At 31.8% G+C, this 72,089-nt stretch overlaps 2 protein-coding genes across 3 annotated transcripts; both read left to right on the top strand.

The window, feature by feature from the left end:
• Positions 1-10,370: 10,370 nt before the first annotated feature.
• Positions 10,371-22,140, top strand: LOC143083027 (uncharacterized). Of its 2 annotated transcripts, none has more exons than XM_076259161.1 (5): positions 10,371-11,108; positions 20,457-20,535; positions 20,982-21,094; positions 21,585-21,681; positions 21,999-22,140. In XM_076259161.1, exons 1-5 carry the CDS (start codon positions 11,001-11,003, stop codon positions 22,082-22,084), a joined length of 483 nt encoding a protein of 160 aa, XP_076115276.1. In that variant the 5' UTR covers positions 10,371-11,000; the 3' UTR covers positions 22,085-22,140. The 2 variants fall into 2 exon arrangements, with proteins under 2 accessions (XP_076115276.1, XP_076115266.1); XM_076259151.1 differs by lacking the exon at positions 10,371-11,108 and adding an exon at positions 19,833-19,962.
• LOC143083021 (uncharacterized) lies at positions 15,519-19,261 on the top strand. The gene is made up of 5 exons (XM_076259138.1): positions 15,519-15,631; positions 16,367-16,899; positions 17,357-17,625; positions 18,442-18,508; positions 18,917-19,261. The coding sequence occupies exons 1-5, from the start codon at positions 15,559-15,561 to the stop codon at positions 19,040-19,042; spliced, it is 1,068 nt and encodes a 355-aa protein (XP_076115253.1). The 5' UTR covers positions 15,519-15,558; the 3' UTR covers positions 19,043-19,261.
• Positions 22,141-72,089: the final 49,949 nt, after the last annotated feature.

A 72,089-nucleotide genomic window follows, 5' to 3' on the forward strand; every position in this document is an offset into this window, starting at 1 on the left:
ATGGTTGGCCGGGTCACCGGACACATTTTCAAAACTAGATACCCCAATGATGATTGTGGCCAAGTTTGGATTGATTTAGCCCAGTAGTTTCAAAGGAGAAGATTTTTGTAAAAGACTACTAAATTTTACGAAAAATGTTTTAAAATTGACTATAAAGGGTGATAACTCCTAAAGGAGTCAACTGACCATTTTGGACATGTTGACTTGTTTGTAAATCTTACTTTGCTGAACATTATTGCAGTTTACAGTTTATCTCTATCTAATGATATCAAGATAATAACCAAAAACAGGAAAATTTCCTTAGATTGGCTTCAAGGGCAGAAACCCAACAACTGATTGTCCGATTCATCTTAAAATTTCAGCGCAGATAGATCTTGACCTGATTAACAATTGTATCCCGTGTCATATTTGCTCTAAATGCTTTGGTTTTTGAGTTATGAGCCAAAAACTGCATTTTACCCGTACGTATGTTCTATTTTTACCCATGGCAGCCATCTTGGTTGGTTGGTCTGGTCACCGGACACATTTGTTAAACTAGATGCCCCAATGATGATTGTGGCCAAGTTTGGTTCAATTTAACCCAGTAGTTTCAAAGGAGAAGATTTTTGTAAAAAATAACGACGACGGATGCAAAGTGATGGTAAAGCTCACTTGGCCCTTCGGGCTAGGTTAGCTAAAAAAATATGTGGTATGATTGCCAATGAGACAACTATCCACAAAAGACCAAAATGACACAAGCATTAACAACTATAGGTTACCGTATGGCCTTCAACATTGAACAAAGCCCATACCGTATAGTCAGCTATAAAAGGCCCCGTTAAGACAATGTAAAACAATTCAAACGCGAAAACTAACGGCCTTATTTAAGTAAACAAAATGAACGAAACACAAATATGTAACACATAAACAAACGACAAACACTGAATTACAGGCTCCTGACTTGGGACAGGCACATACATTAATAATGTGGCGGGGTAAAACATGTAAGCGGGATCCCAACCCTCCCCTAACCTGGGACAGTGGTATAACAGTACAGCATTTAAACGAACTATACAAATCAGTTGAAAAGGCTTAACTCATCAGATAGACAAAAAATACAAGTGGACGTCAGGGGCGTAGCTAGAAGAAAACGATGTGCAAGCAACCACCGCCGAGCTGAGCGAGGCGAAAAAATTTTGGGACCCTTTAAAGCAGAAAAATGTGTTTTTTTCGGTTTTCGGTCATAGGACGGTTTAAAGAGGAGCTACATGTAGATAGGACTTATAAACAATTTATGAACGTAAAACTATTTTATACTTGAATCTTCTGAATAGAGTAAATCATGGTTAATTTAATACATAAACAACACATTTTTGAATTACAGAATTTACTCAACATTTACCAAAATCTGCTCTTTGGGTCTAAGCAGAAACGAACTTCTCTATTACTTTGTCAACATTCACACTGAAATCCCGATCAATATGCAGTAATAATAGCGATGATAACCTGTCGTTGTTAATTGTTGATCGTACATTTGTTTTCAACAGACTTAATACACTGATAAATCTGCATGGTAGCAATCACGAGATGTTATAAACCAGCGTACGTGTTCTCCATCGAGCGACCTCCCGATTGAAATTGTCAGCCACATACATGCCAGGTCAAATTTTGTATGTCTCAGACATTGTTGAGAATTATTCGTGGGTTATATTTCCTACAATACGAGGAAGCAGATACGACACAAAGAAGCTATTTTCTGATAATACCAGACACCCTCTACTCTCCAATTCCATTATCATATGGTCTACGTGTGTGAACGCAAAATATAATGAGACTTTCCAATGCTGTTTTGGCGTGTTTTCAGGGTGATTGGCTCTGGTAGTCTGTCGAATACATCGCCTCGGCATATTTTCAATAATATCAAAGGGTTTCGATAAATCTAATGGTCGATTGGTACATCGCATCGCAAACAGATAAGCCGTACTCTGTAAAAAGTGCTCCGAAACTACACGTCTTAAATTGAGTATAATAAATTCAAATCTGGTAAAAGATACAACATGTACAAGTTACTGTCCGATTTTTACATGATCTCCAATAAAACGTTTATTTTGAAATGCCGCTATTTAATGACAGTTCATCAATTAAAAAAGTGACAACATATGTGTTTCCTTTGACCATAATTAATTTATAAATTTTTATTTTGGCATTTTTTTTTTTTGCTTGCCAAATCGATGTGCACGCAACTGCGTGTTAGCGTATAGGGAGCTACGCGCCTGGACGTGGCCGGTTACGCTAGCTCATTACGTTCTCAATACGACCACACCACAATTTATCCGATTGCAAAACGATCTCATCCCGCTTTTTCGGCGATAATAGCTAGCACGCTCTAACCATGATCATTCTTCGATCTGATCACGTTCATCTCGCGATCTTTCTACGCTCTTAACAATATTATGCAGGTACATAATGTAACGTCATCATCATATTTCATATAAACACTGGTCCATTCCTTGTAATTGTCATAATTAATACGTAGAGTTCTCGAAAACAACACAGGCATACATGCCATCAAAACATATCACAACTCGTTGGCGTAGAGGTAGGGGTATAGCGAAGTAACCTCTGACATGAGTCCTGATCCAGTAGAGATGTCGGATCAACCAATCCAACCGTGGTTTAACATAGATGTGTCATGCATGCATGCATAGTTGAGCTGTTAGAAATATGGACATTAGTTCTAAATTGCATACAGTCAAAAACATACGATGTGTCTTTCTATGATGGAATGTTATACTACTGTTTCAGAAAAGGGAGAAGATTTTGTACCATTAAAACGTTTAATCCCGGTACTGTTGTTTGCCCCTGTCCTAGTCAGGAATCTGATGTTCTGTGGTTGTCGTCTTTTTTGTGTTTTATAACTATTCTCGTTACTCGTTTATCATATAGATTAGACAATTGGGTTTCCCATTTGAATTGTTTTATGTAGTGTTTGAGATCCTTTATAGCTTATTGTTCAATGTAGGACTAGGCTCAGTGAAGACCGTACCTTGACTTGTCGGACACAAGCATTAACAACTATAGGTTACCGTACGGCCTTCAACATTGAGCAAAGCCCATACCGTATGGTCAGCTATAAAAGGCCCCGATAAGACAATATAAAACAATTAAAACGAGAAAACTAACGGCCTTATTTATGTAAAAAAAAAATGAACGAAACACAAATATGTAACACATAAACAAACGACAAACACTGAATTACAGGCTCCTGACTTGGGACAGGCACATACATAAATAATGTGGCGGGGTAAAACATGTAAGCGGGATCCCAACCCTCCCCTAACCTGGGACAGTGGTATAACAGTACAGCATTTAAACGAACTATACAAATCAGTTGAAAAAGGCTTAACTCATCAGATAGACAAAAAATACCAGTGGACGTGGCCGGTTACGCTAGCTCATTACGTTCTCAATACGACCACACCACAATTTATCCGATTGCAAAACGATTTCATGCCGCTTTTTCGGCGATAATAGCTAGCACGCTCTAACCATGATCATTCTTCGATCTGATCACGTTCATCTCGCGATCTTTCTACGCTCTTAGCAATACTTTGCAGGTACATAATGTAACATCATGTTTCTACTGTACCACCGGAGTTTAGCCACTACCACACCATGAATTTTTTTAACATGTTCAAAGGTCATGCTCATCATGATCATGAAGCCTTTCCATGACTGTACCACGAAGAGGAAGACTATAATAGGCTGCTACTATACGCGCTTGTCGTTCCCAGTACGACCTCACTAAGATTTTACTGTCTTTACTCTGATTTCGTTCAAGAAGAATCTCATATATGATAATATATACAGATGCATGATGCTTGAAGTATGATTTATATGATCAAATGAGACATAGAATTAATAAGAATAAGAATAGTTGAATTTGACTCCCATGATAGCAGAATAAATAAATTACAAATGATATTATGATATTGGCGAAAGCATATATTTTGGTCTATGAAAGGCTTGATAATTTCTCGCTACTTTGAAGACCTGTTGGTGACCTTCTGTTGTTGTTTTTTCTATGGTTGGGTTGTTGTCTCTTACCCCATTTCCATTCTCAATTTTATTTACATCATATATGGACGAAGTACTTAAATTCCGACTGCCGCTTGAAGTGAAGGTATTTTGGATAGGATCAGACAATTCCATCTGTGGAAAGGTTAACGAGATCTTAGCGTGCATAAAATGTTGCACTTTACTAACATGCGGCAATATAATTAATGTCCCAATTCAGTTAGAATGAGACTTTAAACATTCACATCCAAACAAATTCCCATTTATGACATGAGCTTCCCCATACATGTACAAGACCGTTTTTGGTTCTGATGTCTTCATGATCATCTTCACTGCCTCAAGGGAATTGCTAGCTTATACATTTGTAATAGTTGTAATCTCAATAAACATAAAAAAAAACGAATAACGTCGCATTGACAGAGTTAAAAGTGTCTCCTGTTTTACATATTTAGCTGCATCGTCCGTCAGCAGGCAGATCCTCTCCCGTTCTAGCCAAAAGTAAAACTTATAATAAATTAAGGTACTTACATGTAGTATAGGAATCTTTAGGGAACCCATTTAAAAGAGGATGTTGACGTGTGTGTTTTTTTTAAATTATTGCGAAACTCAATGTTATCGAACGTTATGTGTTTAATCAGAAAAGGTAAAGAAAAAGCTTAAAATGTGTCATGAAACAGATTTCCCCAAAATTAATGTGATGGAGTGTTTAATCAGATTTCAAACAATGCGCCTATAAAAAAAATCAGGACATATATTGTATATTAAATCTGTCAACAAATTTATATATGTAGTAAATTGCAAGTTTTAATATTCAGTAATTATACTAAATAAAACAGCTTTTTGTAAAATGCCTAGAAAAAATAGCCATTATGTAAATAAAACATTTTACAAAATGCAAAAACTTAGAAAATGCCTTTAAAATGTACATGTATATAACATTGAGGGTTCAATGTTAGTTTGACATCTGTCACCAATCCTTAAACGCATTAGTTATAGTTATTTCTCCCTGTAAATGTGTCAGTATAGATATGATCTCTAAGATCGATAACGGAACCATTGTAGATTTAGAAGGGATTGGCACTAGCATATTCATTTCAACCACATGTCCCGCGGCTTGGACTAATACGCATTGATTGATGTCATACACTTTACCGTTATCTACCCTATCAAAACTCATGACTAAAGCAACACGTGTACTGAAAAATTAATAATGAATCTGTTACTAAGGACTGATACTTTGTTACCTGAAAAAAGGGGGGATTACATTTTTGGGAATTAAAAGGGGGTATCCAAATGCAAGATACTTATATGGGGTGGGGGGATTCTATATTTTCAAACATGCAAGAATATACTTTCATTTTAGTTGACACTATAAGACATAAGAGGATGGCCAGGATAGATGTGACTACAAATAAAATTGGGAATGGAAATGGGGTATGTGTCTAAAAGACAACAACCTGCCCATGGAGCAAACATCATCCAAAGGCCACAAAAACATGCTTTCAAAGTAGAGGATATATATTTAAAACATCAAAATGACATTCGCCTCATGCAATGATCTTAAAGTTTATAAAAAAATGAGTTATCAATTTACATAAGTCATGCTGAAGGCCAAAAATGTTGAAGAGTAGATCCAAAGATATTAATAATGAAGCGTGGTCCGTTGAAAACTATTTCAGCTCTCTCTTGGCTTTACAGAGTAAGCATATAAGACATTTTTTTAGTCTTGCATGGTATAAAACGAGAGGGAGGAGTATTACCCAAAATTATTAGGTATTGTTCTTAATTTTTTAGGTAGAATTAAATGACTAATATCTAAAGTAATTGTTATTGAGGAAATAGTGTCACTCTTATTTAAGCCATTATGAACTGCATAGTTTAAACATATTTATTTATAGTGGATTGGGAAACAAGTTTTTCAACTTATATTTATCCCTTTCCATTTTGCGGGTGCGAGTGCTGCCTTGTACATAGCGGCATTAGCCTGCTCTTTTTCGAAATCTACAAGGGTGTCTTTAACGTGCAAGAGATATGGCTCTCTCTTAACACGGGTCAGCCATTATTGTCCCCTTCCGACGGACTATCATCGTTTCCTCGAGACCATACTCGCAAATGTCAAGGGAGAGCCAAAAATTCAGTTCCTGAAATTTTCATCCCAGACGGGAATCGAACCAGGAACCTATGTGTTAGTATAAACATACGTCAATTACATGAAAACACATTTTGCTAACATAAGTCATGAAACATATATTTCTTAAACTTTGTGATCATTTTCCTCTACAGAAAAAGACACGTTATGGCATATATATTGTTGTTCTTTAAGCATTGGTGAATTTTAATGTAAATTTTACTTCAATAAGATTTCTCTTAAATTTTGTAAAACCGTTTTTAAGCAATATTTTGTACAGGTTATAACATGTATGAGGTACTTTTGTACATGTTATAACTTGTATGTTTGCATTATACAAGTTATAACATGTACAACATTTTTGTACATGTTATAACCTGTACAAAATCGCAACTTGTACACGACATATATATTACCTGCAGCAACTACATTTGAGAACTTATCTACTTGTGTAAACCTGAATCCGCTCGGCTGTTTGGTTCAGATACAAATTCTAAGTTTCAACATTTTATATTACGGGAAAGTATTTGTATGTGTAGTTTAATTTACTTCTTTTTAAAGAATAGAAAATAATGTGCTGAAATCGAACGAATGTGTGGTTAATGTCAATGAGATTAAAATAAACACCTGTCCTAAGTCGTTTGACGTATATTGTTCATAAGTTTTTTTAGTTTCTCGCGTTTTTTTAAAGATTAAATTTTTGTTTTCCTGTTTGAACGGGTTTACACTAGTTATTTGGGGCCCATAATAGCTTCCGAGTTGAAGACCGTATACGTAATTGGTTTACTTTTACAAATTGTGACTTGGATGGAGAGTTGTCTTATTGGCACTCTTTATACCACCTCTTCTTATATCTATTATCTATATCTATGTAAAGTTCAATGAAGTCACAAACAACTCCCTTCTATAAGCTTTATTTGCACTACTATTGTTCAAAAAATAGTATAAACGGAAGTTGGATGAATGTATTTTTTGTTGTGAATAATAAAAATATTAAAAAGTGTTGGGGGAAATTTATTATCAAATACTAGACTAAGTATATCTCCCTTGAGTGATTTTCATCAACCCGTAATAAATATTACTTTCCACAAACTTCTCAAAGAAGGCCGTATGGTGACCTATAGTTTCTGAGACATTTTGATGTCTTATGGCCATTGTCTCATTGGCAATCATACCACATCTTCTTTTTATAGCCATGCCACAACAATCTTCTAGAACACGTGGGCGTCGTTGTAGGGGTTGCTGTAGAGGCAGAGGGAGCTCTGATAGTAACGAATTCTGGTGAAGCAGAGATTTCGGACCGACCAATTCAACTAAAATTACAACCTTTTGCTGGTTCATAAAGCTAAACTTACAATATGTTAGTGCATGGACGATAGTAGAGATGACACAGATGTGTCAATAGATATTGGAAAATGTGGTATGAGTGTTAATGAGACAACTCTCCATCCAAGTAACAATTTATAAAAGTAAACCATTATAGGCAAAGGTACAGCCCTCAACACGGAACCATGGATCATACCGAACAGCAAGCTATAAATGGCCCAAAAAATTACTAATGTAAAACCATTCAAACGAGAAAACCAACGGTCTAATCTATTTAAATGAGAAGTATGGTTGAGCTGTTAGAGAAAATGGACAAGAACTAAATATAGACAAGCAAAACTTAGAGATATATAATATATTCTATGTGAAAATGGCAATGAGAAATATGGTCGTAGTATGAACGTAGTCAGGTCGTAAGAAGAGAGTGGTGAGTACGACAAGGGCATGCCAGAATCGTACTACGGTCTTGAACTGCGTGGTGTAAACATGGTATAGTCGTAGTAAAAACGTAGTTGGTTCGCGGTGAGAACGTGATGGTCGTAGTGAGTTCATACTAAATCGCTGTGAGATCGTAGTGCAGTATCTCCGAATGGAATCACGCTTTCGCTACGATGGTACACCGACCTATGCGATCTTACTTCAACATTAATGCGCTCTCACTACGCTTCTATACTATAAAAAAAGAAGATGTGGTATGATTGTCAATGAGACAACTATCCACAAAAGACCAAAATGACACAGACATTAACAACTTTAGGTTTCCGTGCGGCCTTCAACAATGAGCAAAGCCCATACCGTATAGTCAGCTATAAAAAGCCCCGATAAAACAATGTCAAACAATTCAAACGAGAAAACTAACGGCCTTATTTATGTGAAAAACATAAACAAACCACTAAATTTACAGGCTCCTGACTTGGGAAAGGCACATACATAAATATTGTGGCGGTGTTAAACATGTTAGCGGGCTCCCAATCCCCCCTAACCAGACAGTGGTATATATAGCTGTAAAACATAAGAACGAACTATAAAAATCAGTTGAAAAAGGCTTAACTCATCAGATGGACAAAAATACAAGTGGATGTGTCCGGGTACTAGTCAACTAAAGAAACGATTTGGAATACATTTTTCAAAAAGTATTAAATATAAAACAAAAATTGAGATACACTATTTTGAAAAGCTTTCATTTGCAATGCATGCACATATGATAATGAAAATCCAAACTTGTTGGAAAGTATTTAAATTCCGTGTAAACGATCATATAGGGTGCAAACTAGTTTTGCGGAAAGTTGAATAAAAAATCATTTTTCCGTTGTTGACTAGTATACTACGACTTGATTACGCCACGACCGCACCACAATTGAAAGGCCACGCTCATCACGATCTTGAAGACCTCACCACGACCTCAATGCGATCTACATGATCGTACTACGATCATCAAAATTTGCATTTTTTTCACAAATCGTAGTGCGATTGTGGCCTAGTGGGACTGCTGTATCAGAGCTTATATCCCTTGAACCGAACTCTAAGCCGGGAATGTCACAGTTTATACCCTGTCTGAGATCTGAATAACATATATAATATATATATAAATGTCAATGTATGTAAGCTGGGCTATATTTTTTTACTCAAAACTCCTGTCCTGGCTTTTATTTTCAAATTTCATCCTAGCCCCCTCCCTTTTTCTAAAAATCAAACGGTAGCTCCAGAATTTCATAATTGTGTATATAATGTATACATGTATAGAAGTCTTGTAGTTTATCAAGAAAAAGTTCAGCTGAACCAGAAGAAAGACAAATCATATCAAAGCAACTTTATAAAGCAATCTTTACAAAAAATGAGGTCCATGTCCATCAAAGGTTACAGTACTATTTATAACTATGTTTTGTACGTTTATATTTGTAGTTTTAGAAATGTTTGTATTTGTGTTTGCTTGACATATATGGGTTTAAATTATGACTAAATACTATATTACTGGCAGTAAATCATATCACTTCTTAACGCAGCCATCTGTTACTGTTCAGTATTCTCTAAACAAACTATACCATTCAACCTTTTATTAAAGCAATCATGTTTTACTTTGGAAATTTGACCCCCGGATATCATTCCAAAAAGTCTATTCACGTTTTTATTTCATCTCATATAATTATGTTTCCGAACTCTGCATTGCATATTGTGTGTTGAAACATTCACGTAAATTGTATAATGGTGTGCTATGTTCATGAAAGATGTTTAATTCATAGATGTAATACATCGAGTGGTTTAAAAAATTATCTGAGACAGGCGGACTATTGCTTTTTTCATTTTAAAATTAAAGTTTAGTGTGGCGTCTATTTCGATATTCTAGTATACATTATTGTTAAGTGGCCATCTGAAGCTGAAGGGGTGTGCCATTTTTGCCTCAAAAAACGTACCCATTTTAATATAACATTCACCTATAGTTATATAAATATTTAAGAAAGAATGACCCATACTTATATACAATATTTAAAATATGACGTTAAAACGTTATTGAAGATCAAATCAAGAGACAAATTTCCGGGGTTCATTTGGGAACTTATTTGAAAGGTGAAATTAATAATTGACCATTAATAATGTAAGATTCTCAATAGCATATTTATATGATATGTAGATTATACTCCAAATCAATATACAGTTTTCAAACGTAAATGCATTTTAATATAGGATGTCATTAAAAAGGAGGGTCTTTCTTATATAAAATCTCGCAAAATTATGACCCATATTTTTGGCACATCCCCGTATACCCAATAATTGAAAGCTACCCCCCCCCTTTTTGGGTTTGACCTTTAATGGATTTCGTTTTCATACCACTTCTTCCTATATCTATATAGGTCAATTGGGTACCAGCATGCACCTGTTAAACCTCTTTTTAGATTTGTTTGGGGAGGGTATCTTTATTGGTACATTTCTATATGATATATTTAACAATGGACAAACTATCAACAAAAACTGAACCAAAGAGAAGATATCCAACGCAGCCACTAAGCAATACATTAAGTCTCCAACTTAGCAAGAAAACCCGTACCAGGAGATCAAATCTAGATCCTAAATATTTATTTTTTTATTTTACTAAATTTCATTTGATTCAACTCTGTCTGCACTTTCTGAAATATAAATATTATAAATTTGCAAGAAAAAATAGAGAATGTGATCAACACGCAAGATGAAGATGCATTCCCCAAGTTAGATAAAGATGATATTAAGGCCAGCCGACTATGCACTATGGTGATATTTTTCGAAAGCTAATCCGATCCACTTGACATTACGATAGCAGCAGGCTCAATTTACGTCATGTAGATTGTTTAATCAGATAACCAATGTCCTGCATCTGGGGTCAGTCAGTTGTATTAATCCTGATGTAAGAGAAGAGATTCAAAGATGATAAGAGTAAAGTACTATGAGATCCTCTCGAATCTGAATGTTTTCGTCAGTTTGTTCATAAGTTGTAGTTTTCACATTGACCGCCATTACAATGTGGTCGTTTGACAGGAAGAACGGTTTAACTCTCTTAACAAGAAATGGAATGCCAGACGAAGAAATCATTGGTTTAGAAAAATCGAACAATGTTAACTGTATCAAGGTAGGTTGATTATTTCATAAATGCAAAATATGTTTTCATTGTGAAAATATTAATGTACTTAGCCATTATTGCATAGTTATTGAAATTTCGAAATTACCGCAAATTTGATCAATTCTGTTTTAGAATATGAACCTTTTAGCTTAGTTCAAATAACAAACTAAAGGAATATATCCAAGAATATACGCAAGCATTTATAAGGCAGTGTCTGCGCGTACCTGCAACCAATTTTCTAATAAGTTATCATATGATAGGGAATGAAATGTGAAAGATACACGAAAATTATCGATTATTTGCTGATTTTGTGAATTCATTGAAGATAATGGCAAATACTATTAATAGTATTTGATTTATATGAATATCAAAAAAATATATGTTAAAAGTTTGTCAGTGGGCTATTGGCTTTGGCAAAATTAGCAAAAAATAGCTTTGCTAATTTTGCCTGTTTATTTCAGAAATTTATTTATTGAAACTATGTATGCACAAACGATATACTAGTATGTGGCTACATGTTAAAACCTTTTCGACTTTTTTTTTAGGCTGTTGAATGTTACTTTTTATTTTGGAACTAAAAGGATATTTTTTCTTTTTATTAAAAGTTTTAATTAGAATGTCGGATTTCATATGAGTTTGCGCGTTTGCATAATATGTATTGTATATTTTTTTTTAGAAGACTGAGATAGTCACGATAGTTAAATTATAAATTGAAAAGTCCTCGCCGAGGATCGGACTTTAAAATTGACAATTTAACTATCTCGATTGGATAAATCTGATAATCCACAGGTATCAATGTCAGAATATATATATTTATATATATATATTAATTATCATAAATAATATTTAATGACAAATATTCAAAAACTAACTGATAACCAAGGATCATTTCTACGATAGAGTTTTAGTGATGTTGCAAAAAAAAAAAAAAATAGGCATTAAACTTTTTTTCATAGTCGAAATTTCAAATCTTAAACTTCGGTCTCACCTAAACGGATAGCTAGAATGGTATTTTTCAATCCATTCATGTCTGTTAGACGTCCGTTCTTATCCGTTAGACGTCCGTCTATATCCGTTTCATATATAAAAAAAAAAAGAAGATGTGGTATGATTGCCAATGAGACAACTATCCACAAAAGACCAAAATGACACAAACATTAACATTTATAGGTCACCGTACGGCCTTCAACAATGAGCAAAGCCCACACCGCATATAGTCAGCTAGAAAAGGCATGTCCGTTTAGCGTACGATTTATTTGTCGACATCCGTTTTATTCGGTGGAAAATTTTGAGCATCTTCAAAACTTTTAACGGATGTCCAACAGATGAAGTGTCCGTTAAACATCTGGTAGTCGTCTATTTTGTACGGTACCGTCGTCCGTCTCGTTTTCGTTTTTTATCCGTTACTTGGCCGTTATACATATGTTGGAGGTCTGGATGACAAAGTCACCAACGGACTTGTATCAAACGTATAACGGACAAAACGGATGCTGTTCAAAAGAATTTGAACTTGACTTCTATCGGACGTTTTTATATTCATCCGTTTGGCGTCCGTACGTGCTATCCGTTAAGGTGTGTCCACAGCTTTAAATGTTTTGATAACACAATGTCTTTCTTGTTGATGCATCGAGGAAGCTGTATGAATATTTAAACAAAGTTTTTTTTGAAAAGACTATAGAAAATTCTTACATTCTATCATTATTTTACTTTTATTTCAGATACATACTTTCGAAGAAACAAAAATTTATAGACTAGAAAAATTTGACAGTAAATGCACACAATTTGCAACTAGATTTAAAAGTTGTTTAAACAGTAGATCAAGCTTTGTGGAGATGTGGAAATGTCTTCATACCGGTAAGTTTGTTAAAAGACCTAATATTTATTTTGAATTTGAAAAACAAACCCGAGTGATTTTGAATATTTATTAAAAAATGAACGCGTCACAGAATGTTTGCTTTGTATCACCACGCGGAGCTATTAGTTTCGGTCGACACACTCGCCATCTTATTATTATTTTTAATTACTTACCACAAATAGATTCTGATTGTTTGCCTTTTGATGCGGCTGAAATACAACTTCTGCCAATCTAGGCACACCTTCAGAGAAGCGTCGTGTCTTTTCGTAAATGTTTTACTTTTCAACAAGTAATTATTAAAGTGATTTTTTTTTAAAGAATGGGTGTTTAACACACACCCTTTATTAAAATAAATTCAGTTTATATCAATCAATAAATCTAAAAATATCTCATTTCCAATACTCAACCAACTACCACATGCACACATATACCCTTCAATAAGGATAGAGAGAAGCAGTCCTCAGCTTTTCAGAAAGCTCAAACTTTTTCTTTTGATTTACATGTACATGCACAAATTTAAAAATGTGGTTTGCAACTACTTTGATAAATCGATTAATTAATTAATCGTATAATATTATATATTTATCATCTACCTTTACTTTAATGGTAGTCGAGAAAACAGGTTTGTAAGTTGTAAATTCATATTCTATGGCAAAAATGAAATATTCCATAGACAAGTCAGTATATTTATTGTCTAACTAGTGCTTTCTTTTATCATAACAGAAAATAAGAACAAAGAAGACAAAATTGCTGACAGCGGAGTAAAAGATAAAGCAACCAATGTAAAGGAGCAAACAGGTACTTTTAACAGCGGACATTTCAGACAATATTTAAGGAAAACCTAACAAAAACAAACAAAAAATGATAACAACAGACATTCTATTGTAATAATAATTAAAGTATATCAGAGTCACATCTATAAGTGGAAACTGAAATTGTACTGAAAGCTGTATGTTTCATGTACGAAATATAATACACATATTTATGTGTAATTGCAATGTAAAATGTTATTCGTCTAGATTGTAAGTTTATACGAAAGTTCGAATTATATCACATACAAAAATTCTGAACGTTGTAATTATGAGATAAATTATGCAATAATTTAGTAGTATTTGTCTCTGATACAATGCATCACATAAAACCCCTTTCTCAGATTTTCACTTATAAAACTGAGAAGTCTGCTTAACTGTTTAAATTCCTTGCATTTTCACTTTTATCGTAAATGTTGGATCGAAGAGGCTGGACACGTTTTACTTCCTGTTGTTAATTTTATTTAACAGAAACAAAGAAAAAAGACCAAATTGATATCGACGCAGAAAAAAAGAAAAAAGACCAAATTGATATTGACGCAGAAAAAAAGAAAAAAGACCAAATTGATATCGACGCAGAAAAAAAGAAAAAAGACCAAATTGATATTGACGCAGAAAAAAATAGAGCAACAAATGCAAAGGAACAAACAGGTACTAAGTTATATAATAGCAGTGGAAGCTCAAATTGTAGATCATTGTAGGTTGGCTTAAATACAAGAAATTTCTGAAAAGCGAATGGAATTTTCTATTAATAAAGAAATTTCGAAATTAAAAACCAATTATTTTTATTACAAATTGCAGTAGAACGTATTTAAGTACAGCGTATTTAAGTGTATGGCCTTATACTTGTCAACAGTAAGGTTTGTCTTGTGAGAGAACTGTCTACATATTTTATCATATTGATGTTCTATTGTCTTTTGCTGTTTATTCCTATCCCCTTATATCGTATTTGGGCCTCTAAGAGCTGACTTTGCTGTATGGGTATGCTCATTACTGAAGGTCATATAGTGACATATAGTTGTTAACGTCTATGTCATTTGGTCTCTTGTGGAGAGGTTTCTCATTTGTGATTATTCCACATCTTCTTACTTGTATAATTTATGATAGCTAGGTACAAATCATATTACGAGATTTCATACAAAGTTAACATTCAACCTATAATTAGTAATAGTAGACAAATTTCGCGTCTGTATGTACGAATAAATAAGATGATATTTTTTTTTATAATAAAAAAAATATTTCGCAGAGAAGAAGAATAGAACAGATGAAACAGATAACAACGAAGAGAATATGAAAGATGACGCACTTGGGCCTAAAGGTATGTTTTAATTAAGGATCAAACTCAGATATTGTGTACATGAAACGGCAACATTTTGAACAACTTAGTAAATGAACTACCTGCAACTTCAAGTGCATGAACACGCATGTGGCTTGCTGTACGTATGTAAAGTCTTTGGATTCAAATTTCAATAATGTAAAAATGGTGATAGAATATCTTTCATCAGTAATGCATGCGATATCATGCATCCAATATATTTTATCTAATAGTAAATTATTGTTTCATTATTTCAGAAAGAGATTACCAAAAAGAGTCTTCAGATACATGTGACTTAGAACAAATGACAGAAGAGACAGACACTGAAAGTAAGATACATGTACATGTTGATTTATTTTAAGTCATTGTCTGCTCCATATAATATAATACCATCTCATATTTAATTTAGTGAATAGATTAAGGAGCTAAAATATTTTACCGCCTGACACTGTGACATGCTACATGTAGCTAAAACAATATATGCAATACTTTATAGGTGACACACCAGAAAAGGAATTTAGCTTCGAAGAACGAATACAAAGAAAATTCAAAGGTATGTAGAGTTTGCGTGCAATTATGTCTGTTACATGTACGTAAAGTAACAATTTGTTTCAGATGTTTAACTGTTAACAAACCAAAGTACAATTAATAAAGTAAAAACTTGAGAAAAGGTAATTTTTCTAAAATTATTATAAATACATTCATACCAAAATGATAAAAAAAGAGCTATAGTCTATAATGTGTATTTTAGTAAATGTACATCTTTTGTGCGGGTATCTTATATATTATTTGCTATGTTGAAATTAAGATGCTTCTAACATTATGTGGATATATTTTTGAAACTAATTGTAAATCCAAGGTATAAAGGCTTATATTGTCCCTGGAAAGAAGCAATAGGAAAGTTACATTTGTGTATGATAGAGTTTAATCATGAGGAAGAGTGTGAAAATTACTACCATTGGATTTATATATCCCTCCAACCATAACAGACATCACATTATACACAAAATTGTACTCTCGAAACAGGGGACCCAGAGTGGTGCATATATATATATATATATATATATATATATTATCTCGATCAAACCTTACATTCAAATACACAGTATACTCAACAAATTACTCACAACTGGTTGCTAACAAACGGATTTCAGAAGCTTGAACTAGTGTAAATAAATGGCTTAATTATATTTATTTAAATATTTTCTTGTATAGAACACATATTTCTTAAATTTAGACATGCAACAGGTTGCCTGAATTGACTCAATTTTAATTGAATATACTTTAGGATATTTTCCTTTGCCGGTAGGAAACCTCAAAGAGCCATCATCTACAAATCTCGTGAGAGTTCCAGATGAATCCCATACTAAACAGTTAGAAAAGGAATTTAGGAGAAAACCTTTCAACTACTACACACTTATGGTAGTAAACATACCTGGATTATCTGATATTCCAGATAATATACAAACTTGTAAATTGGAGACCATAGGTGGTAACCATTCAAGAATAGCCTTGAAAAACATATTGAAAGACAAAGAATTGAGTTCAGAAGAACGAAAAAAATACGAGGAACGCTTGTGTGCCGTATACTGCTCTCTAACACCACAAGAAGCCAAGCGAGTTGGACTGGAGCACAATACAATTCACAGATTTGGAAAGGATATAGATATCTTTGCAAGAATTGAGTGTTTTCGTTCAACCTTGTTTCAAAGGGCTGGATTCAATAAAAAATCAGACATACAAACTAAAGAAACACCAGTAGACAAAAATTTACTGAATGAATGGAAAAACGACTTAGAGATGATAACAGGAGTCGAAAATGTAAGTTATAAATTATCATTATCGTTGAATTTTAAACAGAATTTTAATAAACTTTATACTAATTGTTGTAGTTGACCTTACGTATTACATTTGTACAACTAATTAAATTACACAAATAAGGGAGGGCGGGATCCACAAAAAAATGCAATCCATTATATTTCTCAATCAGTGAAGACCTATTGGTAACCTTCTGTTGTTGTCTGTTCTGTGGTCGGATTGTTGTCTCTTTGACACATTTCTCATTCTCAATTTTAGGATCAAGGCAAATGTTATGTACAAATTTCTAAATTTATTACGATTCAGATATGTTAAAAACGAAATATTGGCCAGCCGAATTATTCAGAACAATTTGACATTTGTTTACAATCATTTAAAATATTACTCACTAAATCCTTGTAAAAAAATGAATATTAAGATATGCACGTTTTCTATATAATTGCTTAATTATTTTTTACAGAGGAAGAAACTGAATAATAAATTTCGTTTCGAATTGTTTTTGGCCCAGTTTTCAACCCCATGCTGGTTGCAACTGAGATCCTTTATTGATAACTTTAAAGGTAGCAAACGTAAACAAAAAAATAAGATAAGTGGAAGACAGTTACGGTGCTTAGATGGGTTAAAGGAAAAGACTATTTTGGATCTTCTTCAGAAGACCAACAACCAGCATGTTGACTTCTGTAAATTCAAAGCCATGTGTGACGAACATAAATCAAAGTCATCGTCAGTGTATGTATATACGATTACGTTTCTTATATTAAAAATTATTGCGATTTTTGTTATGGTCGAAATTCATCACACCAAATAGAAAAACTATTTAATTTGCATTGTCGTGCTACAATCTTGCAGTAAAAAAATGAAGTCTATGTACTGTAGTTTTGTCCATTTTTTAACCTCTGTCTGGTTGTGAACTATGTAATAGCACAAGCGTTGTGTACGCCCTTTGGCTGATTTGGCTATAATGATGTAATGCTTGATGTTCGAAGATATTTCTTGTTATTAAACTATTGAATCTGAATCTATTATATCTGGCTGGATAATGCTGTTTCAATTTAAAACCACTTTTTTTTTAAACTGTTACAGTTCTTTCATAAAACAACATGAAAAGGAGAACCCATATAATCAATTAAAGATAATTAATTAATTAAAATATAAGCATTCAGATAAACCCACTGAAGGCAATGCATGGTTATTATCACTAAGGTTTCAAACCTTTAAAATTTACTGTGTACTGGTGCCGTTATGATAAAAATATACAGTCAGATTTAATTTGAGCTTATATATGTAAAGCTAAGTTTGAATAAATACTATAGGTCAAATACATGTAATCTATACACATATGTTACTCTGTCAATTAATAAATTAATAAATGTTAGTGTCCGTTATAGAACATGGAAGTACTAGTACACCTTGTCTTTTACTTTTCAACTCATGTTAACATCCATATTGAATTACAAAATATGAATGAATATGTCAGAATACTAAATTGCATGGTATAATTTTATAATTCTTAAAATCTAGTAAACTATAACATGTTTATTTTAGGACATCAAAAGGGAAGCACAAGGCCACATTAAAAAATGCTGTTGCAGAAGAAGAAAAAACTGAACCCGTAAGACATCACTTATCATTTTTTATCCGTTAGTATTTCAAACAAAATAGCAATTTGCTTTTTATTTCATAGAAGATGTGGTATGATTGCCAATATGACAATTTGGAATCTCCAATGAAACAATGTATGAAAAATAATTATGTGCAGTAACAATAAAGTGTATGCCTAGAATAGAAATGTTTTAATAAAGTCCAAAACACCAACACAAAATTAAGAAATTAAAAAAAATCAAATTTACACCTCTCTTTATAAAGACATTATGGTACATAAATATGTTTGGCAATTGTATATTATTTTCATACAGTTAACTTTCAATTATGCGAATTTTGATTATCTATGTAATTAAGTCATGATAACCACTGGAGTTTCATGAACACAATTAAATAATATAAAAAAAATGTTGTCTAGGATGGTGAAGAAAGAATTATCACTATTGCTGAAGAAGATGTGGTTAGTGAAAGTGCAAGTGATGCATCTGAAAGAGAGGAGTATAAACTTCTGTACTTAAAAAATAAGGCAAGTAGTAAACAATAGTATATCTCTACGTGTCTAGTAGAGATTGCATTTGAAGAGTGCAACCGAATACTGATTTTTTTTTTATTGACAAATATAAAGTTAGCATATATAAGCTGTCATCAACCTAACAATGTCTAAATACCAACTCATAGCTCATCCAACAACCTCGATAAAATGTAGTTTTAATAGATCTTCAAAACAAACACAACTTGAAACTTTCTTTTTTTTTCAATTGAAACCCCGTTCAGTGAGAATTTCAACATTTATATATACAAAACTTTACATTTGAATAAATATATCGTATTGGTCTATCGCAAAGGAACATAAATTTCATGGTTAGTATCCTCTATACACTTTTTCAGCAGTTGGAACACTGCCTGTTGTCCTTATCTTCTAAACATAGTTACAAAATTATACTTCGTATGGTTTCATTTTAATATCATCTCACAAGTCATTGGAATTTTGGACTCGTTTATGGACGGAAAATATCTTTAATTCATTTTTACACATTTTCAACTGCTTAAGTGTGGCCGTATTTAGGACAAGCATTAACTGTCAGAAGAATAACACCTTATTGTATTTGGCACAAAACTGTTGAAGAGGTCGGTGAAATAACCCCTTCCTAAGTTTCTTAGCCTTAAACAAAACTTTAAAATGTATTTTTTCATATTGATCGTATATTGTATAAACCAATTAAAAGTATAGCTAAGTGTCAAATTATTCATGCTACTGTTTCTGTTGATAGAATTTTATACTCCATATTTTTGTAGACCCATTTAGACGATAGCTTAAAGAAAATCGATGTACTACACAAAGAAAACACATCAATGAAGCAAAAATATGCAGAACTCAAAAATAGTTTCGAACAAGAAAAGTTGAGTAGCCAAAATTGTAAATGTGAAGCTGATACTCTTAAAAAAGAAGTTAGTGATCTGAAGGTAAATTTGATATTAAGTTGATTAATTTAACATACAGATTCGCAGAAAATTATCAGCATTGGACAGTATTTTCAAAGAAAGGATAATCAATAATAAAAAAAGTATAAACACATTTGCCAACTACTAGACTTATAGCTAGACAAATCTCCCAACAGTATTACAGTTCTAGGAACCAATCCTAATTGAGATATAATCACTAGACAATAATTGCTGCTTAACCTTTCTTTTAACACTGGAATTGCAATAGGCACATGTTGTAGCCAGTCCAGTCTCAAATAATTTTTTTTTATCTTTATGCAGCTGCCTGATTATCATTCAATTAAAGAATATAGTTTCCATTGCATGCATTGAACTCAAACAATGAATGGTTTGTTTAAGGTGCTCAAATAATGATACACAATTTAACTTTAAAGATGTTTCTCTGAAAATACAGTATTTCCTTTTGTCGTAAGACTTGAGTAAACACATATGTAATATTTAATTATCTTTTGTAGAAGAAATTAGGTAATATCTTCAAAGAAAACAAAGAATTGAAAGAAGACATAAACAAACGGAAGTTGGCATCCGTGACAGGTATGAATTGCAATTTTTTTTGTACTCTTAAGTGACATTTTATTTCCTTAATTAAGACGAAAGAAGATTTGATGTACACAAATGTATATATCAAGTATAATTGAACATTCAATATGTCTATGCATGGTTGAGTAATTCTATCTCTGAAAAAGATATATGTTTCATATGTCATTGGTATGGTTTATGTCTCTTTATCTTTTATCAAATTATACATGTATGTTCAATATGCATATAATTGTTTAATTATTTAAGTCATGTTATCTCTGAGGAAATTACCTGTTCACTTTAACTATGGTTTAAGTCTATGATCTGTGAGGAAATTATATGTTCAATATGTCTATGGCTTATTAAAGTCATACTTCATGTATCTCTGAGAATTTTTTTAAGAATGTTCTTCCTTTGCAATTTCAAACTGGAAACAAGTACTATAAATAATTTCTTTTCAGATTTTTGTGCCAGTACTATCTCTGTGGATCTTAATCCATCTCCAAGGAAAAAACTCTGTACAGAAAATAACACAGACACACATGATGGGAAAAGGAAACGTCAAATGAATGAGGTATATTTGAAGGTTTTGTGTTGACTCGGTCTTGCTTAATGTACAAACCAATCCCAATATACTGGATAACACTTAAAATAATCATCACCTACAGTAACTATCATGTTTTCTAAAGATTAAATGCATATAATCACAACGTTTATTTCTGTTCTAATCATATGTTTACATGTTGCTATACTCGGTAAAATTTAAAGATTACAATGAATTACTTCTTGTTTAGTCTATCAAACTATATATTTGGTTGAAAAATATCAGTTCTCTCATTATACCGTTATGCTTTTTTATAATCTCACGCTTACTGTGCAGAATATTGGATAACCACAACTTTTTCTTATAATTAATACGATTTATGTTATAAAAAATACTTTGTTCATATATTTTATAGACATTTTGGAGTTTATTTTATGAAAGAAAAAAAACAAGTGATACCTTTTACATAGAATTTAGTTACTTGACAATTAACTATGTTAATTTTGTGTTGTTTTATTAGGAAAACACGGAGTACAAGGACGGAGAAAAGGTTTTATGCTTTTGGAAGCAGGACCAGAAGTGGTATGAAGCTGATATCATAGAGAAAAGGAGTAAAGGTAGGTGTTGTCTTCAGTACAATCAACTTTTAGCTCCAGACAACAAACAATGCATCACCAACAGTATCAATTTACCTTTGATCGATATTTTAAGTAAAAATATAATTTAGAAATTAGAATACAAACGGTATTAGTTTAAGGTTGAAAATTATATAAACACTTTTTTTCACCAGCATAGCCGTTAAAGTCCAATATCGTAGATTATAGAATGAAATGCTTCTCTCAATTTTCTTTGATTCAGTAACGTTATCAATTTAAAGATTCTAAATAACTAATAAACTAATCATAATTCTAAATTATGTATATTTTTTTTACAGGATACTTTGTTAAATTTGTACTCGATGGAGTAGAGAGAGTTCTAAAGCAAAAGGACATAAAAAAGAAGAAGACTGGAAAAAGATGATACTTTTGCAGTCAAAATCCATATAAAATGTGAATTAATAAATGTGTATATATTTATTAACTTTTGTTATATGTTTGTATTCCCCTGTTCCGAATGTAGGAGAACATGAGTTTCATTTATTTCAGTAACTTCTTTCAATTAATTTTTAAAAATGTGATACCAAGCCGCATTTCATCAATTTTTACACTGTCATGAACTTAAAAAAAAACAATGCTCCTCAACTTTTCTTACTACTGGTTAATTTTTATTAATAATGGTTCTGTAGGATTTTTTTGTTGCATTCTTCCCAGAAATCACACATCAAGGTCTTCGAAATTTTTAATGGTGTTTTATGTGAGCCTTATATACATCCATCACTTATCAACTTCCTGTTAACCAAATACTTAAAGCTGCCCTTTTTTTAATTTATTTAGCAGTACCTCAAAGTTAGTGTATTCCATTATCATCTATGGATCGAAAAAAAACCAATTATACAAAGAAGATGACGTATGATTGTCAATGAGACCAATATCGCTACAAAAGACCAATTGACACAGAAATTAACAATTATAGGTCAGCATACGGTGTTCAAGAATGAACTAGGTCACAAACAATTTCAAGGAGTATTAATACTCTCAAGGTAGAAACCTTTATAAATGAGTATCGATACTCTCAGATAAAAACCTGTTTAAATGAGTATCGATACTCTCAAAGTAGAAACCTGTTTAAATGAGTATCGATACTCTCAAAGTAGAAACCTGTTTAAATGGGTATCGATACTCTCAAAGTAGAAACCTGTTTAAATGGGTATCGATACTCTCAAAGTAGACCTGTTTAAATGAGTATCGATACTCTCAAAGTAGAAACCTGTTTAAATGGGTATCGATACTCTCAAAGTAGAAACCTGTTTAAATGAGTATCGATACTCTCAAAGTAGAAACCTGTTTAAATGGGTATCGATACTCTCAAAGTAGAAACCTGTTTAAAAGAGTATCGATACTCTTACGGTAGAAAACTGTTTTAAAGGGTATAAAAACAGTAAAGGTAAAAAAAAACTGTTAATACTCTCAGGTTAGAAAACGGTTTTTGAGAGTATCGATACTCTCAACATGTTCAACATACTCAATGTAACCTGTTTAAAAGAATATTGATTCTCTTGAGGTAGAAAACAGTTACAAAGAGTATCGATACTCCTTCAAAAATAAACTTATTTAAAGTGTAGATGTTAAAAAAAATGCTTCTAATATACTGCCTCTCCTGGACTATAAAACTTTATTACCGGAATATTCTAAAACTGGAGGTAGACAATGCTTAATTGAGTATCGCTACTCTTGAATATATATTTGCCAAAAAATTTAATACTTTTTAGCAAAAAGAGCTATAACCTAAGAGTGACGATACTCTGTGGTATTATACTTGTGACGTATAGTACTAGACAGTACTCTGGAAGTCAAGACATACATGAACCGCATATGACAAAGAGCGTCAATACTCTTTAGATAAGACAGTTATAAAGAGGAGATGTAAATTTAAGTAATCTTATTTGAGTATCACAACTCTCGTACATATAAAATGATAACTTGATAATTTTGTTTACATTGATGATAATTTTTGTATTAAATTTTCCTGGTGGACAGTGATATCAATACGCATTTCTATATGAAAAAAATCTAATACACAATGTTTCAGCACTCATTCAGTTGGAAATATCAAAACTTGACCAAAACGGGAATTATTTATTTTCCCTTTTTTATTTTTAACGTGTTTTTCATTTAGTAATTTGTTCTCATTAAATGAATACACAAATCTATTTTGATACATTGTGTGTTTAAAAAAGTCAGCCCGATGCATATTCTAGGGTTAAATTTTACGACAAGGCCAACCTACAACAACAAATAGCATAAAAAGAGGTCAAGACGTGACACTTATGAACATGATTCAATTCGGAATATTATTTAATATGTATATCTAGAAAATATTTTCTTATCATTATACCCTGAACCAACTTAATCATGTTATTCTAGTGGATAGTTTCCTTATTCGCCACGATTTATTACCATCAGTTTTTCTACTCACGAAAACATATTAGTTAACAGTTTCTGCAAATGTTGTCAGACGGTATGGTATGAGACTTTAATGCAATTATCTATAATCATTGATGTAGGATAAACACAACTAAGGCAGTACAAAGTTTGACTTGCCGGACTATTTTTCCTGCTACTTACACTAACACTTTACCCGAATATTGAATTTATGTAGAACAAATCGTCTTAAAAATTAGGAACTCATTTTACATTTTCTATTATGTGCAGTCGTGACCAAATAAAGCAGATGACGGACTTTTAAAGAACCCATGCTGCTTAAGATAAGATTATACAAGCTAAATTTAGGACTGATTTCAAGACATGTATTGCATTTTCCTGAGGAACACGTTAGGCCCCTATGTACATTAAAATATTGATTTGCTGTTTCAGAGTGTAATAAAGGAAACTTTGGTTGGAACTGTACAGAGACATGTGATGGCTGTACAGTTAATGAATGTAATCATATTAACGGAGTCTGCAAAATTGACAGTGTTTGTAAACCTGGTTATGTTTACGGAAAATATTATAATAAAAGTAAGTTTGACTATTTTTTCTTATGAGCAAGTCCATAACAATGTTTATGTTTAAACTAGACAGATAATGCAGTTATTCTGGTCATAATCATGGTTCTCATTTCCCAATTATTTTTTAACTCACGTTATACGTCTAAATGATAATCTTTTCGTCCGTTTTCTGTCCGTTTGTCTATCTGTTAGTAGGATTCAGGTTTTTTTTTAGAGCTTTTGGCATGATGTTACGGAATAAGCAACGTACAGGGTAATGTTGAAGTGTGGATTAAATGCCATCGCAGCTAAATAGATGAAATCATGTTTTTTGTTTAATCAGGGTTTTAGAATCTCAAAAGGTTGTTTTGTTTAAATTATCTTCATTTGCATATAAAAAAATATTTACAAATGTTAAAACATAAATGTACCTCTGATTTTTGTTTTTTATTTTGTTATCAATACAACCGTATTTTTTTCGTTTGAACTGTTTTACATTTGTCTTGTAGGTGCATGCATCGCTGTACCTATACAGTATAAATAGCCCATGTTGATCATGGACGGTGACTTATATTTGTTGTTTTATCCACGTCATTTGAACTCCGATGTCACCTTGGCAATCATAACACATCTCCTTAATGCTATATCAAAATGTAATGGTAGAAGCGGTCTTTCTTCATCTTAAGTACTACATAATTATTCAATTATGATGTTTGAACACACAACTATAAATTATAAAATATTCAAATTTTGTTTCATATTAGGTTGTTTTATTTTGATGATTTCTTTTGGTAGTGTGCGATGATAGGCATTTTGGAACTAATTGTAATAAGATGTGTTATTGTCATGAAAAACCTTGTAACATATTTACTGGTGTATGTTCAGATGATGGCTGCGAAAAAGGATGGAAAGGTGTCTCATGTGATCAAGGTAAAAAACATTTGAAGTTTTAAAATATTCGTTAAAGATACCTGGCTAAAAACAATCATTGTATTAAACTGATATTACGGAGGTGTGTTTCGCCTACATTAAGCATATTAAGCTCATCAGCTTATTATTATAATAGGTTATATTACAGATGTGCTCCGGTTCTTGATAGCGTATTACTGTATTCACGGGAATGAGCTCTGTAAAGAATGAAACAAATGTTTTCTTTTTTCTTAACGTCACGTTCTGGTTAGTAGAGTATGTCCGCTCACTTTAGATTTGCCATGTTGAACGCATTTATTTCCCGTCAGCTATGTTAATTGATATGACAGATACAGGTATGTCTAGTTCATATCTTGACTAACGCCAATAACTTAACAATTGGGGTGGTTGATGACTAACCTTTACGATATAAAAGCGGATTTTGGCTTTCTAGTTGTTAAAAACCAGGTTTAATCCTCAATTATCTTCTGAAAATACCTTTGCTAAATAGTAAGGAGTAAACATTTTTTTTTCCCGACGATAGATAGCTATTTAATTTGTAGTGTACAATACACAACATAGAATATTCAAGACTTAGCAATATCGTGCCTGTGGGTGATGGATGTGATCATTGATTCACTGTACAGCATATGTTCATTTACCTTTTTTCAGAATGTGCATATGTCTATTTTGGTTTTAATTGCGCCTACCGATGTAAGACGTGTTTTAATCAGTCATGTGACATATTTGATGGCAATTGCAGAGTCGGTTGTAACGACGGATATCGTGGTCGGAAGTGCGAGACGCAAGGTAACTCAGAAAGTTAGTTCAATATAGTGAGTATATTTGGTGTAGTCGGTTGAATTATTGTAGATCATTGTGAAAACAAACTTTGGCTTTTACTGGGAATAATTTGAAATCATTTCTAACAGACTAATATTATAAAGTATACCCAATATGTACCAATGTCATTTGTATGCAAACTGAAATGTAAATGAGCCACATACTTGTTAACAAAGATAATCAAAATTGACCTCCTTAATCCTCTTTGCGTTGCTTTATTATAATTCTATATTAAGCAAACTGTGTGTGTGTTTTTCAGATTAGAGACGTTCAATATATACTAGTCAACAAAAGTAACGATACACAAGTTTCAATTCTAATTTATTATAACATAAACAAATTATGCTAAATAGGAAAATAACAATTAATTTGCAGGGCAAATGCATCTTATTAAAATAATCTGACCCAAAATTCGGAATTTAATTTTGAAGATGAGAATTTAATATTCAAATATCTGCAAAAGCTTTCAAAATATTTTTGTTTAAAGTTTTTTAAGTTATGATATCGATTTTTTTAATTTTGTGGTGAAATACGATTTTTGAAATAACAAACATAAGATTATAGAAAATAAATTTAAAAATAACCACCATCTAGTTCACCATTAAGGTGACCTCCGATGACTGCATACAGCAATTTAACCACATATAAGCATAAATACAAATGTATAGATCTACAAAGATGGCATTTGAATTTTTCTAGGTCTGTCTGATTTCACATTATTGGTTAGAAATATATGTTAATTTACCTGTGTGATAAAGATACCCTTGTTTCAATTTAAATGTTGACATTTTGTTCCGTTCTTAACTGAACACGTCTAATTCTTGTGCAGCCCATTTTTAGCTAAGGAGTTAAATTAAAAGTCCAATGAATACGGATTCATTGAGGTCGATTTTTTTACTTGTACCTACATGATTTATCAGCTATGTGTTGTAGCTAATGTTGGATGCTTATAGCAAATTTTTATTTCTTTATAATGGACGAACAGAAGCAATCATCTATTATGTTTTGTATACCTCGTAGCTAATGCGCCTTTAATAGACAGGCAAAAGTGATCACATTAGTTCATAAATGATTTTAACCAGCAGAGATACCGTCTCTGTCTTTCGTAACAATAATTATTTACTATATACACAAATTACTTCAGTACTTATCTACATGTAGTTGTTTGATTAAATTGTGATATATATTGATTTGTATTTACAAACGAAACAGGATAAAAGCTTGACAATCTACAGCCTCGTTTTGGTTTTCCTCTTGTTTTTTAAGCTCGTTACAATTAATTTCATATATTTTTAATGTTAAATATTTGTAGAAAAATTAAATTGAGAATGGAAACTGGGAATGTGTCAAAGAGACAACAACCCGACCATAAAGCAGAAAACAGCCGAAGGCCACATACATATATATTGCATGTAGTTACACTTCAAAAACAGATTACAACCGATTTGACTTTTCGAATTGTTTACTTTCAAATTAAGATATACAAAATTTACTTTTAACAATTCATATATTTACTTTGTACAGTTTCCCTTGGAAGTCGTATGTAATATGTTGGTAAAAAAATAAGTTTATAAATAAAGTCTCTCATTAACAATGCACCATCCATCTTCAAGTTGTCTTCTATATTTTGTAGTAACGAGCAGCATTATGATGACATTATGAAAATGGAAAGTGTATCAGCATATCAGGATTTGATACAAATTTTTGCTTATTTTTGAGAGAAAACTTCATGTACGACAATTATGTCTATTTTTAAGATATGTGATTTGTTTTGTATGAAGCTTATAACCGCTTCGATTTTCTTTCAGATTTTTGGGGCATAATGATTAGCAAATAAGCGGCATAAAGTTTGAGCGACTGTATGAAAATCGTCAAAAGAATGTGATTCTTCATTTGTTCATGAACTATAGGTCACCGTACGGCCTTCAACAATGAGCAAAGCCCATACCGCATAGTCAGTTATAAAAGGCCCCGATAAGACAATGTAAAACAATTCAAACGAGAAAACTAACGGCCTTATTTATGAAAATAAATAGACGAAGATGTAAAGTCTAAAAAACAAATTTCATGACATTTCACCTGTTAGGCAGTTTTGTAGATATGTGACGAGTATTACATGCATTACAAATGTACTATACATGTATTGTACCGAATTTGCCTTCTTTGTTACAATAAAAAAAAATGAACTATTATAATACATGTTTTGTACCGAATTTTAAAAACAAATCATATACGATTAATCTCTCCTTATATGTCTAAGTTGGGAGGGGGGAGGGGGTGAATCGAACACTCTGAATAGTGCAATAAATCACGATGTTTTTCTTTTACAGTTTTGCAACATTTTTCTTTTATATCTTTAAAGATTGCAACCACGTTATGATAGAGAAGGTAGATCAAATAAAAACAAAAATTTCAAAAAAATGTGTTTGCAATTGAAGCTCTTTTCTAGATCAACCTTCATCAGAAACTTTAAAAATATTTTGAAAGCCAATGTTGAGAACCGAGTTTTTGTAATAGCTTCACGACAAGAGAGGACCTAATTTAAAAAATAGTAATCAAATGAATGTAAGATCAACTTGTCTGAGGAAGTTCAAACCTTAGTTTCTGAATAATTTATAAATTGATAAACGGGCATTTGTAAAAAGGTTTCTCATGATTCATCAGGCTAGGACCGCACTACTTATTACTGGACTGATGATACATACAGTGACTGATAATTTATCTATAACGGTATCGACCCGGTGTTGTGAAGTATGAAAACAACATTTTATAAAGTTCGTGCTTTCGAAGCACTTTTCTGTTTTCTTTTTGTTTCAAGAACGCTCTAAGCCAAATATTAAAAACCAACGTTAAACAAGAACTGAAACATCCGAAGAGCTGTATGACCAAAGTGGGCAAAATCGATGGAGAGTTGTCTTATTGGCACTCATACCACATCTTCGTATATCTATATCGGTATCGACCAAGTGCTGTAATAATTGGAAACAACACTGTATAAATCCGTGCGTCCAGAGCGCTTTTCTGGATTTACCTTCACCATAAACGCCAAAAAGCCGAACATGTAAAAGCAAAAGATGTACAAAAAAATCATGTATAAAAACCGATAAACTCAAAGAGCTATATGACAATAGAGTCCATTAACATAATAACCAAAATCCATCAATGGCCAACTATTTCTTAGGGAGTTAAAACCTTAGTTTATTAATAATATATACAGTGAAGATCACTTCTAACCTCTCATTAAATCTGTCAGGAGAACTGTTCTAGAACATGTCGTAGAACTGTCAGCCTGACACCTTTTAGTCAGTTCTAGGTTAGAACTGTTCTAGCTAGAACTGATTTGGTTCTACCCTAGAATATTTGCTCCGTTCTACTTCTAGAACAGTTCTACGGTTAGAATTGATTTCTAATTCTACGGCTAGAATTGATTTTTATAAATTCTACGGCCAGAATTGATTTATAAGTTCTACGGCTAAAATTGATTTATAAATCCTACGGCTAAAATTGATTTATAAATTCTACGGCTAGAGCTGATTTATAAGTTTTAAGATTTCTTTGCCTTAATATAAAGGCTTGGGTAAAAAAGCGATTTAAATTATATAGAGTTTTGCTATTTTGCCGGTTTTATTTCAGATTTATAATCGGCAAGAGAACATGTTTAACCTGTTAACCACGTCATATTCTGCATGGATGTGCCTGTTCCAAGTCAGGAGCATGTAATTCAGTGATTTTCTGTTGTTGATGTGACACATTGTTTTTCTTCATTTTTTGTACATGAATTAGGCCGTTAGTATTTAGGGGGGGGGGGGCATTATTATTTGAATTGTTTTACATTTGTTATTCCGGGAGTCAGGATGGCTCGTTATCACATAACAATTTTATCGGACCTCATTAACCAATATAATATCAGTCTACGAGTAGTTTTCATACCTCGGACGACCTGTTTAACAAAAATCTTTTGACCGCATCAATCTAAACTGCCATTATTTGCTTTTTCTTTCTGCAAATCCATATAGCTGCACAGTACTTCAGTTTTAATTTTATTAGGTCGAGAGGGACTGTAATATGCATGTTACAGCAATTTTGGAAATTTTTTTTCGCATCACTTTATAGTGCCAGCATGCAGGGGCAGATCCAGCCATTTTTAAAAGGCTTGGGGGGGGGAGGGGTCCAACTTTATGCTCCCATTCAAATGCATTGATGTTAAAAAAGGGGGTTCCAACCCCTGGACCCCCTCCCCTTGATCCTAAATATTGAATCATAAACACATATCAGTAGTTTTTATACTTCAGACTGAGTCGTGTAATAAAATCTTTTGACTGCATCAACCAAAACTTAACAAACTTGCTTTTTATTATGTAAATCTATATAGCTGCACAGCAATTTAGTTATAATTTTAGGTCGAGAGAGACTGTAGTATATAAATAAGTGCAATATTGGAAATCAATGACCACAATTTTTTTTTTCGCATCAATTGAGGGTGCCAGCATTTTCTATTTTTATTCAAACTATCGCATCAGAAACAAATATCAGTAGTTTTCATACCTCAAACTGACTCATGTGACAAAATTATTTGTCTGCATCAATCAAAACTGACCATATTTGACAGCATCAACCAAAACTGACCATATTTGACCACATCAACCAAAACTGACCATATTTGCTCTTTTTTATGTAACTCTTATAGTCGCATAGTAATCGGTAATATTTTTATGTAAAGATGGCGTGTATAATCATGATAATACAAATGATCTATATTATAGGGTTATTGCATGAATATTGGGGAATATTGTTCCGAGTAGAATTTTATATTGCACGAGCTTATATTTTTATAGCAGGATGGATTGTTTAATATAAATGAAAGCAATATTGGAAAACAAAATTATGCTCGCATCAGTTTATAGTGCCAGCATGTCCTCTTTTTAATCAAAATTTTGAATCGAAAACTAATTTCAGTAGTTTTGATATCTCAGACTGACTCATGGATATAACAAAACTATATGTCCGCATCACCCAAAACCATGAAAACTTACCATATTTATAGCTTACTATGCGGTATGGGCTTTGCTCATTGTTGAAGGCCGTACGGTGACCTATAGTTGTTAATGTCTGTGTCATTTTGATCTTTTGTGGATAGTTGTCTCATTGGCAATCATACCACATCTTTTTTTTTTTTATATTTGACAGCATCAACTAAAACTGACCATATGTGTCAGCATCAACCAAAACTGACCTTATTTACACTTTATAATGTAAATCTTAATATATATATATATAGCCGCATAGTAAATCACTTATAGTTACATATCACGATGGATTGTATAATTCAAATGACAGCAATATTGTAACACATTGGCTACAAAAAAAATTCCACATCAATTTAGAGTAAGAGCAATTTTCTGCAAGGCCTCTTTTTATTCAAAATATTGAATTGTAAACAAATTTCAGTAGTTTCGATATACATGTATCAGACCGAGTCGTTTTAACAAAATTATTTGACCACATCAACCAAAACTGAACTTGTTTACACTTATCATGTAAATATATATGGCCTCAGTCATTGTAAACCAATGATATGTCTATGTCAGGACGAATCGCATGATAAAAATGACACCAACTTTGGAACACAATACACCTTATTACTAATCCTGGCTGGCCCGGCCTCTTGAACTTTTGAAGCATACAACAATCACTTTTCCATTGTGGCGTCAGATATTTTGCTTTATGATGTCAAATTTTTACGGGAACCTGTGTGATATCCAGTAATGGCAGACAAATAGCGATAACGTGTATTTATACCATATCTAAAAATTTAGCGCGCCGTTATTTCCTCTCTGTATCCATAATAATGAACCGTCACTAAAGTGACTTTTTAAGTCCGTTTGTTCATTTTGTAGTTTGTGCTGAGACTTCTATATAGTAGTATAAGTATAGTAGTCTCAGGGTTGTAATGGTTTTTTTTTAAACAAAACTATTTTACAGCATCATCCAACACTCACATGACTGATTCATATACTTTATTTTAAAATAAAAAGTACATGTATGGGAAGTTCTCTTCTTGGAATAGTATACTGGTAATGACAGAGAGCAGAATAAAAAAGGAAAAAAACAATTTTCCTCTTTTTTCACTCTTATTTCTGACAAGTGCAATTAAAGGCTAAATTTGGACCAGAACGTAATAAATTTATTCTATAACCCATGTATTTGAGAAAAAATCATGTAAAACAAAGACAATTCTGTTAAATTAGTATTTATTTGTAACATTTCAAAATAAATTTATACTATATTCTACACTGAGCATTCCATTTTCAGTCAACTCTCTGTAAAGGATGCAACATAGAATAAATTTATTCTAAACGCATTGAGGTTTCTGTATGTGATCATTTATAAAATACATTTATTATATAGAGCCTTAATATCTATAATTAGTTCAAGAAAATCATAGAATAAATTTATTCTACATTCAATGTCATTTATGCTTATAATAATATTGAAAAAATTTATTTTGAAAGTCCAGTAATCTGTATGGTGAGGCTGAGACACAGAATAAATTTATTCTACATTCAATGTCATTTATGCTTATAATAATATTTACAATACATTTATTTTGAAAGTCCAGTAATCTGTACGGTGAGGCTAAGACACAGAATAAATTTATTTCACATTCAATGTGATTTATGATTATAATAATATATAAAATAAATTTATTTTGAAGTCAAGTTATCTGTATGGTGAGGCTGTGACACAGAATAAATTTATTCTACATTCAATATGAATTTTGTTTTATATAAAAATATATTAAATAAATTTATTACGAAAGTACAGTATTTATGTTAAGGTTGATACACAGCATATATGTTTTCTACATTCAAATTGTTTAATGATTATTAAATGATATACAATGTATAAAAAAAAAACTTTATTTTGAAAATCCTTTGAAAATGTATTTCTTTTTTTTTGCAACACTGGTTGTTTTGATAATTGTGAATTTTTATAATCTTAAAAATATTTCATGATAAAATTGAAACGATTTAAAAGAAAATTCCAAAGGTATTATTTATTATAGAAAAATGATACAATAAATTGCTTCGCCAAGTGCAGCTGGATACGACCGCAGAGGTCAAACCCTAAACAGTTGGAGCAAAAATGGTTTAAAATAGTAACTTCGAAATTTTAAAAATTAATTATTAGCTAATCACCTCAAGATAATACAGCATTTCTTTATACATACTTTAAAAGCAGTGTACGAAGGTAATCAAAACTTAACATTGTACTAATGTAATTGTCCAGATTCAGATTCAGATTCAATATTTTATTAAAGTCTCACTACTTGCAATACTTAAATATACAGTACATACAGAGTATATACACAATATAAAACAGACAATACACAAAAATAAAATGCAAGTACCATTCTATAAAAAATTATGAGAGATTGTAAAACAATTTCTAAATAAAATTATTTAAATACATAGGATTATTAAAATAATTTCATTTTAAGAATATAAAATGGTATTTCTTCTATTTAGAATATCAAAGCAGGTTTTTGCAACCATATCATAACAATTAATGTTTTTAAATAAATAAACAAATTTATCATCATCAGACAAATCATTAATCAGGAAACCTTTGTTTTTCCCCTTTTTTGCCCCTAATTTCTAAACGGTTTGAGCCATAAACCCCAAAAGCTAATCCAAACCATCCGATTGTGGTATGAAAACTTGTGGTATAATTTCAGAGATATCCATACACCCTTCCATGTCAAGTTATTGTCTTGAAACTAAAAAAAAAAATGCTTATTTAGTAAGGCCTCTTTTTGGCCCCTTATTCATAGTCTGTTTTTGTGGTTATAAACTTTGTGTGTTTAAATTTGATAGATTTCTATTTACTTATACTAAAGTTATAGTCCGGAAACCAAATGTCTTCGGACGACGCTGAAATGTTTTTTGCGGTCATATAAAAAATACATGAATTATACCCTTTTTTTTCTCTGTCAGTTTCAATATTATTTAATATTCCATAAATATTGCAGTTACAGTGGAGATCACTTCTAACCTCTCATTAGAACTGTCAGAATATCTGTCATAGAACTGTTCTAACCTGTCCTAGTACAGTTCTACCTAGAACAGTTCTACCCTAGAACTGTTCTAAGTAGAACTGTCAGAATCAGTTCTAGGTAGAACTGACTAAATCAGTTCTAAGTAGAACTGTCAGGATCAGTTATAGGGTAGAACTGTCTAAATCAGTTCTAGGTAGAACTGTCCAAATCAGTTCTAACCGTAGAACTGTCAGCAGAACTGACTTAATCAGTCAGGACCAGACTTGGGGTAATTGTAATTGTAATCGTTAATCAGCTGTAATTGATTACAATTTTTCAAGTAATCATTGTAATCATTAATCAGCCAAAAATCTGATTACATGTAATTTAATTTAATCAATTACTTTTCAAAATACCCTGTAATCCTGATTACTTTTTGATTACATTCTGATTACAATGAAAAAAATCTTAAACTGTGTTAATGGTCAATAATTGAACAATTTTGTTATCTTTATTTAATAAATAGTTACATGTTAAGATAGTTTGGTTTACTTTATAGAGCATGTTAATTGATTTGTATACTTCAGTAAAAAAATAAACTGTAACAGTATTGAAAAGTCATCATTTATAGTCTAAGAAGAGACATATAATACAATTCGTAAAATATATTGTACTGGCCTTAGTAAAAGATATTGTACATATATTCACAATTTAAAGATGTACATATATATATATTTGATAATAACTGTTATATTCAAGTAATATTATACTTTTCTTTAATCCTGAATTATGATCTTTTGTTAATATTGTGATTTTTGTCAACTTTTAATTGACAGGTAGGAAACCAATTAAGGTTTGTTTTTATTGCAATTTCCAATTGAGTATAGCTGTAGGACAATGCATATGATAAAAGATTAATCAGACATGTGAAAATTTATCTAATTAGCACAAACTAAATTAAAAGTTGGACAAATATCTTGTTCAAGATAAGCAAATTTTTGTAAAATTTTTAAACTGGACATGTAAAATGCAATGATTTATAGGACTTGTATTTTGTTTACAATTTGATTAAACAATTCTATTAAAATTTTATATAGTTTTTAACTGGCAACTTTATTTCATCAATATTTTAACTTCCATAAACTGCACCTTGAAATACATACAAAGTCTCAAAGAGGTCAGAAGACAAACAGCAAACTCTTTATAATGCCATATTCAATTGAAGTCAAAATAATTCAGAGATCAATGCTGATAAAGTGTAATGGGTCATAACCAGTGACACAATGTTCATGTATGTACAATGTATGTTGTGACTTTTTGTGGTTTATTAAATAAATGAAGTTTGAAGTTATCATTTTCTAATATATAAAACAAATTCTTTCTAAAAAGTGCTTTAGTTGTATCAAATGTTAATTCATTCATATCATTCAAAATGTGTGTGGTTTTTTTTAAATTCATTGTAATCAGATGTAATCATGATTACTTTGCAAATGTAATCATTAATTTAATCAGACACTTTCAGAAATGATGTAATCATTAATTAAATTTAATCGTACAAATGACAAAGTAATTGTAATTTAATCTATTACATTGAAAGTAATCGGACCCATCTCTGGTCAGGACTGTAGAACAGTTCTAAATGACGTCACTGCAGTAAGGGCACTTTAGAATTTAGAAGAAATAAATCACTTCCAATTACTTTGCTATAGCAGATTTTCTATATTTTTCACTGATCAAACGTCACATGTACAAATATCGAAGTGAATAGAAGGTTATCCAACTCATCTGAGAAATATTTTTATAAGATTGCATAGGAAACATCATTGTTTACGTTTCTTCGTTCCCCGTTTTTTAACAGTCTTTTCATAAATATAACTCTGCATTTAATTCATGGAATTTTAATCGTAATTTACCTTGTTTGCCTTGGATTTACATTCATTTAAGATTCTGTTTTGACAAATGTTCAAACGAAAATTGTACAGTGGATGAATTATGGGATATTAATGAAAAAAGTGTTGTATTATAACGTAAAAAACTATATACATTTGCACCATCTCGTCAATTTAGCCAGACTTATCCATAACGATTATAAATGATATCAGGGAGTCTGGAACTCAGAAAAATATACTCATCTGAACATGAATGAAACATTTGCCCCTGGACGTTCGGCTACAAACAAAATCATGCATTTTTCTTTGCCTTCTTCAAATTATATTAACAGTAATCTATTCCAAGAAGAGAACTTCCCATACATGTACTTTTTATTTTAAAATAAAGTATATGAATCAGTCATATGAGTGTTGGATGATGCTGTAAAATAGTTGTGTTTAAAAAAAAACCATTACAAACCTGAGACTACTATATACTACTATATAGTAGTCTCAGCACAAACTAACGGACTTAAAAAGTCACTTTAGTGACGGTTCATTATTATGGTTACAGAGAGGAAATAACGGCGCGCTAAATTTTTAGATATGGTATAATACACCTTATCGCTATTTGTCTGCCATAACTGGATATGACACAGGTTCCCGTAAAAATTTGACGTCATAAAACAAAATATCTGACGCCACAATGGAAAAGTGATTGTTATATGCTTCAAAAGTTCAAGAGGCCTGATCAGCCAGGATTAGCAATAAGGTGTATTGTGTTCCAAAGTTGGTGTCATTTTTATCATACGATCCGTCCTGACATAGATATATTATTGGTTTACAATGACTGAGGCCATATATATTTACATGATAAGTGTAAATAAGTTCAGTTTTGGTTGATGTGGTCAAATAATTTTGTTAAAACGATTCGGTCTGATACATTTATATCGAAACTACTGAAATTTGTTTACAATTCAATACTTTGAATAAAAAGAGGACTTGCAGAAAATTGTTGGTACTCTAAATTGATGTGGAAATTTTTTGTAGCCAATGTGTTACAATATTGCTGTCATTTGAATTATACAATCCATCGTGATATGACACTATAAGTGATTTACTATGCGGCTATATATATGTAGGACTCTAAAGTGCGATGGTACTATAAAGTGCGATGGTCACGCTAAAGTAAGATGGTCTACGCTAAAGTGCGATGGTTTCAGACGCTAAAGTGCGATGGTTGTTTTTTTTTTTTTTTTTAGATCTAAGTAAGATCAGAAATCACGCTAAAGTGCGATGGTGTAACGGGGATGGGGTTAAGGCAATGGTTTTCGTTTGTTTCTGAGTTTCTATTATATTTTCGTTTATTGTTTTGATTTTGTGTCAAGCCGAAGTCTTTATCTTTTGAATGGTTTTACACTGGTCATTGTATAACCCAATATAGCTTGTAACGGCATGGACCAATGCTTTATGTTGACGGCCGTAGGATAATTAGCCGCATACATGAACGACATTTGGGGTTGGATGGATAGTTTATTCTACATCTTCTTATGTTTATTTAAAGTACGATAGTTGTTCAAAAAGGTGTAATGGTTACACTGAAGTATTGTTAGTACATCTGGAATGTAGTGGAAGTCGTTTTTTTTTAATGAAATAATATGTTATAAGACAATGCCCCGTGTTAAAGGTCATACTTAAAGTTGCATATTTCCAATGACATTAAGTCGAAGATAGATAGTTGTCGTATTTGCAATCATATAGTATGATGATACTACACATCTGTTTGTTAGGTTGCTGTCTTATTGACATATGCTAGTATTTGTTATTTAACAGAAATAACAAACCGTATAGTATTTTTTTTGTATTGAATAATTCAATTAGAAAGTAAATGTTTTGATTAAAGTTATTTCTACAATTTCACAAATTAAGTTAACCTATTCCAGCAACGATAAAAAAATTCCAGATTGTGATCATTTGTTTTTCTCTTCTCTTTTTTCTTTTCTCGTGTAATAAAAATCCTTAATCTGGACAAACATTCTCGTCAGAATGCTGTGGAACGTTTATAACGTCGATGTATTTGCAGAAAAACGCACTTTAGCGTATCAAACCATCGTACTTTAGCGTAGGCCATCGCACTTTAGCGTGACCATAGCATTTTAGCGTCCCCATCGCACTTTAGAGTCCTACATATATATATATATATATATATATATATATATATATATATATATATTAAGATTTACATTATGAAGTGTAAATATGGTCAGTTTTGGTTGATGTTGTCACATATGGTCAGTTTTGGTTGATGCTGTCAAATATGAAAAAGAAAATGTGGTATGATTGCCACTGAGACAACTATCCACAAAAGACCAAAATGACACAGACATTAACAACTATAGGTCTCCGTACGGCCTTCAACAATGAGCAAAGCCCATACCGCATAGTAAGCTATAAATATGGTAAGTTGTCATGGTTTTGGGTGATGCGGACAAATAATTTTGTAATATCCATGAGTCAGTCTGAGATATCAAAACTACTGAAATTAGTTTACGATTCCAAATTTTGAATAAAAAGAGGACAAGTCATGGTGGCACCATAAACTGATGCGTGCATAATTTTGTTTTCCAATATTGCTTTCATTTATATTAAACAATCCATCCTGCTATAAAAATATAAGCTCGTGCAATATAAAACTCTACTCGGAACAATATTCCCCAATATTCATGCAATAACCCTATAATATAGATCATTTGTATTATCATGATTATACACGCCATCCTTACATAAAAATATTACAGATTTACTATATGTATGCGACTATAAGAGTTGCATAAAAAAAGAGCAAATATGGTCAGTTTTGGTTGATGTGGTCAAATATGGTCAGTTTTGGTTGATGCTGTCAAATATGGTCAGTTTTGATTGATGCAGACAAATAATTTTGTTACATGAGTCAGTTTGAGGTATGAAAACTACTGATATTTGTTTCTGATGCGATAGTTTGAATATAAATAGAAAATGCTGGCACCCTCAATTGATGCGAAAAAAAGAATTGTGGTCATTGATTTCCAATATTGCACTTATTTATATACTACAGTCTCCCTCGACCTAAAATTATAACTAAATTGCTGTGAAATATAGATTTACATAATAAAAAGCAAATAAGGTAAGTTTTGGTTGATGCAGTCAAAAGATTTTATTACACGACTCATTCTGAAGTAAAAAAACTACTGATATGGCATACTGGCACTATAAATTGATGCGAACAATTTTTTTTTCTCAAAAATTGCTGTAACTTGTATATTACTGTCCCTCTAGACCTAAAATTAAAACTGAAGTACTGTGCAGCTATATAGATTTGCAGAAAGAAAAGGACAAATAATGGCAGTTTAGATTGATGCGGTCAAAAGATTTTTGTTAAACAGGTCGTCCGAGGTATGAAAACTACTCGTAAACTGATATTATATTGTTTAATGAGGTCCAATAATTTTGTTATGTGATAACTAGCCATCCTGCCTCCCGGAATAACAAATGTAAAACAATTCAAATAATAATGCCCCCCTCCCCCGCTCTAATACTAACGGCCTAATTTATGTACAAAAAATGAAAGAAAAACAAATAATTTATGTGACACATCAACAAAAGAAAATCACTGAATTACATGCTCCTGACTTGGAACAGGCACATACATGCAGAAAATGGCGTGGTTAACAGGTTAAACATGTTCTCTTGTCGATTATAAATCTGAAATAAAACCGGCAAAATAGCAAAACTCTATATAATTTAAATCGCTTTTTTACCCAAGCCTTTATATTAAGGCAAAGAGTTCTTAAAACTTATAAATCAACTCTAGCCGTAGAATTTATAAATCAATTTTAGCCGTAAAATTTATAAATCAATTTTAGCCGTAGAACTTATAATTCAATTCTGGCCGTAGAATTTATAAAAATCAATTCTAGCCGTAGAATTAGAAATCAATTCTAACCGTAGAACTGTTCTAGAAGTAGAACTGACCAACTATTTCGTCAGTTCTAGGTAGAACTGTCTAAAACTGTTCTAGGGTAGAACTGTCAGGATCAGTTCTAGGTAGAACTGTCCAAATCAGTTCTAGGTAGAACTGACCAAATCAGTCATAGCTAGAACTGTTCTAACCTAGAACTGACTAAAAGGTGTCAGGCTGACAGTTCTAAGAACTGTTCTGGAACAGTTCTCCTGACAGATTTAATGAGAGGATAGAAGTGATCTCCACTGTATGATTACATTTTGTTTGTTCAGTTTATCTTATCACATATATTCTAGTGGAATAGTTCAGAATGCATGTAAAACAATTGCTATATTGCCAAAAATGAATTTCCTTATCGTTTCGATTGATCATGTGATGGCATACAAACAGTTCAAAAATACGTCTTTTTTGTTTGTTTATATAATCATGAACATTTTGTTCAATGTTTTGTCACTGGTCATCTGTTAGAATAATTTTAGGGTTTTTTTTCACACAAGAGACACGCTTCGTTATAATGCATCTGGTACTTATCGTTTAGTAATCTGGTCTTTTAGTGAAATACAGATCTGTAGTTGGAATTTTCATCCTAAACTCTTCTTAACTTTTCGAACAATTATCTTTGTAAATGTCAACATTTTATCTTCTAATATTTCCAAATACATGTTTCCATTATTCCGTTCAACCAAAGCTATCTGAAAGATCAAATAAAAAAATACAGTTCATATTAAAAAAAAATGGAAATGTGTCTATGGCCTACAAATGCCCCCGCTCGGAAATATGATTATGTCAACTTCCACATTCAGATGCATGTACAGGATTCAAGTAATTAAGACTGTTTTGTGATTTTAACATTCGGTTGCGGCAAACTAAAGCTAGTGAACGGAAACAAAAAAATCATCATTTTTTATGTTTATAAATGGCCTTAACTCAAGAACGGTAGAAGTGAGGCCACTCAATTTAAACCTTGATCTGTGAATTATGGTAATATGCATTGTGTATACTAACTACTAACAGAAGCCAAAAATCCAGCAGTTTTTATGTTTATAAATGGGCATAACTCAAGATGGTAAAAGTGGTGCCACCCATTCAACATCTTACACTAACCTTATCAAAAACTTTAATTAGTAAAGTAAGCAAATTTTTCAGAAAGAATATACAAGGACTGAAGGAGTAGCCGGATCTTATCGCCGTATAAATAGGATATGCCAATGATTGTACAACTGCACATCACATATCAGGCCCTCGCTCTAAAATTCATAATATATTCCTATTTTTGGATTAACCGATACATTGCACGCATTCTTAAAATAATGACTTTTAATTCACTAATAACAATTCCGGCTGAACTACAATTGTCAAAATATGAATTATATTAGCACTTTCAAAACCTTTTGCAATGCGATACGAAAGTGCACTTTTTATAAAACAACAATTATGATTCTTAATTTCAGCATTCTAAGATACTTCTTTTAAGTCAGTTAAAAGTTTAATCTTTTAAATTATCTCAGTAGATTTTTCTCCAAATGTATCCTTCACTAAAGTTTTCTGTGGTTGTAGTAATTTTTGCCCTTTTGTCTGCCTTCTAAACTTTTGTGTTTCTTTTAAAGTTCCTTTTGATAGAAGTGTCTGGTGACCTATAAAGAATAGCGTATTATATTTTGACTGAAATGGTCATATTATCCATGAAGATGGAGACGTTTCGTCAATTATTCTGTGTGCCAAAAAGATTGCATAAGATTGTAAGTACAGTTCTTTAGGTACTGATGAAAATGTTCAAAACTAGTTTTTACATAAAATAGTCTCTTGGTCGTTTATTTGTTTTGGTGTGTTATTTTTTCATAGACATTATGAGTATAAATATCCTTTTGGATTCAGTGGCTTTTTTGACGATCAATGGTTTTGAATTGGAACAAATGTTGAGAACCCTCATTTAGAAATGGCTGGTCCCGCCCCTGTGTATCTTCCACTTTTTGCTTAAATAATAGGTACATGTTCCATCTTTCTATGCAACAATTACATAGCTTGTGTGCCATAACAACTGTCCTAAGACTAAGCGTAAAGAACACTTTTTAATTTTTTAAATGTTTAAAGATTACTGCAACTTTCACCCGTAGTAAATAATTATGAGATTACAAATTAGAAACATTAGAGGGGGGGGGGGGTAGTTAACGATAAAACTGAGTTTATAATGGCGAGTAGAGAGTTTGTTGATTTTTTATATTTTCTCCAATCAAGAGGTAGGGGTCACTGCTCTATCATGGACTTCGTGTTTTATCAAAACGTCTTTGTACTATAATATTCACAAATAATTAATATAAAATAACACAGAAGTTTACTCTCTAGCTCATCTAGTCCCAAGCATCATGTCAGGCATTGTCATTAATAATGTCCTCTAATCTGATTAAATTAATTACTAAAAACAAATAAATGTCTTCTAATCTGAGAAACAATTAATCATACATATAATATTAACTTAAAACACATGCACGCGATTTTTTTTGTTTCTTAATCTTTTCGTTTTTAGGGGCTTGAGGTTTTGATGGTTCAAACCTCGCACATGGCAGTTGCGTTCAACTACAATCTTAAAAAATAAAATTGAGAATGGAAATTGGGAATGTGTCAAAGAGACAACAACCCGACCATAGAACAAACAACAGCAGGAGGTTTCCAACAGGTATTCAATGCAGCGAGAGATTCCCGCACCTGTAGCCGTCCTTCAGCTGGCCCCGAATCATATATATATATATATACTAGTTCAGTGATGATGACCGCAATACTAAACTCCAAATTGTACACCAGAAACTAAAATTAAAAATAATACAATACTAACAAAGGCTAGAAGCTTCTGACCTGCGGAGGGGTTAAACATGTTTTTAGATCTCCACCCTCTCCTATACCTTTAGCCAATGTAGAAAAGAAAACGCATAACAATACGCACATTTAAATTCAGTTCAACAGAAGTCCGAGTCTGATGTCAGAAGATGTAATCAAAGAAAATAAACAAAATGACAATAATACATACATAACAACAGACTACTAGCAGATAACTGACATGCCAGCTCCAGACTTCAATTAAACTGATTGAAAGATCAATGTCTTCATCATATGAATATCAGACACAATCCTTTTCGTTAAGGGTTTAGCATCATTAGTAATGATTCTTTATGTCGTACCTACAATTCCGTTCCCTTTTCACGAATGTGACGCGCCGAAATTATTACCGGGTTTGTAATAACGTGAGCAATACCACGGGTGCCACACGTGGAATTCTTCCCGTTAGGGGTTTAATATATTGATTGAATATGATTATCAGTTTTCACGTCAAAAATCGTAGATTTCCTCTTGGCATTCCGGATTTCTCCCCCATTACAGTTTGATCACCACGAAATGAATAATAGTGCTGAAAGTTACGTTGAACACTAATAAATCAATATTTCGGTTTTAGCACCAAGACTCAAGGCAAAGGGTTTGAAGATCGATTGAAAAAAGCAACCGTTTCTAATCACAATATTTCATAATCAAAATAATATAATACTTTACTTTGAATACATGGAGGGCAAGACCTCAACCTATATATACGTTCTCACAAGTACGAGGGTCAGGATGAGGTCAAATTTCAGACCATTTTTCTCTTACTGTTCTTTCTATTTTTTGTTCATTATTCTCTATTCTGTAAACCCCCATCCACACCCTCAGTTGTAGACGACGTGTCATATATGTGGTCTAGTAATGTCAGCAGTGTGATCTGCACATATATCATTTTGTTGAAAAAGATGAACGGGTGGCGTTATGCATTGTTTTGATGTAAGATCATACATCTTTTCTTTAAAATCGATTGATCGACAGATTGCAGTGTCAAATAGTTCATGCATGCATGCATGGAACGAGAAGCTATCTTTAAACAATACATACCATGGGGAATACCTGTAATAAGGGTAGACCGGGATGAAGTGTGGTAAGCTTTTCATACGGGTTTTACAATTTACTACATGTTTTTTGTAGATGAAGACAATTCTATTCCCCAGTCACCCTTAAGTGTTTATGAAATCAGCAGCACATACCTACTTTCAAGTCGTGAGTGTGACCTAGTCGGAGTTCTATTCAGATAACACGGTTGGATCAAAGATTTGAATGTCAATACGTCGCAAATTAAAAAAATAAATCTTTGAAAACAAATAAAAGAAAGAATAAGACAAAATGGTACACATTTCCAAATGCCTGTTTATCGGTAACAATACTTGAGGTCTGACTTGTTTGAGTTGTCAGATAGAGAATAATGAGCAAAATTATAAAGCATAGATTTTTGTTTTAAATTAAAAGAATACAAAATCGATGGACCATCCATCCAGACCAATATACTTTTGTACTGTATAAATTTGCAAAGATTGTAATCTGATATTAAGCAGAAGATCTTCAGAATTTTGTGAGAATCCACGTCAGATTGACACCACTAGTTGAATAGAAATATAGAATAAAGGACTTTTTGTTTTTGATACTGACTTTATCACAATAAAATATCAGGTGAGCCCGAAGGGCGAGCCTGATATTTTCTGTGATAAAGTCAGTATCAAAAACAAAGTCCTTTATTCTGTTTATCGGTAATTTAAAAAAAAATTAAAAATCACTACAATAATAGAGAAAATAACAAACGAACTTCTTTTTCGCGTCGAATCACGGTGAATCACACTTGACGTCACAGGCTGCATTACGTCATTTGAAATTTTGTCACAGTGCAGTAAACATGGCGTTATCTTGCACAAATTATTGAAAAGGAATTATTGCATGCGTTTCATTAATATTCTGCTTTGGACATGACACTAACAATGGCAAATTTAATGGTAGCATACCGGTAGGTCCAGTTTCTTTATTTTTCACAAATCATCATCGGAAATAAGAATGATACGATATGAATCAGCAGCATTTTCATCGATCATCATTTTGAGTTCAACGACAAGTTTTAATTCTATTTTACCTAGTTTAGTGGATAAAATTACATAATATTGTCATTATTCGCTCAGTGTTCATCATGAAAACGATCAAATTGATTTTAAATAATTTTAAGAACGCACTCTGAGGACACATTTATACAGGAGCCCTCCCCGAGGCAATGTAAGCTGACTGTAAATTATCGGAACAAGCTCATTTCCTGTCGATTTCATAATTATTTCAAACATTTTAATAGACGTCACTAAACTTTTAGCTTATAATTCTTGCTTTTTCAAAGTCATGTTTATTTATTTATCACCACAGACCAAAAATATGAAACTTAACAGATTAAAGGCCCTGCGGTTTACTTCAATTTCAGGGGCGAATTTAGGGGAAGGAGACCCGGGTCACAGTCACCCCTTATAAAGGCTACAATTCTGGTCAAAGCAGACTTTTATAGTTGGGTGCCCCCGGTTATATTCCCCTTTTTAAAATTTATCCTAATTCCGCATACATAAAGATTACGGTTCACTTGTTTGTTCTATGAATATCTGTTATATTGACAATGAAACGACATATTTTAAAATTGTATATAATGGTCCCACAAAAATGTCGAAAATGCGAAAATTTCATTTTTTTCTAGCTTCTCTGATGCGATAGCGGTACCTTTTTGGTAACTATTTATGTGTTGCGTTTAAATATGAATTGTAACACTTTATAGTGACTGGACAGGTAAAACAAATACTTCTTCAGAAAAAGAAAACTACTTGGAACAGCACCAGGCTATGTATTGGCTATTGTTTGAATAAAAACTCGAATTGGAATCATGGACGGTATGGTATGTAAGTTGCACTTCATATATATCAATTATTCTATTTTTAAAAGTCTTTTTGTCATGCATTTTCTGTTCACATTTTCACAACAATCGTTTCAGACGATGTCAAGTGTTTTATTCGCCAAAAATATCGTGCGTTTCTGCGAATAAAATTATGCGCAATTTTGTAAATGAAAGGAGGAAGTATATCCTTACGAGTTGCATTCGCGCATGTCATTTGCGTACTAACCTAATAATTTTTATATCACGGTCAGTCCACTGATACTGACATTATCAGCGAGTACACATCAAAAGAAAAATGTACAAATTTCCGATAAAAAAACTTAATAGGCTGGGTATGAGTATTATAAACAATAAAAACAAACCTATCAGACATTAAGAAGGGTTTAGTCTCCTCTATGTAATCAAACAAACTGAACTTAAAAGCCGGAATCGCAGGGCATTCAAACGTATTGGTAACAAAAAGTAAAATCACGAAAAACTGAACTCCGAGGAAAATTCAATCGGAAAGTCCCTAATCAAATGGCAAAATCAAATGACATAAAACCTCAAACGAATGGACAACAACTGTCATATTCCTGACCTGGTACAGGCATTTTCAAATGTAGAAAATTGTGGATTGAACCTGGTTTTAATACGCTTAAACTCTCACTTTTACGACAGTCTTATCAAATGCCGTTATATTTACAATGATGCGTGAAGAAAACAAACATAATAAATAAAATAGTCAAAATATGGGTACAGCAGTCATCACTGTGTTACACTCTTAAAACAAAAAAAATGTACAAAAAGCACATCAACATCTATCAAAATAAAAACACATTCATAGCTTCGACCGAAATTTAAAATTATCTAGAAGTTTTTCAGATTTTTTAAGAATCCCCATATGATTAATACCACTACGCGAGTAAATAGTTTCACTGTATTTCTGAAGACCCTCTTTCACTGACGACGGAATTTAAGTCAATCGAATGGCCTATTCTTTAGTGGAACATGAAGATGAGCCGGTATTGTACTGTTGTTAGTACGGAATTTTATGAAGTTAAGGTATCAAGTACAAACAAGGTAAGTCCTCCAATTTGGTGTTCAATGTAATGTTCATTGAAACCATGAAGGACTTATGATTTTCTAAAATTTCATCCTTGTCAAATGATATGTCTTTGTATTTGGGATTACCTGAGTGCTAATTTATTCCTAATTCTTGACAAGACGTTCGTAGTAATACGATTTACATTCAAAGACAATAGTATTTGAAGCTTTGTCCGCAGGAATAACAACATACTTATCATGAAGAGTTGATAGACATTACAAGGTCTCTTTGTCTCTGAAAACGGACTTTTGTCGATCATTCACACAGTTTTTTTAACTTAAAAATGCGACGTTTTATCAGAGACCTGATAGTTTTGATAACAACAAAGTTACAAGCACTGGACTTATGATCTCCTTCATACTTCTTCTGGAGTCTTAAACAATCAGCCATCATGTGACTATCTTTCTTACAATTAGTACAAGTTAGTGACTTTATCTCAAAAGTATCAAATTTTGAACTAGACATCTTATTGCTAGAACTACTCTTATTCTTTGAAACATAATTACTTTGATAACTATGTACACTACTGGGTCGATTCCACTGCTGATGGACGTTTCGTCCCCGAGGGTATTACCAGCCAAGTAGTCAGCACTTCGGGGTTGACATGAATATCAAATATATGATCATTTGTTTAAAAATTTCTTGTTACAAAACTTTGAATTTTTCGAAAAACTCGATTTTCTTATCCCAGCAATAGATTACCTTAGCCGTATTTGGCACAACTTTTTTGTAATTTTGGGTCCTCAATGCTCTTCAACTTTGTACTTGCTTGGCTTTATAACTATTTTGATCTTAGCGTCACTGATGAGTCTTTTGTAGACTTAACGCGCGTCTGGTGTTCTAAATTATATTCCTGGTAGTATTTACTATCAGTATGCTCAATACTTTGATTTGTCCCATAAAATGTGTTTCTTAATTCAAAATGATCTTACTGCTTGATCTCTTCTTAAACATTGATTGTGTTAAGTTATCAAAATTGTTACCAATTTTCTTTGACATAAGCCAATTATTAAAATAGATCTTCTTTTTCAGTGGCAAATTCAACATAAGTTTGTGAATCAAACTGTTTCATAAGACCAACATTTCAGACTATATGCCTCTGCCACTAGTTCATAAGCTTTTAGAACTTCCTGTTTACAGTGTCAGTCGGAACTTTGTTCTGAAAAAAGAGTAAATTTCAGCGGCCTTGCGCTCAAAAACGTTTTACAACATTGTAGTCCAAAAAGACTTTGGACATTACAAATTTTGGGCCATTTTCTCAAACTGTAGAAAACTGGTTTCTGGGGAACAGACGCATATTTTTTGCTGCATTAAATTATTTGGATTTTAACCTTCTTTAGTTTTGCTTTCTTCTTTGATTATTCCAATTTTTATTTTCTCGATTTCTAACATCTCCCTCATTCCAAGTTCTGCCCGTTTTAATTTAAATTCATCTTGTTTTGATTTAAATTCTGTTTTTGTTTTTTTTTCTCCATCATAAACCTTTCCTTCATTTCAAGTCCCTTTTCACTTTTCCCACTTGATAGCATCAATATTTTCGACTTTATGGTACAAGAGCCTTTTCACCAAATATTTCGACCTCGACTTAATTTTGTTACTAAATACCTAATTCTTATAGTTTGTTTTCTCATTCAAACTCTTAAACCAATTTTTCAGATGTTTAGCAAGCAATGTCTAATTCTTATTTCTCTTAGTTACCAAAATGATTATATCGTTCTCCAGGACAAGCTCCAAATTCTGTTATGGCCAGAAATCACCTTAAAATTGTAGGAAACAAACGAAACTCATTAATAGTACATTTTAACCAGATTTAATATACACAAGTTTACAATAGTACTACACAAATATGAGTGTCAACTAAACAGTAAAAATATTATTCCGATAATTTGTCTCTTCTTTATCCAGAATCCTTCTAGTTACTGTGCTGACTATGTTCAATCTATGATGATGAAGTTAACATAAACTGAAGTGTCTATCCAACTGAGAGAACTTCTTAGATCACTATTGCTAATCTAAAAATGTGTATACATAGTTGTCATGGAAATCTCTAGAACATTGCTGATGAGAAACTCCTAGAGAACTATAAAACGGAAAGCAAACTTCAAGAATGCCGTAGAAGTTTTAATCATACATTATGATCATTCTCGAATCATTGTTTGTCACTATCTATCTTCCAGTGATTTCTAAACTTCATAAACAATTATACAAATTTTTTAAACATATAATACATATTGTGCGGCCAGACAAAACAAATTAGGCCAAGATAAATAAATATCATAATTACAATATCACAACAATCTTACGGACGCCGTAAGGGGACAGACAAACAATTAAAATATATTTTTTTTAATTCGTGGTCACGATAAAACATAACCGTTTTACGGACATCTCGATATAAATAATATCGTTATTTCGATAAAACGAATTTTTTATATCGAGATCTCGGATTATCATATCGTTATCTCGATTTAAAATATCGAGATTTCGGATTATTATCTCGTTATATCGATAAAACGAAACTGTTATATCGAGATCCCGATATATTATATCGCTATTTCGATTAATTAAATCGAGGTCTCGGATTATTATATCGTTATCTCGAGATCTCGGAATATTATATAGTTATCTCGATTTATTAAAACGAGATCTCGGATAATTAAATTGTTATCTCGGTTAAATATATCGAGATCTCGATAAAAATAATAATATCTGAAAAAAAATTCAAAGCACCCTTTAGAATTTTTAACTTAATTCATTCATTTATTTAGTTTCGGAGAATAAGCTAGTGGATTTCCTAAACTGTTTTTAACAGAAATTCTTTGGTTCAATGTGTGGACAACCTGGATACCAAAACATATATATGAATATTTAAATGCTCAATGTTTTCCTGTTTTTATTTTCACGTTACCTTTGCTATTATCGACGACTGTTTTGGTCTTATAAAATCTACACTACGATATCATGTCTCTCATGGCCTGAAAAGATTGTTTTTTCGATTCAACCATCACTATGTTTTAGTGCTTAGTTGTCTACTTTGACAAAAACATATATAACTACAAAAGAGAAAAGCCTACAAGTTTTTAAAATTGGAATTTGGTTTCTTTTATACAATGTTTTTTTCTTTACATTTTGATATGTTTTGGCCTAATCAATTTATTTCAAATACAAACGATTATTACAGAGTGAAAAATGTTAGCCTTTTTGTTTTTAACGGTGATTCAGTACGTTTTGATGTTATATTTCTTATACAGCTATGATTCTATTGGGTTTTGTTTTGTATCACTTAATTCACGTATACGCATGAAACACGTTTCTGTGTTTAATTTTGATTAAGATCTGCACTTTTTGCTTTACCGATGTTAATCGGTTAAATGAACATGTAACCCGTCACATATATAGGATTGTAGTCAATAAGAAAGTTTATAATTACACAATGTACGTTACTTTTTCCGTCGACTTTGATGAATTTACGAACACATTATATAATCTCATATCCGTTTATGGTGTATGCTATGATTCCTTATGGACGATCGTTTCGCGAATCTAAGTCATTTTGGTAAATACATGTTAAGATTGCTATGTCATTGGGGGTTGGAAAAAGACATCAATATTGTTTTTATTTCTCCTTAAAGTGGTATTCAACATAGCACAATGATTTATTTGCAACTATATACAAACAAATCCATAAAATAATCAAATAATGACTTTTCAGATACCTGTGATGCCTTGAACATTTTGAACGTTTTGGGGATAACTTTAACTCCTGTTGTTTCTTTGTGATCCATGTTCTTTATGGAAAATATCAAAAAAACACTTTCAATTTTTTTTTTAAAATAAATGACTTTTTTTCTAAATAAAAAAGAAATTATATATTATGTTTCTTATCGTCTTGAAAATATTTATATCAAACATTGTGTTGAAGTCCAAATGTTAATAATAATATTTTATATCCGTAAGCAAATACAGCTTTTCGAATTAACACAATATGAATATATATAAGACAATATACAGCATAATATAACATCTATACACAAATTACATAAATCAATTAAAGAGCTAAGCGGATAATGACATATAGACTTATAAGACAATTTGCTTTGTTCTTTGAAATTTCTACCAAATAACAACTGCACTAAATTTATAATTCGATGGTCTCTCATAGAAATAACTCTTTATATTTACTTCTGATATCGTTATATTCATCACATTCTAAAATGAAAAGATACTCATCTTCAATAGCATTTTTATTAAACATACTACAAAAACTTTTTTCTAGCTATACACAATACCGGAGCATTTATTCTATATCTAGTAATAACAGATCTATAAAAACAGTTTAATGGACGATTTAGGTAAATTTACATAGTGTTGTCATCGTGTAAATACTAATATAAATTACATTTCTGCAAGTTTTCTAAATATGATAAACCTTAAAATAAATATTTATCTATAACTATTTGTTTAAATTCACCTAAAAAAATGAATGTTTTAAACACTCTGTGAAAACCAAACATCACTAAAACCATATGTAAATAATATATCTTGAACTTTACACTACCAATTAAGCATGTCATTTTGTTTCACACAACTAGATTCGTACATAATCTTTATATACATACAGTTTTCGGTGCTTATATTAACTCATCAATTTCGTCACTGGTGAACAAAGGTTTCTGTATCTCCCCTTCTCGCTGTGGTTCAACAGGACACAGTGTTTCGTTCATTTCTGCTATTTTTCTTATTCGTTCCTCAATATTCCGATTAAATTCTGCTTTCTGTTCCACAATTATTGATTGGATAGATTCTTGCGCTTTATTGCAACCACTGTGTAACTCATTTATTTTTAGTGTGATTTCATGTTCATCTTTTGGGGGATTACAGGTTATTATACGCTCTAAACACGTTATCATGTCCATAAAATGTTTGTTTGATATCTGGACATACGCTCCAGATATTGCGCGTACGACATACGTGATCCGACTTGCTCTCAAAGCAAGTTCAAATGTGATGTCACAAAGTAGAGAATTAATACTTAATGAATCCGACATTTTGAGACGTTGTCCTACTTTTGTATGGTTAACAAAGTCTTGCAGGGAAGTACTCAGATAGCATTTGATATAGTTTGAAATCATCTGAAAGCATAGGACCAGTTTTACACATTTCTCTCTGAACTCTGCCAGTGTCTTGATACATTTAACAAGTGTACCTCGAATCGTATTGACTTTTTTTTTTCTTTTTTGTAATTTTCGTTCAGATTCTTTTACTTCTTTTTCTCTATGTTCACTTTGTTCTTTTGCGACGTTTATTCCCTTTTCTATCTCCTGAGACCTTTCTTTGTACACTACGTTAGTTCGTGTGCACGCTTCTAAAAGATCCTCTGAGAGATTTAACACGAAAATAAAGTGTTCTTCTATTTCCTTTACAAGAATTAAGGATTTAACAGGAATATTTTGTATTTCAGTTAAAGACAAGGGAAGCATTTTTTCGACTTCGCTTGGTATACCTTTGAAGAGAAATCTGATTGCATTGTTGACATGGCCATCAATGCGTCCGCTTAGCAAAAATATTTCATACATACTGGCATGTGCTTTATTGAAAGCAGATCTAACATGAAAAAATGCAGCTCGAAATGAATTAGAAAAACGAAGGTACTTATTGTCACACATAAGTAGTTTCCCTTCCAGGCTAAAGTCGGTATCTGCTGATATCAATATCAATTCTTCAAGCAATGCAATAGCAAATGGAGCTTCTGTTAGAAACTTATCCCAATTACTTTCTGGCGACATCATAGATTCATCCAAAATATCCTTCCCTTTGAAAATGCTGGCAAGATCTATATCTATGTATTGTATTTCATCCTTCTTTTTTAAATTTCTGAAGAAGAAAAAAGTAATGTTATTTATTTTACTGATACAGAAAAAGTTTCTCGTCGAAAGATATTAGAAATTACCAAAAATACATACATATTCATAAGGTTGCTATAAAATGGTCACACCGTACAATATAAATCAACAGACATAACTCTGTGTAAGGGCCTTTGTAAATGTAATCTGTCATCTAAAAATATCATTTTATCTAATTATTTAATTTTCATAACAGGTTAATTTTTAAGAAATGATATTGGAATTTTTTTTATTAATGTCCAAGATGTATTTAAACGCTTTAAAATTATATTTTGTGCTTTGCTAGAAACTGTATTAATCAGTGGCTAGCAAGTGTAAAAAAAAACATTATCAAACGACGTACACTGCAGAATCATTGTACGTTTTTTGTAACATTGATCAAAATATAATAAACAAGACCAATTTCTGCTCAGGGAATTTATAGCAATACTTCGTATGGAATGCTGGGAAATGATTCAACAAAATAACAGATTCAGTTTCCGCTTATATCGTGGGTAAAAATAAATACCAAGTAAATACTTTGTGTCTATTTAGCAAAATGAAGTTATCTACCTAAAGATAATTCTAAGTATTTAAAGTACTATGATTTCGAATTTCAATCAAATATTTAATTAAATACTAAGCCCTAGTTTGCTACTACAAATGATATAAAACACCTTTGTTGTGTAATATCCACTGCATATCACAAACATACTCGTGTTACACCACCCGATCTTTGCATAATGACTTTGAATTTTCAAGATCAATCTTTAAAAAGAAAAAAAAAAAGAATATTCGTGTTCAGATTTTTATAGAAATACAAATTCAACTTGTAGTGTAAATAAAATAAGTGTAATAATCAAAACGACATAATTACATCGTTAAACAAAGTAAAACGAATTTCGATCTGTCAAAACATCTTCTACATTTTTTCCCAACTTAATAGCTGTTAAATCTGTTTATTGCCCAAAAACAAAAACGGTAGGTTCTAGTGAAAATATACAGAACTGTCTTCTAAAAACTGCGATAATTTTGTCCACCTTTTACAAAAATATTTAACAACGGTAACTTATAAATTTCCTCATAGTTAATTTGATGTTTTTCATATATAACTTAATAGAGATATAGAATTGTTCATAGAATCATAAACAAAATCGGTCATTCTGTTTAAGTTATCGTCTATAGCAGCCTTAAAGATTCCAGGCGTGAATAAATTAGGCTACCCAGTAAAGTTAAATAAGCTTAGGCTTCCAACAGTGTCATATATAATGGTCTGAGGAGACATGATTTAGACATAAGATACTAAACGTTAAATACGACACAGAAACAGATACATTCCTTAGACTAATATCAAAAGCAGTAATAAGCATAGCACAAGAGTAAATAGTAACTTAATCATTCACCAACTATTTAAAAGCAGGAAAATAGCTTTGCAGTAAGAATCACCTAAATATGGAATATACTACCAGATAAAGTTAAAAAACCTTTTTCTGTAAACGCATTTAAAAATAGACTGGATAAACATAGAGAATACGAAAAAATCTATTATTTTGTTTATCGAGGCAGCAACAGTAGTAATAGAGACAATAGATGTGATCGTTTTGGTTAATTATGACAAAAGGAACGATAATATTACAATACAAACGACTACTACGGCTAAATTCTTTGACTTTTCCAGCCATTTTTAGAGATATAGACTCTTTTTTTTTTAATTTTGTATTTTGAAATCGTGAAATGAGTATTTACAGTTCTATTTGAAGTTTGTTTAAGTTTAATTCTCAGTGTTGCTATCAATAGAATTTAATCTTCAATAGCAAAATAGGGCCGGTGTATATCATTAAAAAAACACTCGTGCTTTTTCTACTAAGAAGTAGCATTTTCATAAATTTGACCAGTATGCCCTTTTCCTGTGTTAACTCTTGCATGGCTATCCTATTTATTCCATATATCAAAGCAAAGCAAATGTCATATGCGATATCATTAAGCATTGTTTTACTCGATCTGATTTGATCGCTATTATAAAGCACATTGTTTACTTCTATTGTGAGTTCTTCAATTTACTTTTCCATTCCTACTCGAGATTTAGATGAACGAGTTAAGTACAAATGTAACTAGGTCGGAAACTTAGAAATTTAAAAATATTATATAATTTAATGGTATGCAATAAGTCATTATTGAGCCAACATTTTATTGTGAAATTTCCTAATCCTTCCCTGACCCCCTTATTACTAATTATATCCATATTCTGGCATATCACGAAGTGAGTGAAATATTTTGGAAGCAAATACTAGATTCCATTGTCCAGTAAGTGGAATAATTTATTTGCATAAACAACCTTTGAAGTTTGATTTTGAGAAAGGGGACTACGATCGCTAATGTGAGGAGTCAAGACAAACAGACTGGGGTACTTTATATTAATTTAAACAATGCATGTATTTTTGTAATTTTACGTTTTAGTCATATATTTCTTAAATATGCGGCTCGCGAATTAAATTATCCCCTAGCTCTGTTATTCAATAAATCACTTCATTGGGCATTTATTCGTATGACTGGAAAATAACAATTGTAATACCAGTTTTCAAGAGTGATTCCCAAGAAATATAATCCAACTATAATATACCAACCTCTTTGTTGATATTTTTCGTAAAACGACGGGAAAATGTGTTTTGTTACATCATTAAAGTATTCGGTCCGCTATGACATGAAGTCCTCCTTCATAAATTAGAAACATATGGAATAAAAGTGGACTTCCTGAAATGATTCAAAAGTTATTTATCTGAGAGAAGACACAGATTTGTCATAGGAGAGAACTCTGATGTTTATACTATTTAGGCTGATGTCATGCCGGGCTCAATTTTAAGCCCTGTATAAAAAAAAATTATAAATTATATTGTATGTGACGTATCACGCAACATTAGACTTTTCGCTGACTATACATCAGTATATACAGTTGTTGTGGAAGAGTGGAACAGCTGAATTCATGGACTCTGGTCACTTATGGCTCGTTAAATTTAATCAAAGAAAAACCAAAACCATGACCACATCTAGGAATACTGAAAAACACCATAATCCACCAATATATATATGAATGATACAAGAGGTTGTAAAATATAAACATTTAGGGTTATTTTTTTCAAGAAAACGGCTGTTGGGAAAATCAGGTAAATTATATTAATGATAAAGCTGCGTCGCGATTAAATCTTATCAGGAGCTCAAAGTTAGAGTTATTGCGTAATCATCTACAAGTATAAATTAGTATCATTATGACTTTTCTGGAATATGCGGATACTCTTTGGATAGGATAGAAAACGATTTGAGGGACAAACTAGCATCCAAAAAGAAGCAGCCCGTATCGTCGTAGGTGCCACTAAACTTTGATTTAAATCTTAACTGTATGATGATACTGGCTGGATACCTTCTGAGTGAAGGAATATCAGACATTAAATTATCAAATTTCATGAAATGTTTCATTATCAAACTCCTGATTTTTGTGACGTTGTAGTCTCGTACCTCAAAAACTTTATCAAGTTAATATAACAGTATCATACTAGAGATGAGCATTAAATGTTCAAAACATGTAGCACTTCTTTTTATCAAAACGCTTTCCTACCATCTGTTATTCGTGAATGGAACAGTCTTCCATAAGATGTAAGATGTAATTCATCAATAATCACACTTGAAAATTATTTAAATCATGATATTTATAAGTACTTCCATATTATAAAAATGGTTGTAGAAAAGGCCAAATACTTTACGCCAGAGTGTGGTTGAACTGCAATGGCCTAAATGGACACCTTTTCCAGTCAAAATATTGTTCCTGTCAGGCTCTGTATATGATGACAGGTAGAGAGCAGCAATCACTATATGCTAGAATGTTATTTTTATACTAAGCTCGTTAGGACACAAACCATATCCACACTACTAAGATATGTTTATACAACACTATTAGTAGTATCAAATAGTGAACTCATCAGTAATGAGGAAAACGAAAATACTTTTAAGTTGTACAAAGTTTTTTTTTGGAAACAGGGAGATTTGGTCAATAAACTTGTGTTTTACGTCAATTTGGACCATTAAAATGTATAACTTAACAATATTTTTTGAAAATATCACAGCTACATGTGATCAATAATTGGAAATGAGTTGATCAATATTTGTTTTTTACTTAACTGATTTAGGTGGCTGAGAGTTTTAATTTAAATAGATATAATTTTTAGATAATTTTTCAAAATATAGTTTTTACCATGTTTTTTTTCAAAAATATAATAAAAAGTATATGGGTCACTGGACTTTTGTTTTACGATAAAGGTTGTGTAAAATTGTCAGATTTTGTATAGATTATGTATGGAAAATCCAATTGTCAGTGATAAAAAGAAAACTACCTGGTAGCCTTTTATTTGGCAAAATTGGAAAACAAAAATCAAACACAAATATGGGGTTTTCTACAAATGACAACCGTAAATATGATAAAACAAATAATATTCTATATTCACATCCATTTTACACATAAATTGCATACTACCCTCAAAATTTGCACATTTCATCAAAGATCTATACCAACGGTTCTGTGCCACTTCAAAACCTAAGATGGAGGAAGACAACCGAGCGACCTCAACAGACAAAGCACAGAAAAACATGTAATGTAAATTGAAAATTATATAATTCGGGTTTCTCACACTATGTTCGCATTTTTGTTCTTTTTAAGGGAGACAATTTTTTTTTCATTTTATAGACAAAAACGCCAATGAAAAAAAAATTGTAGTTAAAGTTCATACCATATAAATTTTAAAAGGAAGATGTGGTATGATTGCCAATAAGACAACTCTACACACAAGACCAAATGTCACAGAAATTAACTTATAAAGGTCACCGTACGCCCTTTAACAATCTATACCGCATATATAGTCAGCTATAGGTTGCATTTATATAAATATTAACAAATGAATGCATTTTCCCATAGGAACTCCCTTTACGGTTCAAACTGTTTCAATTTTTTATAGAATTTGAAAACAAGACTATAATTATTGCCAGCTTACCCTATTTGTATGTTTTCTGACATAAAATGCCTAGAACAGGATTAAACCTGTTCTGGTAACACATTGAAAGCATTTTAGAATACTGTAAATGTAATGCTTAGCAGTCAATCATTCAAGCATTAAAGATAATATAAATTATCCAATCCTGCCCAGATCTTACTGTATGCTTATTTGTCAATAAAAGTTCACATTTTCTACCTCAAATGGTCAGTTTAGAATTCCTTTCACAAAAGTATCATCTGTAACCATATATCTACTATATGCACTAAAAGTGTTGAAACTATGCCATATTTGCAATAATTGTAGGTGTGCAGATACCAGTCTGATGTAAAATTCACTTAAAATGTTATACAGATGACTTCTAACAACTTATTTTTTTTCATATCTTCCAAGCACAATTACTGGTTTCTATACAAAGACCTTTAAAATCACAAAATCATAGCATTTTTGAGTTTAGTTATTTGTTTAATGACCCAGGGGTTAGGCAATTTTCTCAGTCCCCCCCCTCCCTTGGGCCTTAAATTTCCTAAATTGTTCTGCTGTTTCTACCACTATGGAATATTTAGCACATATTCAGGATAGAACACACAATTGTAAGTTTTGTTGAGATATCTTTATATATACACATGGAAAAAAGTATTGCAACACCAAATTGAAATTGAAATTAAAAAAACACTCTTTATGTTTTTGTGATATAATTTGGTAAAATAGAACTAGTTAAACATTATTTAAGTATCACCTGAGTTTAATCAATAAATATCGACTCGATAAGTTTTTATCTGCACATGCAGCTACTGTACCCGTAAACAGCAAAACAGATGTTTTTACCCTCATTGTTTTCAACACTTTAAATAACCAAGTTTTTAAAGTTATGTGATTGACACCTTGTAATGGGTCCCTGACAACTCTTAACTGCAGCAAGATGGCAGATTATCAGCATAAGAGAAGCAGGAATGTCGCTGTAACAACTACACGTATTGTTGGTCATCACCATTCCACTATAAGTCGTTTTGAGAATAAAAATCAGGCAATAAACGCTGTTAAAGACCTTCCGAGATAATGAAGACCCCCTATACCATTTGTTAGAGAAAATCAAGCATAATGAAGGTTGGTCAGAAGGAAACCCATTGCATACAAGACAATCCTAAAAAGAGAGTGATGGCCATACAGGAGCCTTTTAACAAGAACTGTTCGATATCAACTCATCGCTACTGGTTATCGTGCGATAAGACCATTTCGGAGACCTTTGCTAACGAACAGACACACAGTTTTCCGTATCTAATGTAGTGCAGAGCTCGCCAAAATTAGAAATTAGCATCGTGGAGGAAGATCCAATGTTCAAATGGATTTGGTTCATCTTCCTTGGCCCGATCGTAGCCCGACTTTGAACCATATCGAGCATATATGGGACACTATTGGGCGGAAAGTGCGCGAAAGGACACCCCAGTTCAAACACATCATGAAATAAACAATGTCCTTCATCAGAAATGGTTGCTGCTACCTTAGCAACAAATTAGTCAATTTATGACAGGAATCAGAAGACGTTAAGATGCGGTTATCCGTTTGAATGGAGGCTGCGCACAAAATACTAATTCTTTGGCATATAACGATCAACCATGATGTGAACAGTCATCTGAAGATTAATTTTGAATTGTCTGACATTGTAAAGGTCGACTACAGTAAAAGTTGTAAAATGCATTTTTTTGTACAAAAAACACTTCATTTTGTTATTAAAATTGTGGTTATATAAATCATTTTTTTTCAAACATTTTTTGTTCGTTTCAATGCCAATGTTATCATAAACTATGTTTCAATAATTTTATACACATATTTTATGATATTTCATCCAAAAAAAGAGGCTGATTTTTCAAGTTTTTACAAATCAAGGTGTTGCAATACTTTTTTCCATGTGTATATCTAGCTTGTATCTTTTATGCCGTGGTGACAAAAAAAGGCAGATTTAGGTGTTACGGCTTACGTTCGGATTATCGACAGGACAAAAACAACCAAATAATAATATTCAGGAAGGATCTATGAGTTTCAATGACTGAGAAGAGTAGATATCTAAACAATTCAAATTACAAATATGCATATGTTATGAATATAATTTAAGTAAAATATGCATACTGTAAACTGTGAATTTATGCTGAGTCATCATATTTAACACTACAAACCAATAAAGTCTGAAATGGACCATATCTGTACTCAACTGTACTGAATTTTACTCGACCAGTCTGAATTAGTCTGAAATTTACTTGAAAATACTCGACTGCGGACTGAGCCGTACTTAATAGTCTGAACCTGTACTTGACCAATACTTAACTATGTTAAATGCATCTTAACCATACTCGACCTAGTCTGAATCATACTCTACCTAGTCTGAAACATACTCGACCTAGTCTGAACCATACTCGACCTAGTCTGAAACATACTCGACCTAGTCTGAACCATACTCGACCTAGTCTGAACCATACTCTACCAAGTCTTAACCAACTCATACTTAATTTTTGAATCTATTTATTGCATTTCATCAATTTAGGAACTTTTTTAACAACAGCTTTTCCACCTTACTAGATTCGAGCAACAATTTGAACAATAAAATTAAAAATGTATTCAATAAAATATTTAAACCAAAATTTCAAAAGAAACATAATATAACTTAAACACCATATTCACCAACACTTGCATAAATATATGTATCACCTTAAAACAAAAATAAGCAAACCGATCAAATTATCTCAAAACTGAATTGTGACTAATATTTTTATCATTTAAACTTAAGCCAAATATAAATTTATAATAATGTCTGCTGAGTTTAGTTAATAATGTAGTGGACATTTTATTTTTAATAAAATAGTATTTTTGTCAAAACTAAAGACATTGAATCCAAGAAGCACTTTAATAAGGTTTAATTACCTCAGTACAAGTGTATTTTACAATTAAAAAGAAAGCCATATTTTCTTAAACTCGTGTTTTACTTATCCTGTGAATTCAAAAGGTCTTACGATTTAAGTTTAACAGAATGTTGCAATTTCGGATGAATGTTATTTAGAATTAAAGCACTCTGACCAGATGTGAATTTGTTTTTGTTTGATGAATTTGCCCCAAGCAGGAGGTATTAATTTTAACTTCACCCATAATCAGAAGAATAATGTACTTAATTTTTAATAAATCTGTAATTTTTTATTTTATTTTCAATTTGCTATATATAATATATCCTAAATTATAATAATAGATATATTTCTTATAAAACTATTGTATGCAACAATGAAACCTTCGCAATTTTTATATAGGCAGATAAAAAAACAACATGCAAAACAAGATGCACCTTAATAATGTTTTATTACCCCTACAGTATATATGGTGGTTTTTCGGTAAAAGATTTTTTTTTAAACAAAACTCTTAAACTTTAAAATTTAAATGAATAAATTATCTTATAAATAAGAAATAAGTTATATAATGAAAACATATAAATAAGATTATTTAATTTATGGTAGATCATAAGTATACACTTTTTGAGAAAGAATTTTCTTGTAATTTGCCAAAACGAAGATTTTACTATTTTTTTTTAAATAATAAAAAGTATGGGTCACCGTGCTATTTCTTCAGCTATGAATAGTTGAAAAAAGCCTAAATTTGGTAAGATTGTTCATGATAAAACACATCTGTGTGCATAAAAATCAATCTGTTAGATAGAATTTTGAAATAAATTGTGAGAAGATAGATTTTATTATTTTTTTCAAGAAAATAAAAAGAAAGAATGGTGTCACCAAACTTGTTTTCTTGCTACATGAAATAGAAAATAATTCCCTATTAGTTCAGCATTTTTACTTACTAGAAGAGTTATCTCCCCTTAAATGGCTCATTGGAAAAAAAGAGATTTGTATAAATATTTTAGATGATACCAAGGTTTTTTTTACAAAAATATACAGTCTATAACATTAACTTACAAACCTGTCTCAAAGTTTGCAGATATGGGCAAAAGCTAGGCATATTTTGAACTGTGATTGTACAATCAAAGATGACGGTATACCATGAATCTAACTTAACCTGCGACTATTATACTAACAGTCCCAGATTTAACAACTGTAAATTCAGAAAACAAGTTTTTGTTATAGATAATGCATATTTTAAGGTTTTTCTTGTCGTAGAACACCTGACTTATATACCGTAAAAAACATGTTTTTTAAAAGATTTGCAAAAATCAGCATCCTATTTTACCGACCACATTAAAGTCGGATATTCCTTTCTAATGGGTTTAGGTTTTAATTCGCCCTACGGCTCATTTAAAATGGTACCATTCGATAACGGTGTATGACAAATGCAATTCACATTGTGAGTTATTTATTGTATCAAATTCGTTTATAGAAAAAGTGCGGGCATGTTTTTTTTTCTCTTTTTGTTATGACATTTCTACCGCGGAAAAGTTTTTTTTTCAACAATTTAAATTGAATCGAATGAAAAATTCAAAAAAATTGTCTTTTGAATATAGCAATACATTTTTTTAAACAGATAATCAGGATATAAATATATACCCTCCCCAACCGCCCCTTATGTGAGATACTTTAATGTTATTCCTTTATTAATTGATCAATTGATACAGTAAAGGGTATACTTAAATTTGAAAAAGTTAAGAACTGACATGAAGACGAATTTAAATACATGTAGGCAAGAGTATGATTTCTTGTCAGTGTGAATCGTCCTGAACATGCATGAAATATTTGCCACTGACCATTATGCAACAAACAATCAATCATCCTATTCAGTGTGCCTCAAAAAGATTTTCAAAATCTTACACACGAATATGTTAAATCTGGCTTTATTTTTTGAAGTTCTAAATTAAAATTCATCTCACGTATACGACAATGTTTCTGTGTTGTACAGATAAGTTTACAAAACTTCATGTTATTTGTTTCTAAAATTCAAATGTGGGCAATGACGATTTTGTTTACACCTATCACTGATTGAACTTTAAAAAATAAATTCCCAAATCGGCAACAAAAAACTATCAGACAAATCGGATTTTGAAATAAATTATATAAAATTGCAATTTTATCTAGAAATTATATACCTATATGGAGTAATTTTCTTTCAGAACGACAGGTCATTCTTTTTCAAAATCAACCCGGACGATACCATCTTTCAATGATATATGCTCCAAGGCATAAAATAATGACCTGTGTGAGGTCATTATTTTCCTTGATAAACATGCAATCTATGATTTACTTCAAAACTTTATTCGTCTAATAGTTTTTTGTTGCCTATTTAGAAATTTATTTTTTAAAGTTCAATCGATGATAGATGTAAAAGAAACCGTCATTGTAGTCCCGCATTTTAATTTAAGAGACAAATAACGTGAAGTTTTGTTTATTTATCGCTACAATAAAGAAACATTATTATATATGTCAGATGAATTTTAATGTAGACTTTCATAAAATAAATCCAGATTTAACATATTCGTGTGTAATATTTTGAAAATCTTATTGAGTCAAACTGTATAGGTTGATTGATTTTTGGTTGCTTGCTTAACGTCCAGTGGCAAATATTTCATGCATGTTCAGAACGATACACACTGAATAGGAAATCATACTGTGACCTACATGTATTTATATTCGTCTTCGTGTCAGTTCTTAACTTTTTAAAATTTATGTATTCCTTTTACTCTATCAAATGGACAACTAATAAGATAATCTTATATTCTATTGAATAACATTAACGTAACTCACGAAAGGGTCGGGTGCGGAGGGTATATAATTATATCCTGATTATCTTTTAATAAAATGTATTGCTATTCAAAAGACAATCTTTCTGAATTTTTCATTCGATTCAAGTAAAATTGTTAAAAAAATAACCACTTTTCCGCGATAGAAATAACATAACAAATAGAAGAAAAAAACGTACCCCCTCCCCCTTTTTTATAAGCTAAGTGGTACGATAAAGTACTTACAATGTGTCTTGTATTTGTCATACACCGTTACTGGATGGTAACAATACATATGTGTCTTACTTCATGCAGTTAAAGTAATATCTTAATTGTGTATGGATAATATTTTTTAAAAGGTTTATATCTAAATTATTTAGTGAGTTTTATTTCACATTCTAAATGAGCCGCAGGGCGTATTAAAACCTGAACGCATTAGAAAGGAATATCCCACTTTAGTGTTGTCGGTAAAATAGGAAACTAAATTTTACAAATCTTTATAATATTAATTTTTTTTTACGGTATATAAGTCAGATAATGCATATTTTAAGGTTTTTCTTGTCGTAGAACACACCTCAGGGTGTCAGGATTGTTCAAAGAAAAACCTCCCTTCGGTCGGTCTTTCATTTGTTCAATCCTGACACCCCTCGGTGTGTTCTACGACAAGAAAAACCTTAAAATATGCATTATCTATAACATAATGACCTGACACACAATATCTTATGCCTTGGAGCATATTTTATTGAAACATTGTATCGTCCAGGTTGATTTTGAAACAGAATGACCTATGGTTCTGAAAACAAATAACCTCATATAGGTATATAAATCATTGCAAAAATGTGTCATAGTTGTAAACGCTATGATTTAAACTCATATTTTGAAATATTTTATATGAATTCTCAAAATTATAAAAAATTAAAATCGCATTTAAGCCTAAAATGACAAAATCGCAATAATAAATGCACGCAATAATTTCTGAAATTACAATATCTTTTTCTTATACGAATGTAAATATCTTTTTTTTTATTGTGGCTGTCGTCGTGTCAGTTAAAAGAAATTTAACAGCTAAGATTAAAAACAAAGATGAGGTTATTTGATCAAGTAAGGTTCAGTATGGTCAAGTAAGGTTCAGTATGGTCAAGTGAGGTTCAGTATGGTCAAGTAAGGTTCAGTATGGTCAAGTAAGGTCAAGTAAGGTTCAGTATGGTCAAGTATTGTTCAGACCTTTGGTTGAGTACGGTTACATGTAAATAGATATAGGAAGATGTGGTGTGAGTGCCAATGAGACAACTCTCCATCCAAATAACAATTTATAAAAGTAAACCAGTATAGGTCAATGTACGGCCTTCAACACGGAGCCTTGGCTCACACCGAACAACAACCTATAAAGGGCCCAAAATTACTAGACTAAGTGTAAAACCATTCCAACGAGAAAACCAATGGTCTTATCTATATAAAAAACGAGAAACACGTATAAATTACATAAACAAACGACAACTACTGTGCATTAGATTCATGACTTAGGACAGGTGCAAACATTTGCAGCAGGATTAAACGTTTTAATGGTACCAAAACCTTCTTCCTTTTTCTGAAAGAATAGCATAACATCATGACATAGAAAAACACACGATAAAATATCAATTGGCAGGCTTAACTCAATCAAAAAACGTAAATTAACACACTATGAACGAATAAATTTGATCTGCGATATCTGAACCCAATGCACAGTTAATAAAATATTAGGAACAAACATTCAAGGCCAAAAAGCAAACAAACAAGTCCAAACAAAACCATGGCAAGAGACACCACTGCGAAATATTTAACCCTTCGAAAATAATCACTTTTGAAAAAAAAACGGTTATAAAAATACAGTTTATTCTTGAAGTTTATACAAATGTTGTAAGAATAAGTAGGAATTAAAAGATATTCCAAATAATCAAACCTGGTATATAGACAAGATCCATGTTAATATACAATAACAAAAAAGCATTATAAACAGTATCAACAGGTCATAAAAAGGTTGGGAACAGGTAAATACTGTTTCAGACTGGTCGAGTGATAGTTCAGACTATTGTCAATGACAACAGTAAGGGTTAAGTACAAATTAGTACAGTCGAGTAGGGTTAAGACTAAGGTCGAGTAATGTCTGGTAAAGTTCAGACCAATTCAGACTGGTCGAATAAAATCAGTACAGTCCAGTACAGATATAGGACATTTCAGAATGTTACTGCTTTTGTAGTGTAAGGCACAGGATTTTATCAATTTACATGAAATATTGATAAACTTTATATTTCAGGTAATTTCATTAAAATCTGTGAGATAAACCAAAGGCGTAGGTTCAGTAAGGCCCGCTGTTACATTTGTAGCCCCAAAAAAGAGCATTTATACAAAACTCTTAAAATGTATACTTTTAGTTATTTATTGGAAATTAGAATGATTTTGCTATATAAATATGGACTGTTTTTGACAGTACAATACACATATATCGGGTACTAGCCTCTACAGTTATGCTAAATTACTAAAATCTTCACAATTGTAGCATTTCAGTTATATCTTAGACGGTTTCCGTCTTTATTGAAACTGGCTGCATTCGTGTTCATTCTTTGAAATTGAAATGTAAGTTGTATTTTGTGATAACACATAACATATAAAGGTTAGGGATGAACACGGATGATGCCATTTTAATTTTTGACAAATATTATCTGAAAAGTGACATTTTGGGCATATTGGATAGATTTTTCATATCTAAGCTAGAATCGGAGCGTTTTTAATGAGTAAATCAGTTAAATTTTTTTCACATAAACTTATTGAATCAACTGAATAAGACACTAAAGGGTTTAAAAAGTGTCTAAAATATTTCGTCAAATGAACTTGAAATTTGAGGCCAAAATCGGCCATAACCGCACCTACATGTTGTCCTTTGGTTAAATTCTGTATGTTCTCTTATATCACCCAATTTAGTTTGCATTTCTTTACTTATTGACAATGTATTTTCCCATAGGAACTCGTTTTACGGCTAAAACTTTACCACTTTTACTATAAAGTTTTGAAAAAAAATACCTTATAATAGAAAGTTCATATGCACTACTATCTTTTTCAAAGGTCAAAATATAGGGCTGTGCGGCACATTTTCAACGTTGATATGCCTCGAACTTCTAAGAGTTTAAACTAACACTAAATTTCTTATCTCACCCAACCTCTACTGCATGGTTATCACATATTTCAATATAAACAATATTCACATGTATATTTAGTGGTAACTGGTAAGTTGTGTCTTTATGAGATACAAACTACAGATCAGAACTGGTAACCAGTATTTAAAGAAATTAATTATCTATGAATATTCTATTTCTCACCAAAAGAGACGTGGTTTAAGGAACAGCTGTATTTACAAAGTGCAAACTTTACAATGAAATTGTGAATGGAAATAGGAAATGTGTCAAAGAGACAACAACCCGCCCATAGAAAGAAGGTAACCCACAGGTCTTCAATGTAGCGAGAAATTTCCGCACCCGAATGCGTCCTTCAGCTGGCCCCTAAACAAATATATACTAGTTCAGTGATAATGAATGCCATACTAAACGCCAAATTGTACACAAGAAACTAAAATCAAAATAATACAAGACTAACAAAGGCCAGAGGCTCCTGATTTGGGACAGGCGCAAAAATGCGGCGAGGTTAAACTTGTTTATGAGACTTCAATCCTCCCCTTATACCTCTAGCCAATGTAGAAAAGTAAACGCATAAAATACGCACATTAAAAGTCAGTTCAAGAGAAGTCCGCGTCTGATGTCAGAAGATGTAACCAAAGAAAATAAACAAAATGACGACATGCCAGCTCCAGACTTCAATTAAACTGATTGAAAAATTATGATTTCATCATATGAATATCAGGCATAATCCTTCCCGTTAGGGTTTTAGTATCATACAATCATAACATAAATGAGAAGAACATAACCCGTGTCATGCCAACAACTGTTTTTTTAATAAATGTGTTTAGTTTCGATGCAAAGACCCTCTTAGTGAATCAATATTAACGCAAAAATATGCAATCTTAAATGCCCTGACCCTTCTTAATAAGTCTATTTAAAGGTTTTGTTAGTTTCTGAGGTAAATACTGACATTTTTGTGTTTTATAAAGAATATTTCAATAAAAAATTGAATGTGAAATACCTAAACATATAAGAAGTCTGCATGTTGAGTTATATTCACCGATGATGTCCTTATACCGATGATAAAATTTAGTAAATGTTTTGACTAGTTTGTGATATCGAAAACCCTGGTGTAATGATTTTTCAGAAATACATAAATTTCTCTCGTTAAAACTAAAACATTGTTACGTACACGAGCGAATTGTACAAGTTGAGATATATAAACACTGTAAGATGGTGACAAGGGAACGGCACCATCTAAAAATGGATAATTAACGAGAGAAAATGAAAACTCATCTTTTTTATCATTAATTTTAGTATTAAGCTTTCCGTTAGTGATATAGATATCAAGATCGAGGAAAGGGCAGTGGTCATTGTTAGTATTAGCTTTATTCAAAGTGAGTTCAAAAGGAAAAAAATTCTTTAGTATACATACTAAAGTCGTCATTATTGAGAGCCAAAATATCATCCAAATATCTAAAAGTATTATTAAATGTGTTAATCTTATGTTGTTTCGATGAGTCTTTGCTGATTTTTGTCATAAATTGCAACTCATAGCAATACAAAAACAGGTCCGAAATAAGTGGTGCACAGTTAGTCCCCATAGGAATTCCGATAACCTGACGATATACGGAATCTCCAAAGCGAACAAAAATGTTATCTAGTAAAAATTCAAGGGCAGATATAGTATCAAAGCATGTCCAATTGACATAGTTTTTTTGTTTATTGCTACTATAAAAATTACCTAAAAGAGTTTGAACATATATATTCACATTCTGACTTTTTAAATGCCCATTTAATTAGGTGTGTAACTTTTTCTTAATGACAGTGTGAGGCAATGTGGTATATAGGGTAGAAAAATCAAAACTTTGAACAGATTCGAAATCACTAATATAAGCATGCAATTTATCAAGTACTTCCGACGAGTTCTTGACACTCCAAAAATGATTAATTCCACTATTTGAACAATTTATTATCAGGTTTTTGATTGAACCAGCTGTACTGGTGAGAAGAATAGACAATTTAGTTGTGGAACAATGGCTTGAAGACGAAATAAATATATATTTGTAAGGTGTTTTGTGTAGCTTCGGAAGTCAATACATAGTTGGGACTTTCATTGTGTTTGGTTCTGTTTGTTTAGCGGTAGCTAAAAGTTTATGTTTGTTACAGATGTCGTTTTCTGAAAACGGAGTCAGTTGGAATGTTGGTGAATTGGTTATTTCTTTCTCAGAACCTCAATGTAAAATTTACGTCAAACAAAAATAATATGATTAGCAGCTTTATCGGCCGGGACAAAAACAAATTCCTTGGATAGTTCTTTTAGTTTATGTTTGATACGAGAAACAGGTTTATTGTGGTTATTGTTTGTAGAAAAATGTTCTTTAAAATGTTGAATACGTATATCAACTATGTTCATTACTGAATTAAAAAAAAATCAAATAGAAAACATTTATTCAAATAGAAAACTCTCTAAAAATACATTTTATACTCCCTCCCTTGTTTCAATTTTGTAAAGAATTTGAGAACAAGACTTTTTGAATGTTTTCTGACATAAAATGCCTAGAACCGGATAATGTTATGATGTTATATTTGTTATTCTCATCAGATTTTGTCTAATGCTTAGTCCGTTTCTGTGAGTGTTACATTTCCAAAGATCTTTTAGAGTACATACAATCTAACTCTCTTTCATCTTGTAACAGTATTAAAACATTTGACTTTTCTACTCTTTACAGAAGTATTCCACATTCCAAACTAAAAGACAAATTAAAAGAGTTCAAAAAAATTCTCTGAACTGATATCATCAAGATGCTTGATTTCTTGATTGACAACATATTTGTTACGTTCGGAGGACGTGTTTGTCAACAAACTATCGGTATTCCAATGGGAACAAACTGTGCTCCTCTACTTGCCGACTTGCTTCTTTGTTATTATGAGGCTGACTTCATGCAGGGACTTCTTAGGAATAAAGACAAGAAGTTAGCAATATCCTTTAACTCTACTTTCCGCTATATAGATGATGTTCTTTCACTAAATAATTCAAAATTTGGTGACTATCTGGAATGCATCTATCCCATCGAACTAGAGATAAAGGATACTACAGATACAGTTGTCAGCCTCATATCAAGTCTTGCATCTAGAAATTGACAGTGAGGGTCGGTCGAAAACAAAACTTTACGACAAAAGAGATGATTACAGCTTTCCAATTGTGAACTTTCCACTTCTAAGTAGCAACATTCCAGCAGCACCTGCATATATACGGAGTATATATCTCCCAATTGATACGATATTCCCGTGCTTGCATTTCCTATCATGATTTTCTTGATAGAGGGTTGCTGCTCACAAAGAAGCTATTAAACCAAGAGTTCCGAATGGTGAAGTTGAAATCATCCCATCGTAAATTTTACGGACGCCATCACGAGTTGATTTACCGTTATGGAAAAACCGTTTCACAAATGATATCGGATATGTTCCTTACGTCGGAACTTCAATCCCCTTCCCTTTCATGAATGTGACCTACTGAATTAGACTATTTACCGGATTTGTTATCACATAAGCAACATGACGGGTGCTACTTGTGGAGCAGGATCTGCTTACCCTTCCGGAGCACCTGAGATCACCCCTAGTTTTTGGTGGGGTTCGTGTTGTTTATTCTTTAGTTTTTCTATGTTGTGTCATGTGAACTATTGTTTGGCTGTTTGTCTTTTTCATTTTTAGCCATAGCGTTGTCAGTTTATTTTAGATTTCTGACTTTGACTATCCCTTTGTTATCTTTAGTCCCTCTTTTAATGTTGTGTCGTTGTTCTCCGCTTATTTTTAATACGTTTTCCACAGTTTTAGTATGTTATCCCGATTATTTTACAATCAATTTACGAGTTCTGAACGGCGGTATACTACTGTTGCCTTTATTTAAAACTATTCTGGTAACATATTGAAAGCATTGTAGAAAGCGGTAACTGTAACGTAAGGAATTATTTGAATCAGGAATAATTTTAAATTCTGTAAAATTGATGAGAATTTTTGGATGAAAACTAAGCGAACTAAATAGGGTAAGACATGCGTGCATGGCAAAGGGTGTTAATTAGTTCATTCTGAAATGATATTGAAAGTGAAATTAACCTTAACCATGCACGCTTGTTTAACCTATTTAGTAGAGTTAGTTTTCATCATACATTTCTAATTAATTTTCCAGAATTCAAAATAATTCCTTGTTAGAAGCATTTTATGAAGGAAAAGGGTTATTTGGTAGATCTAACAGTAGAATAGAACAAGAGCAGCATAACAAAGGTAATGTGTTTATGTGTTAATAATAACAACTGGTTTAGTTGGCGCTAAAATAAATTGACTATTGCCATTACATTAGCATTAATAAAAAAAACTGAAATGTAGCATGCTATATAGAAACAAGTTGATACTGAATTTTGAAGCTCACATGGACACATTTGTGTTGCCTCGCATATCATAAATTACGACATAATTTCTTAACGATAATTCATCTGAACTGATTTAAGTAGAAATGATCTTTAAAATCCGGTTATGTAAATCTAAAAATATAACTTTAATAAATGTGTAGCTGACTATGGGAAATTGGCTTTGTTCATTGTTAAAGGCAGTATAGTGATCTGTAGTTGTTAATTTCTGTGTCATTTGGTCATTTGTAGAGAATTATCTCATTGCAACCATTTGTTATCTTTATTTGAATTATGTTAATGTACACATCTATGTTTACACAAGTGTTTTGCTTTAAAATTATAAATTACTGGACGTATGATATATTTTTTCAGATGTTTACAGCAAAGATGATCAAGACATGGAACATGCTTACAGTCATTCCAGAGTGACAGGTAAAAACATGCCTTGTTTTGTATTTACTATAATGTACTAAATAGGGGGGGGGTAGCACTTTTAATATTATTATATCAGCCTTTTAAAGGAGGGGTATACTGTTTTACCCCTGCCTGTCTGTCAGTCTGTCCCCGGTAAACTTTGTTAAACTGTTCTCAAAACTACATTTCAGGGCTTACAAAAATAAAGAGTCATATATTAGGAAGCTATACCCCATGATTTGTGTATATTGCATCATGCAAAAACATCTTCATTGCCGAACACGAATTAATATTAATTTTCAAAATGGCCGCCGCTACCATGGAAACAGCAAAAAT

Source organism: Mytilus galloprovincialis, chromosome 1 (assembly GCF_965363235.1).
Source record: "Mytilus galloprovincialis chromosome 1, xbMytGall1.hap1.1, whole genome shotgun sequence".
NCBI lineage: Eukaryota > Metazoa > Mollusca > Bivalvia > Mytilida > Mytilidae > Mytilus > Mytilus galloprovincialis.

Excerpts from the sequence above, each read along its gene's own strand:
- LOC143083021 (XM_076259138.1), top strand. The coding sequence starts at position 15,559 with ATGCAATACTTTATAGGTGACACACCAGAAAAGGAATTTAGCTTCGAA. Across the intron at positions 15,632-16,366 it reads AATACAAAGAAAATTCAAAG|GATATTTTCCTTTGCCGGTA; the intron begins GTATGTAGAGTT and ends AATATACTTTAG. Across the intron at positions 17,626-18,441 it reads AAATCAAAGTCATCGTCAGT|GACATCAAAAGGGAAGCACA; the intron begins GTATGTATATAC and ends TGTTTATTTTAG.
- LOC143083027 (XM_076259151.1), top strand. The coding sequence starts at position 19,852 with ATGAAGCAAAAATATGCAGAACTCAAAAATAGTTTCGAACAAGAAAAG. Across the intron at positions 20,536-20,981 it reads GAAGTTGGCATCCGTGACAG|ATTTTTGTGCCAGTACTATC; the intron begins GTATGAATTGCA and ends ATTTCTTTTCAG. Across the intron at positions 21,095-21,584 it reads GGAAACGTCAAATGAATGAG|GAAAACACGGAGTACAAGGA; the intron begins GTATATTTGAAG and ends TTGTTTTATTAG.